The sequence below is a fragment of the Lactuca saligna genome, chromosome 2 (genome assembly GCF_052625555.1).
Source record: "Lactuca saligna cultivar CGN05327 chromosome 2, ASM5262555v1, whole genome shotgun sequence".
In the NCBI taxonomy this organism is placed as follows: domain Eukaryota; kingdom Viridiplantae; phylum Streptophyta; class Magnoliopsida; order Asterales; family Asteraceae; genus Lactuca; species Lactuca saligna.
Genome location: NC_136418.1, coordinates 181710447 through 181782535, shown reverse-complemented (window position 1 = coordinate 181782535; position 72089 = coordinate 181710447). Strand labels below are relative to the sequence as shown.

The 72089-nt window shown below is 34.7% G+C and overlaps 5 protein-coding genes and 1 pseudogene across 5 annotated transcripts; 2 read left to right on the top strand and 4 right to left on the bottom strand.

Annotated features, from left to right (window-relative positions):
* Nucleotides 1–757: 757 nt before the first annotated feature.
* On the bottom strand, nucleotides 758–4288 carry LOC145028420 (Protein kinase superfamily protein). The gene is made up of 11 exons (XM_078977105.1): nucleotides 4046–4288; nucleotides 3252–3381; nucleotides 2963–3105; nucleotides 2729–2842; nucleotides 2434–2622; nucleotides 2190–2345; nucleotides 1847–2112; nucleotides 1664–1761; nucleotides 1401–1579; nucleotides 1201–1317; nucleotides 758–1111 (listed from the first exon to the last, which is right to left on the bottom strand). The coding sequence occupies exons 1-11, from the start codon at nucleotides 4115–4117 to the stop codon at nucleotides 935–937; spliced, it is 1641 nt and encodes a 546-aa protein (XP_078833231.1). The 5' UTR covers nucleotides 4118–4288; the 3' UTR covers nucleotides 758–934.
* Nucleotides 4289–5012: 724 nt separating this feature from the next.
* On the bottom strand, nucleotides 5013–6953 carry LOC145028419 (uncharacterized). The gene is made up of 5 exons (XM_078977103.1): nucleotides 6839–6953; nucleotides 5794–5951; nucleotides 5645–5720; nucleotides 5384–5510; nucleotides 5013–5305 (listed from the first exon to the last, which is right to left on the bottom strand). The coding sequence occupies exons 2-5, from the start codon at nucleotides 5911–5913 to the stop codon at nucleotides 5119–5121; spliced, it is 510 nt and encodes a 169-aa protein (XP_078833229.1). The 5' UTR covers nucleotides 5914–5951; nucleotides 6839–6953; the 3' UTR covers nucleotides 5013–5118.
* A 2873-nt stretch (nucleotides 6954–9826) lies between these two features.
* Nucleotides 9827–10108, bottom strand: LOC145030466 (putative calcium-binding protein CML23). The gene has a single exon (XM_078978832.1). It carries the CDS (start codon nucleotides 10106–10108, stop codon nucleotides 9827–9829), a length of 282 nt encoding a protein of 93 aa, XP_078834958.1.
* Nucleotides 10109–25605: 15497 nt separating this feature from the next.
* Nucleotides 25606–32817, top strand: LOC145028418 (RING-finger, DEAD-like helicase, PHD and SNF2 domain-containing protein). The gene is made up of 16 exons (XM_078977102.1): nucleotides 25606–25836; nucleotides 26400–27276; nucleotides 27351–27619; nucleotides 27703–28186; nucleotides 28275–28737; nucleotides 28811–29209; nucleotides 29285–29734; nucleotides 29836–30002; nucleotides 30089–30305; nucleotides 30385–30585; nucleotides 30656–30772; nucleotides 30867–31281; nucleotides 31369–31562; nucleotides 31664–31815; nucleotides 31943–32213; nucleotides 32354–32817. Exons 2-16 carry the CDS (start codon nucleotides 26510–26512, stop codon nucleotides 32600–32602), a joined length of 4815 nt encoding a protein of 1604 aa, XP_078833228.1. The 5' UTR covers nucleotides 25606–25836; nucleotides 26400–26509; the 3' UTR covers nucleotides 32603–32817.
* A 14108-nt stretch (nucleotides 32818–46925) lies between these two features.
* Nucleotides 46926–49013, top strand: TFIIS (transcript elongation factor IIS). The gene is made up of 2 exons (XM_078977101.1): nucleotides 46926–47156; nucleotides 47897–49013. Exons 1-2 carry the CDS (start codon nucleotides 46989–46991, stop codon nucleotides 48806–48808), a joined length of 1080 nt encoding a protein of 359 aa, XP_078833227.1. The 5' UTR covers nucleotides 46926–46988; the 3' UTR covers nucleotides 48809–49013.
* Nucleotides 49014–50204: 1191 nt separating this feature from the next.
* Nucleotides 50205–52238, bottom strand: LOC145028414 (uncharacterized; annotated as a pseudogene).
* Nucleotides 52239–72089: the final 19851 nt, after the last annotated feature.

Below are 72089 nucleotides of genomic sequence, written 5' to 3'. Positions count from 1 at the left end.
GCAAAAAAAATATTTCATTGACTAAATGTGTAAATTCACCAAACTATGTTGTAGTATAGTTCCAAAAAAATACTTCATTGACTAAATGTGTAAACTCACTTCATTCTTTCAAATCAACTAAACATGACAACAAAATGTAATTATTCATTCCATGACCTTCATTCTATTACTTGTTCATTCCATTCTTTGGTGATTTCATTCCGTCATACCAAATAAACGATTAAGAACCTTAATCAAACCGGTACATAATGAACTTAAACCGGCTCAGTTTTCTAGTATATAATTTTCTATCTAGGGAGGCTTTTTATACACCTAAATGCAAATGAACATTGGAGAACTGTTGGTTTGCCTTTTTCACTTTTTGTATATACACCAATTTGTGTTTGTTAAATGAGAAAGAATTTGATTGCCTTTATGTTTGTTACATGGAACATAACTAGATTATATGGGTTACACAAACTTTCTAATGATATTTCGATGATGGGGAGCGCAATTACATCTCACCTTCTTCCACCTTTTTGGACATGACAAAAAAAATTTATAACTTTTGTACCCATTAACATCAATGACAATCTCAATCCAACGAACGCGAATCACGATACATGCTAAGTCATTTCCTGTCAACGTGACAAATGTGGCCTTAGGGTTTAAAGTCGGACAATGATGGTTTTAGGCTAGCCATGCAAAGAGTCCCTTGGTCTTTGTGCATGGGATCTTCGGTCACGAGCCAAAATGTATTGGGTATTTACTAAAAAAATCACAAGAATTTATAAGTTAATTCACAACTGAGGTTTGCTATATCAGTTTGGGATCTAGATTTACCCAAGGTAAGGTTACATTTATATTTTATTACTTAATGCTGCTCAATGTATATGTATGTATGTAATTGAGTACTATTGCTATATATACAAATATAGAAGGAACAAGTAAACATTTAGTAGATGTTGGGATTGGTTGTTCTTTGATTTGAGGCAATTGAGATTCTTTGATCCTGAAGCATGTTCATGTTGGGAGCTAGCAACCGAGTGTAGCGATCAAAATACAGAAGCTGTTTCATTAAAAGTGCAAACTCCCGAGGGAATCTCAACCCGTATGACTCACTAACCCGTACCTATATATATTCACAATTCACATCAATAACTAAATATATATGTATTATCTATATAACCCACAAACAAAAAGTTATTTATTTATGCTTACCACATCAAGAAACAGTGCATTCATCTGCCTCTCATCAACAACTAAATTGGCCGATATAGCAGTTGCATTTGTGTTTGTTCGGGTTGCTGTTGCAACTACAATTTCTGTATCCAAATCCTGAATTTAAAATAGTCGTCCCTTAATTTCATTTAATTGTCAAAAGCTAGTTTAATATGATTTAACTATGGTTAAAAACGTACCTGTATGGAAGAAAATATCTTCTCCAAATCTCTAGCAAATGCCCTAGAGTCCACATCCGTGTTTGTAGCACCCATTTCAATCAACGCAGATGCCATCGATTCATATTCTTCAGTTGCAATTGAACCCAAAAACACTTCCATCGCACCCCATGTTTTTGGTGATATTCGTCCCACGATTCCTGCAACCCACCCACCCGTAAATTTTGCCTATCATCAGTACATATATATGGGGGTAATTTGGTCTTTTAACAAAGAGTACCTACCAAAATCAAGAAACCCAATACGACCATCACGTAATAACCATAAGTTACCAGCATGAACATCTGCATGGAAACTTTCACATCCCAACAAACTACCAAACCTGCACAGAATTTATCATTGTAAAAAATACCATCATCTGCATTTTCAAAAGACATTAAAAGTAGGGCAACTGAACTCAGACAGACCATACGTTAAGGGCAGTTATAAGACTGGTTTCAGGACTTGAAACAAGAGAACTTATTGAGTCCAAATCAGTAAGTGGGACCCCATAAAGTCTCTCCATTGTTAGAACTCGTTTTGTACTGCATTCTGGATACACTCTAGGAGCTGTAGCCTGCCTGGTAAGCCCCATTGATTCTAGGTAGCTTCTGAAGGACTCTATATTTGCTGCCTCTTTCTTGAAGTCAACTTCTTCAAGCATCGATGCTCTTATGTCATTCACAATAGCAACCTACTTTACAAAATGCATACATTACAATAAATAAATAAATCCTATAAAATAATTTGTAGATTTTACAAATCATATACCAGTGATGCACGGCTGAAATCAGGATTCAAGAACTCTACAATGCGAGCAACAACATAAATGAAGTTGAGGTCTGCAACTAATACATCTTCAATTCCGGGTTTCAACACTTTTATTACTACATCTGCTTGTGACCCTTTAAGCCTTGCTGCATGTACCTAAAAGATTGTTCCTTTTTTTTCTTTTCAAAATGTAACATAAAGAATATTGCAGGTTTTATTTTCACAGAAAATGATATCATCAAACCTGTGCTATTGAGGCTGAGGCAAGTGGTGTGGGATCAATGTAGTCATAGATACTGTCTATAGGCCCTGCTAGTTCTTCACGTAGAATGCTCTTAATCTCTTCAAAAGGAACAACTGGAGCTCTATCAAAACAATACTGGAATTCTTGCACGTATTCTTCCGGAAACAATGTGGGAGCTGATGCTATGAACTACAAAGTACAAAAATATATACATGAGGATTCATTCACCAAAAAAGCTTATCAACAATGAGTCATCTGTCTTTATATACATGAGAATTAACAAAAACACACATACCTGACCTAATTTGATATAGGTAGCCCCTAAGCGTTCAAACAATTTGCGAAGGTAAAGAGGTGATAGCAATCCAAGTTGAAGTTGTGATGGTATTCCACTAGGTGAATTTCTTGACTGCAATTAAATCATTCCATCATGTCATTAGAGAACAGGGTTTACACTTTACAGATATAGAACAGTTATATTATATATGATTTACAGTGAAAATTACAAGTTGAAAAAAAGTGTATATACCTGTGATAATTCTGCTACCCACTCGCTGCCAACACCTATGACTGCTTGAATACCTTGGGCTAGTCTTACAGCTCCACGAGGACCTGTATTGATAGATGTCTGGACAATATCCTCCACAAGTTTTGGCAACTTCTCCATACTTTCTGAAAGGGGAAAAAGGTTAATTTTTTACTTTTACTTGCTGATTATTTCAGTATAGCATCATATAAAATGATGGAAGTTGCTAGCACTGATTAAGAAGCTAGAAGTGTATTTGTGTAAGATATATGAAGAACCAAAACTTAAGTACCTTGAAGTCGAGAAGTAAAAAGATCTTGTGTTCGTGCTGATTGTGAATCTGAATATCTTGCATAGAGTCTCAACCCATTAGATCGATACTCAAGCTTCTTTGAGCCAATCAGTATGCTTGTAACAGGTAACTGGGAGTGAAAGGCAAATATATTATTAATCTACAAACTAGAGAAGTGTTGCATGCATACACACACACACAATGTCATTTTATTCTTTCTCATAAGATCAACCTAAACATATTAATTTTCTTCTCAGTAGTAAATACCTATGACATAGTTAAAAGAAACAAATACATAACTTTGTGAACCACATCTTAACATCTTTAAAACTTGTTAGTCATATATCTTTGCTCACAAATGCATTTAAAAAGGCATAGGCTGTCACAAACAAAACCTGACAATTAAATCAGTACGATCCTATTGGTGAAAAGGGCATGTTTTACTCTCAGTTAAGCGAATAGTCTTTATTATGTTGAGAGTATGTATAGCTGAGCAATCAATTAGTAAGAGTGTGTAATATGATTGAGGGAAATTCAATCCGTCTAAAGATTGAAATTAGGAATTGAGCACAAATCGATGTGAAAAATCGTGCAAACAACTTCTAATGAAGTTATAAACTCAACCGAGGGAAAACTAGAGCTCAGTTACCCCAAATTGCGCACGTAATGCAATCGGTTTGAAAGTTAGTGGAAAGAAATTCTAATTAGAGTTAAGCTACCCCAAACTACACCATACAACTCAACTATTTAATCACACAGTTGCAAATATAATCAACTTATTATACGCTTAAAACCTGGGACTGGTGCGGGAAAAGAGGAACGGTACGGCCATGGAGAAAGCCTCTGAATACAGAAACAGACGCCATGGATTCTCTAGCCCTCGATTTGGTTCTCAATTTCCAGTAGCCGATTGTGTGAATTCCAATAGCCAATAACCTCTCCCTTGCAAAGTGATTGCTACGTCACCTCACCTTAATATGATCCATCGTCCATCCATGTCTCGAAATGGAAAATGGGGCAAATATTTTGGTAAGCAGCTTGCGAAAACCATTTGACCGCGTGGCATAATCCTACTGGCTTAGATGTAAAACTTGAAACTAACATTTTTTATTTCTCTAATAAACCGGTTCGAGTCCTAGCTACATAAATGGTTCAAATGTCTCTTATCCATTCATTTTTTAGCTAAATGGTTCAGATAATCAGATGTCTATGATCTAATCAGATATTTGAATTTGATTCAGATGCTCAAATTTGATGAATGTGTGTTTGGTAAGAACATAAATCAAACTTAACAACACGACATCGATCAAAGATGCTCGTGCAATTCCATGTTGCAAAATTCTGAACAATATGATATTATTTCCTTAACTGAAATGTAATATTTGATCATTCAAGATTAAACCAACTTTTACTTTTTGTAGCAACCCATAAACTGTTAACAATTTGTTAACAGAATCCAAATAGTAGGATTTTTTTTTTTTTTGTGCATATTCCAGGTATTGAAGTGACGACATGTAGATTTTTTAGGATGCTTGTCATCTTTTTTCTCAATTAAATTGAAATTAACCATAAAATTGAAAATGCTTCCACCTTTAATCTATTCCGTAAGTTGAACTATGCTTTAGATTATGCAAAATGTCGATTATAAATAGAAGAATTTGTAGTGTTAAAACTCTAAAAATGCTATGTTTGACTTTGGTGACCCTCCCATAACCTTGCACCATGCTGCAAAATGAAGAAAACAGCATGCAAAGAGAAGCGTTCCTCAAAATCATTCTATTTTGGTAGTTAAGAAAAGAGATCAAAACTGTAATAATCAATAAAGAAGAAAACAAGAATCATGATAGTAGCATAATAATTACACAGCTTAAAAATCTTCTATCTCAGAATCAGACTCTGTATCTGAGCGCAATTCTGCAGGTCTTCTGTTTGTGTTGGCTTCCAATGGTGGCATCCCATCATCTTCACTAGACTCCAACTCCTCATTTTCCTGTGTTCTTTTCTCAGACTTTCCATTAGAGGTGTCTACTATGGCTGTTTTAAATATATCTGGCCTGCAATAATAAAATGAAGAATTTTTATTGATAATTAATTCTCATCATAAGTCATAAGTTAATAATAAACAAACTAACCATTCTGGAGACTTTTGTAACACTCTAACTTGTTCATGAAAAAGGACTTGAAGAACAACACAAGCTACTTTTCTTCCAGACTCAACAGCCTCTTCTCTCCCACTATCATCAACCACCACAAAACTACCTGCAACATTTATTCATCACCAAATTGACCATTTCTATGGGGGGTAAATGCAAGAAATAGCACTATATTTTCACTGCTATAATTGGATAGATTTTTCAAAGTACAATGCTAAAGTTGGAAAGATGAAGTCACACCTCGTTTTATCCACATGCTTTTCTGAAATTTAGCTGGGAAAATCGCCAAAGCTTTGGCTCCTTTGGCATCAATTATCTGTGTACTTATAAATCAATCAGTCATGCATTTAATTTGACAAAGAACAAGTGATGAAGATGTGGTGAATAACCTCAATTAGATTGGAACCTCGAAGAGAAACAACTTGCATTATGCTTTGTCCTGGTTGAAGACTTAATGTCTCATCATTAACAGCCCTCTTCAGATTCTTCCTTCCACCTTTTGCAGCCATTTTTCACTTTAATCACACTTGCAGATGATTATGGAGCTCTGTGTGTAAAACCAACAAAATCAGCACATTAAATCGATTAAATGAACACATTACATTACATTACACCTACAATTACACAAATTAACAGATTAGATCTGTCCGATTAGATATATGTACACTTTAAAGATTCAAGGTTCAGCCAAAGCATATGAATAAGATACTAGTCCCATTTTTCACTTTCAAGTTTATATTTTTTTCAACATATTCAGTTTTCTTTGTATTGTATCTGTTAGTTATGTCAGATAAAATACAGCATCCATATCAAAGAGTTTGCTTCAAGATATTAGAGCAGATCACCAACATAAGCTTCATAGAAACGAGATTAAAATTTAAAGCCAATACAAACAAAATGGATGGGAACTCAAGCAACTTGAGTCTTAACTACCAGGTACCAACAAGCAAACAAGCAAAAGAGTGAAGGTGATAACTACAAAAAGGTTTAATTAAAAACATACAAGTTTAGACTTTAGGAGATGCAGGAGAATTGAAAGAAAGTGCACAGCGAGCTGGAAGAGGAAGCAGTTTGAGTCAAACGAATTCAGGCCACTTCAAAGACATGTTCTGATGTTCTTATCTATTGCATGTGTCGAGGGTCTCAGCCCTCACGTAAGTAATTAAGTACCACATCGAAACTTTGAGGTAAGGAAAGCAGGCAAATGAACTCAATCAGCAAAATATGATAACGATCAAACTATGCTGCAACTACACAACACCATGAGAAGCTACTAACTGATCCAATTTTGGGTTCCAAACTCAGTTGCCGAGATAAACAAAGGGAACATACGTTGCTGGATTTTGTACAGCAAGAACAGGGGAAATCCAACAAAAAATCGATTTCATAACAGCAAGAATCAAAAATAATGCATAGCAAGAAACAATTCCGTACCTTAATTTGGAATTTTGGTGACAAATTTGACCAACAAGCAGCAACAATAAACCGTGAATCGAGGTATGTAGTGAAAACGCAGTGCAACAAGAAATAGTCCTGCCGTTGTTGGTAGGGTTCGAAGATGGGTTGGGTTATTTCTCCGGGTTTCTTTTTCCTTTTTTATTTTTTTCTCGATGAGTCACGTTCTTTTCTTCTTTTCCTGTTTGGACGTTTTTACTTTTTAGGTTAATACAATTTCATATATTTGTTTTATTTTATTTTATTTTATTTTACTAACACTCGGTTCCCGAGTTCGATTTAAAGAGAGAAAAGAAAAGAAATTGGTGGAAGTGAAAGGAAAGTAAGAGAAATTGGTGTTCCCGAGTTTGATTAAAAGAGGGAAGTGGAAGAAAATGGAGGGATCACTTTCCCTTTTAACTTTCCTTCCGATTTGGAAGGATTTTGAGAGAAAGAACAAAATGTTTAACTTTTCTTCCATTTCTCTCCAACTCGGGAACATAAAAAGCAAATTTATTTTCCTTTTTCTTCTCTTCTTTTCTCTCCATACTTTCTTTTCTCTTCTCTTCTTTTCTTTGCTGCAACTAGGGAACAGGGTGTAAGTTATAGTTGTTGAAACCACAATTAAAAAAAAATTATACGAAAAACTCATAATTATCATTCAGTTATTTTTAATAAATTATTATTAATTAAGAAATTTATGTTTTTTTTATTTATGCAAAATTATAATCGTTGGTTCAAATAAATATATTAAACTATTTATTAATATACTTGAGACAATGTTTATTTATCTAAAATTATAATCGTTGATTCATTGTTGTTTAACAACGGTATAATCCAAGTTGTTTTCTAAATATATAAAAGGAAATAATTTTAATTAAAAAGAATAAAGAATATGTAAATTTAAACATAATTAACATTTATATTTAATGATTAATTTAAAAATACATAAATAATTAGTGGGAGAGGGAAATAATAACATTTCAATTTTAATTACGGTTCAATAAATATTTCACATATTAAATTTATGTTTCAAAATATTTTTTTAAGTTACGAAATTTCTTTCGAATTTGTTTGGAAAATATGAGCCGGTTGAAAGTATGTAAATATTTTTATAATCAATCATGTAAAAGATATACAAAAACTAAATGGTTTTTTTTTAAATCAGATTAAAATACTAAATTAAAATAAATTAATAATGTTAATTATTCAAATATATAATAATATAAACGGTAACTTACATTATTTGACTTCTGGTTTTAAGTAACTATTAAAAAATTTATAAGTGGAATCGTCTCTATACTTGTAAGTCCTTATACTTTTTATACTTTTTTATACGTCGAATAGTCTTTATATATATATATATATATATATATATATATATATATATATATATATATATATATATATATATATATATATATATATATATATATTTGAGATTTTGATCCCTAATCTTATAAAAGACTAATTTACCATTAAAAATTATTCATTTATCATTTTATAGATTTATCAAATATATCTATAAAAATAATAAACATTTAAAGTCTAAATATAATGATGATAAACTGATAATATATTGATAATACATGCGTAAACACGATAAAACCCAATATATAAGTAAATATATCATATATGTGTAAATATATCATATATTTATTGATTTATCAAATCCCCCTTCTTGGTATTGAGTATTGACAGAAAAATTTCGAAGCATCCTTCCATTTAGGCGGTGAAAACATGTCGTCGGTCTACTTTCCGGTAACAACGACCAACCTTCCTTCGTCTACATTTTTCATAGAAAGTTGCATCTACACCTTCCAATTAAATATCAAAAGCAGAGGTCTCCATCGATTACACATCAAGTACATTCAGTTAAGTCCCTTTTCCACAACATCTCCCTCGAGTACACATCAAATTTCAAACTTTATAGTGAAGAAATATGGGTTTCATCTTTGTCGATCACACGGTTTATAGATGATGCAATCGGCCATTCCATATATCGACTGAAGAAAGAGACGTAAAGCCAAAAATTAAAGGTGAGATTCAACTTAAAATTGGGTGTCTTCTTCCTGTTTGAACTTTATCTCAAGCATAGTAAGCTTGTTTTGTGACTTTTTTAGATGTGTTCAACCACTAATGCAATTATTACATATATAATCTTCAACATTAAAAAAATTATGATTTCAAGTTTGATCTAATTATGTCAAACTATCAGTAATGTAAAGTCAATACCGATATAAATCATCACAAATTTTACTGTTTTTATTTACATAATATGCCAACTTGTTATAATGTTAAAGTATCTATTATACACACAGACTCCAAATACAAGACTCTATTTTCTTATTAATTTGGAATTTTGAAGCGTTGTTATATTAAACAACGAAAGTAATAATGGAACTAAAATGACATTTGAGTTTAAAATCAATTAATCAAGTGAACATAAGGTTCTTCAAGAAACATACACCCATCCACATTATCCCACATAAAAGCCCTTAACTGAAAGTACCATTTTTAACAACCTATTTTAATTTTTGGGGGAAGTTGACGTAGTGAGAAGAACATAAGGGTAATTTTGTAAAATGGATATTAACTAAAGGATTTTGGGTGAAGATAAAATGAAAGGTCATTGATGAAGGAAAAGAATGTTAATTCTCTAAATTTGGTACAAACATCAACACATACTTAAACAGGTAATGTGGTAATTTCAGTTGAATGTGAAGTAGGATGCTATTTAAGCAACATACGTAGACAACCACAAGCACACACATGTGAGAGTTTTTTTAACAATCATGAAATAAAATATAATTTTTGATTAAGTGGTGGACCTTTCTTAAAGTTTAATTTCAAAAAAATGTCCATGGCCTTAAGAAGAGTTACAAACAATTGGCCTTAAGAACAGTTACAAACAAGAACTCCAACTTCATTGAGATCAAATCGATTAAGCATATGAACACAATCATCTACACTTCTCGACTTATCAAGTCAATTCAACATCAGGTTTAAGCTCTTGGGAGTAATGCAATCGGTTCCATCCATTTCATACATACTAAAGGTTGTCCTCAAGTCCTCAAGCTTCTCATCTTCAAACCCCAAATTTTCGTGGTTTCTATTTGGCAATTCGACAACAACTTCAACCTCTTCGAGTAAAATCTCTTCATCATATATCAATCTGACACATCGTTGTAGCTCTGATGGAGAGATCATACCGTTTCCATAAATATCAAAGTGATTGAATACACCTTTGTAATACCTTGAATTCGTCATGGTACTGAAGTTCTTGTGAGTGGTTTTATGATCTGTGTTGGATCGATTATGCAAATAAACAAGTAACTGATTTATTTTGAGGATTGATGTTATGGGGTGAATTTGGTATGAGTTGTATAAATACTGTAACATCCCAAAATTCAAGGCCAAAATTTTATTTTTAAATAAGTTATTATAAAATCATAAGTATAAAAGCATCCATAATAACATCTCATGTCAAAGCCCATGTATCAATAGACAAACATGTAATCATAAAAATAATATCAGAGTGTAATCTTAAAGATCTCATGTGCAGAAAACTTAGTGTGATGCGTTGTGATCGAGTCGATTCCTTTCCTTTAAAAACGAAGTATTTGAAACCAAAACTGAAAACCGTAAGCACAAAGATTAGTGAGTTCCCCCATCATACCATATACCACACAACATATATACTGTCGGGGGGGTGCCCAACCTACCCATGTCAAACATTTTTTGGGTGCTGACCTACCCTGTCAGGTGATTCTGGGGTGCCCGACCTACCCATGTCAAGCAATTCTGGGGTGGTGACCAACTTGTGTCAAGCCATTCTAGGGTGCCGACCTACCCTCTGGTTTATCTCAACCGGCTACGGGGACTATTTCACCCTTACTACTACCACATAATATCATAGCATAAGCATACTGTCAGGCATATATGGTGTGCCCGACCTACCATTTGGTCCTAATGACCGAACTTGGGGACTATTCCCCTCTTACTACCATTATCATATATAACATATCATAAATATATTGCTAGGCATACATGGGTTCTGACGACCCCTTCGGTGTCTTTCAACCGGTATCCGGGGACTATTTCACCCTTACTACTGCTAACATGTATCACAAAGCATCCTAGCACACAAACATAACAGATAATGGAAAACCAGATAATTATCACAAAGACAATCTTCTAACAAACAACTCCTACAAGTGGGTCGGCATTGTGGCCGTAGACCCATTTCTATTGGAAGGTAACTCACCTCACACTGTTGAAGTCCCGTAGATACAATCCCAGCTGTTGGATAACAAATTCTCGATCTGTCAATATCAAACATCACCAAAATTATAATTGGGTTCCAATACATCACCACAAGTCCATGTTTGGGGTAAAAGACTGCTCTACCCCAATCTTAGCTTGATCAAAGACCAAGGCCCAATCTAAAGGCCCAACAGTAAATTATGGGACAAAGCCCAACACATGGCCCAATTTTCCAAAGTGGGCCCAAACCTTTACATGGTCTCACTCTAAGGCCCAGCCATTTAGTCCAGTCCAAACATTTGGCATTCTAATGACCCAATATCATATAATCATTAAGGCCCAAACTATGACCCATCTATGGCCCAATTTGGAAAATTGGGCCCAAACCTTCATATGGGCCTTACCACAAAGCCTATTAATTATACTAGTCCATTTGTTTGATCTTGGATGACCTATTAATAACCCAACCATCAAGGCCCAATAGAAAGGCCTAACAATAAACCCAAGTGAAACTAGGGTTTCACATAAAATGACGATTAGGGTTAAGTGTTTCTCACTTAACCCATTAAGGAGTTAATCCATTAAGTCCATCACTCTTCTAAATAAATCATATGGTGTGATTGGGCTTAATACACAATTCCATTTCAATAGCCCAAATGTGGGTCCTGATAAGTCCAAGCCCATAAATCCAATGTTACGGTTTTCTAAACCCTAATTAGGGTTTTCAATCCCATCTTAGCCCAATAGGCCCAATAGCTAGGTCTTTTGATCAATTAGGGTTCATTAGGCCCATTAGTCACATGTTTGGGCTTTTAGGTTAATTAGGGCTTCATTGGGCCCATTAGGGTTTCATTGGGCCCACTAGGGTTTATTAGTCCCATTAGGGTTTTAGTCTGTTTGTCTAAACATCCCAACGAGTCACAATGCAAACAAGGCACACCGCTACCCGAAACGACGGCTGGTGGCGGTAGCCACCACTTCACGGTGGTGGTTAGGGTTTCTTTTTCATTATTCCACTTTCTAATACATTTTACAAAGCTTTAATCCCAAATAAGCACACACTAAAAAATAAACACCACACACAACTAAGCTAAACACACACATACATAACCACCTTGTAGTGGCCGGTGGTGGCGCGTGGCGGCAGCCACCACCTCATAGTGGTGGTGATGCCTTTTCCGAGAATTCCGACCAAACACACACACACACCTTCACATCTATTGCTCGGTAAGAGAAGCCAACCACCCATTTGATGGCGTTTGGCGGCAACAAATGGTGATTTTACGATGGCAGCCACCATCTCACGATGGTGACGGTAGTTTTTGTTGGTTCCCAGTCAAACAACAACGCCCTTGAACCCACGTAAGACACGAACTCGACTACCTCTCGGGTGACAAACGATGACCGGAGCAGTAACGCATTGCACAAGCGGCAGCGGCGGACCTGTGACAACGTATCAGAAGAATAACGGGGAAAGAAAGGGGGTCACAACTCTGATTGGTGAACGACAATAGCAACAACTCACATCCCCTAACTCCCCACGTCCCCGACAACCAAGAGGCAGTCTTTGTCGACAAAGGAAGGAATGCATCGGCGATGTTTCTGGTGGTTCTACGATGTTTTTTGACGAGGCAGCAAGCGGGCTGGGCTGTTGGACTCAGTGATGCCAAAAAGGGGTGGCTGAGGAGGGCTTCTTTGATGGTGGCGACTACCAAAAGTGAAGAAGGAGGTGGCGGCCGGTGGGAGACATAAGGGTGGAGGGATACGGATGCAAATGGTCAATTGGGGTTAGGTTTGTTCACTAAATACCCGACGACCTTAAGCATTTTACCATAATGTCACAATTAGCCCCTCCCTTCACATTTTCTTTCAAAGCCAGCCCATATTTTACCCTTTTAACCCCATTCATGTAAACCCCTTACAAATTAAGTCACATATTTTACTAGGTGCCCCCTCCCTCTACAATTATTTTCAAATGAGGTCCATAATTAACTCTTTAGCCCATGTCTTCTAAAATCTTTACAAAAAAAATCGAATTTATACTTTGACACCCGAATAATCCAACTTATGGCATATGGCTTCCTAAAACCAACACCTTGCTATATAATTATTAAATTCAGGGTTGCGATTCATTCATTAAATTCATTATTTATTTATTAAATAAATGGGGTGTTACAGATACCCATTATACATGTTGATGTCAGAGATTTTGAATGAATGTAAAAGTTGAATTTGATGCTTAAACGATACGGAATCGTTTTTTGGTAAAATTTCAACCGGTTTCTCCATGTATTTGATGTCTTGGGACGAAATCAATTTTAGGGTAAAATTTCAATCGGGTTCTCCATTGAATGACAATCAGATGAAGATATACCTCTTCCTCAAAGTCTGTTCAAGATCAAGTTCAACGAAACTGTTTCCATCGAAACTCAAATTTGATCATCACTATGATTTCGAAATCCTCTATTGATTATGTAACACCCGGTTCCTGGTACATATTTAAATTCAAGTGCTTTTCATGTTTTGCCCTGGGAATCGGCGAGTTGGAGGCCCAACTCGTCGAGTAGACTTGATTTTGGACACGAAGGTTTAGTGACCTACTCGACTGTGACATCCCCAAAATCACGTTTCTGCTACGGGTTCTTGCCATCTTGATCTATACACCGAATAAGGTGAATCTAGATCTTTACTTAGGATTGACGGTTAAATCATCCTTATCACTCCGAAACGTTTATATGCTAGTTCTAATATCGTAGTCGTACGTTTAGAATCCTAAACACATAAGGTTTCCAGATCCGGTCGGCAACAGACCATAGATCTGAACAACTAACAGCATATCAGGCACAAGTATTTAGCACATAAAAACATTTTAGGCACAATTCCTAAAATAATCTAGTGCTCACACCTCACAATCATCGCTTAGCATTCTAAGTTTAAGTCTAGAAATAAATCCATATTCCTAGTTCGCTTAAACTAATGCTCTGATACCAACTGTGACATCCCCAAAATCACGGCCAGAAAAGACCGATTTTGTTTATGCTTTATAAAAATCAGAGTACTTCATTTTATAAAAAGGTTGCGGAATTTGTTCCCAGAAAAACATGGTAAATACGTTATTAAAACATTTTCGAAGAAACGTATTTATTTCATTTTAAAACATTTGGGATGTCATCGTTAATACAGGAACATAAGCATAAACAGAACTTACAATTATTCACACTAGTGGTCTACATCTCTTTAAATCTCTCAGTGTAATGTCACTTCATATCAACACCTGTGATATAAATAAACTGAGTGGGTCAGGTTGGGAAACCTGGTGAGCACATAGGGATTTCAATCCCACAATGTTATACCATATATATAGTTTAAAATTCACAAAATATACAATTTCACCATACATATATATATATATATATAAACAACTCTTATCCCACCCCGTCGATCCTCGCAACGAGGCTATCCATACTCTCGGACCTAAGATTAGTCGTTTTACCTCCTCCATACTCTCGGATCAGAAATGAACGAATTTACCAAATCCATACTCTCGGACTAGGGACGAATGACTAATCCATACTCTCGGATTAAAGATGAATGATTATGCCTAATCCATACTCTCGGACTAGGGACAATAGCTAATCCATACTCTCGGATTAACGACGAATGATTATGCCTAATCCATATTCTCGGACTAGGGACAATGACTATGTCTAATCCATACTCCCGGATAAGTGACATATACTAACTTCTATTCTCTGAGTTTTACTCACTTGTACTCGTAAGAATATACTACCCAATATTCCTCATTTTTAATTTAGGTCTACTCTTTATCCTAAATTATCAAATATAATCAGGTATGTTCTTTAACACGAATTTCAAGCAACATCAATTAACTCGCACATAAACATATAATTAATACTTCAATCAATACTTGTATTAAAATCATGTTCATGAAAGGGACTATGCACTCACCTGAGAAGGTGGTGACTCGGTACTCGGACAGCGCTTCGTTTACTTTAAAATAATTTTCTTCGACGAAACCTAGTATTATCACCAATAGATTTTAGTCTATTATTCGCCGAGACTAATTAATAGTCTAGCTATTATTACTATTATATAAGCGTTAAAAAAATACTTACATAACCCATAATAATAGCCCAAGTATTTATTATATGTTCTTAATAACGTTAATATAATTAAATAAAAACTATATTAAAAATAGCATAGGCGTAGCTCACTTACAGCGGGTTTTATAGAAAACCAGGCTTTGCTTGGAGCAGCGTTTCCGAGCCGAAAATCTCTTCTTCTCGGAGCCGTCGAGCACTCCGGGGCTTCCGCCTCGTGCTAGGGAGGTTCCCTAGGCTTTTCGGGGGATTTCGGGGCTAGAGAGAGGTTCTAGAGAGAGAGTAAAGAGAAGAAAGAATGGGAAAGGTGTGAAGAAAATGAGGGTGGGAGAGGTGGTATTTATAGGGTGAAAATGGCTGAACTTGGTGCCACATGTCACCATCTAGTGGCAAGACTTGGGGAGAAAGCAATGGCCAAGATTGTGCCACATCACCCATTTTCGCACAACACACTTCCGACTTCTAAAATCCGTAACTTTCACATACGACCTCCGTTTTTGACGTTCTTTATATCCATGCGTAGGTAAAAATAATATCTACAACTTTCATTTTGACTCCATCGGCTAATTCTCGACCGATCTTAAATTTAACAGTACGAGGCGTTTAGACTGTTAAATGACCGCGAAGAATTCGTAACTCCTTCATACGGACTCCGTTTTCGTCTGTCTTTTTACCGTTGAGTTCCTATTAATGAGATCTTCAACTTTCATTTATTTCACGTAAGCCAAAAACCGCTCGAACTAAAATTCGAGTTTCAGGCTGTACACTGCTAGGCCGAATCTTAGAAAAATCATAACTTCCTCATACGAAGTCAGATTTGGGCGTTCTTTTTATCGACGCTCTTAGTTTAACATATTCTACGACTTTTGTTTAGATTACTAAGGATAAAAAGTCTTCTATCGTAAATTCACTATTTACGTCTTCTGGTGCCGTGTCGGTTTTGCCGTAAAACTTCGGCGGGCCATAACTTCTTCGTTATAACTCGGATTTTGGCGTTCTTTATATGTATGGAAACCTTGTGACATATTCTAAAACTTGGTTAAGACTATTCATTCTAAATAATCTTTTGTCGAAAAGTCATTTTTGACCCCTATTGCCTCTAAATTGACTAGCCCGGATCTGCGGGCGTTACAATTATCTCCCCCTTAGGATGATTACGTCCCAGAATCATCAACGAAACAAGGATTGTATAATGACTCCATACATCATCTCTTCATCCTAGGTAATAATTATAACTTCTTTATTCCTTCAAGTCTATCTCTTAGACTTATTGACTGTAAGCAGTACTTGATCGTGCACCTGATCTCTACCTCATATTAGACTCCAAATTATGACCTATCATCATGTGATGTACGTTTAGACTCAGGTCTCTTAAATTCTAAAACAGACTAAGCCTTCCTTCATGTTCTAATGTGATATAATCATACTTTAACATGTAGCATTTCTAGCTACCAACGAGCGCGATACTTCTATGGATCGCTTTGATTTTTAAGCGTTTGGTTTAAGTCAGACGCTATATCAAACTTGGTTCTCTGAACCACGTAACCTACTCATCGTAGTCGGACTCAAGGTGATATGACCACTAGGGTCGGGATAACAACAATCTTCTTAGTCATTACCGAAACAATGGTAACGGCATACTTGAATAAAACGAAATCAATTACTGGCTTCTTGGTAACCTTGTGACTTTCCCTGATCCAAGTGTGAGTCCTGTGCTTCCGGTAGTATAGGCCTCTACTACCATTCACACCTACTCATACTCGTCCCAAGTATTGTCCCGCAGTTTTTCCAAGTCACCATACAAGAAAACCATACAACAACTTAACACATCAGATAACAAAACAAAGGTTTTATATTATTTCTTGAAACTATTACATAGGTGTTCAAGTTCACCCTAGACTATGCCTCTAACGGGCTACATCGTGAGGTACTATCTACACGATTACTCCATAACTCGATCCTCGGATGTCAAGCCTTCACTCTTGAATCCTTGCATTGTCATCTGCTTCATCAAGGATCATTTGAAATGCTCTCGCCTTTGGCTTTGGTGGCACATTTGGCTTTGTAGCCCCTTCTCTCTTTGGGCAATCTTGTTTGAAGTGTCCTTCTTCTCCACACTTAAAGCAGACTTCTCTCTTGGTTGTGCATTCGCTGGCGTAATGACCAGTCTTCCCGCATTTAAAGCATGTCGTATATTTAGAGCATTTCCCGATGTGCTTCTTTCTACACTTGTCACACCATTGCGTTCCTTCTTCAAACTTCGAGAATTTTCTCTTCTCGCTGGACCTTGAAGATCCTTCAAACTTTCTCTTCTCGCCAACCTCCATCTTGCTGGAGGCTCTTCCCTTGATCATATCTTCGACAGACTTGGCAGCCCAGATAGCTGCCTCTAGAGTAGGTGCTTGACGCACTGGCACCGCGTACTGCCATGGAAGTCCTTTTGCGTACTTGTCGATTTTCGTCAGCTCATCCGGAACAAGACGCAAGGCGAACTCCATCTTTTCTGTGAAGTTGTTGGTGTATTCATCGATTGACATGCTTCCCTTCTTCAGGGTTAGAAATTGGTTCTCTAGCTCAAGCAGGTTTTGAGCTGAGCAGTACTTTCGTTTGAATTGCACCAGAAATTCTGCCCATGTCAGTTGCAGAGGCTCATTAGGGCTCAGAGTCTTCCCCAAGGTATTCCACCAACGTACAGCGCCTCCTCGAAACTGACGCACTGCAAATGTGGTCTGTAGCTTCCCTCTACAACCGCATGTCATGAAGGCTAACTCCATCTCCGAGATCCAATCCATGACCTCGATCGGATCCTCCTTTCCAGTGAAAGTCGATGGCTTGCAAGTCAGAAAATCCTTGTACTTGCATCCATTCCTCTCGACCTCGTCATCTTGGTTGTTTTGTCGAACTATTGGTGGGTTGACTTGACCAACAGTCCCACTGTAGTTTCCTTCCTCAGTCTACCCTTCGTTCAACTCGGGCTGTTCGATCTGAATAGTGGCTTCCTCACAATTTTGCTGGAGCAAACATCTAGTTTCCTCCATTTGATGATCCAACATCGCTTGGATCATCTCTTGCACTCCGGCCATTGTGACTGGCTCAGCGGCGGCTTCCATCACCGGTATTTGCTCAATCACCGGGGGTTCGTTTCTGTTCCCATTTGCATTCACGTTTCTGCTACGGGTTCTTGCCATCTTGATCTATACACCGAATAAGGTGAATCTAGATCTTTACTTAGGATTGACGGTTAAATCATCCTTATCACTCCGAAACGTTTATATGCTAGTTCTAATATCGTAGTCGTACGTTTAGAATCCTAAACACATAAGGTTTCCAGATCCGGTCGGCAACAGACCATAGATCTGAACAACTAACAGCATATCAGGCACAAGTATTTAGCACATAAAAACATTTTAGGCACAATTCCTAAAATAATCTAGTGCTCACACCTCACAATCATCGCTTAGCATTCTAAGTTTAAGTCTAGAAATAAATCCATATTCCTAGTTCGCTTAAACTAATGCTCTGATACCAACTGTGACATCCCCAAAATCACGGCCAGAAAAGACCGATTTTGTTTATGCTTTATAAAAATCAGAGTACTTCATTTTATAAAAAGGTTGCGGAATTTGTTCCCAGAAAAACATGGTAAATACGTTATTAAAACATTTTCGAAGAAACGTATTTATTTCATTTTAAAACATTTGGGATGTCATCGTTAATACAGGAACATAAGCATAAACAGAACTTACAATTATTCACACTAGTGGTCTACATCTCTTTAAATCTCTCAGTGTAATGTCACTTCATATCAACACCTGTGATATAAATAAACTGAGTGGGTCAGGTTGGGAAACCTGGTGAGCACATAGGGATTTCAATCCCACAATGTTATACCATATATATAGTTTAAAATTCACAAAATATACAATTTCACCATACATATATATATATATATATAAACAACTCTTATCCCACCCCGTCGATCCTCGCAACGAGGCTATCCATACTCTCGGACCTAAGATTAGTCGTTTTACCTCCTCCATACTCTCGGATCAGAAATGAACGAATTTACCAAATCCATACTCTCGGACTAGGGACGAATGACTAATCCATACTCTCGGATTAAAGATGAATGATTATGCCTAATCCATACTCTCGGACTAGGGACAATAGCTAATCCATACTCTCGGATTAACGACGAATGATTATGCCTAATCCATATTCTCGGACTAGGGACAATGACTATGTCTAATCCATACTCCCGGATAAGTGACATATACTAACTTCTATTCTCTGAGTTTTACTCACTTGTACTCGTAAGAATATACTACCCAATATTCCTCATTTTTAATTTAGGTCTACTCTTTATCCTAAATTATCAAATATAATCAGGTATGTTCTTTAACACGAATTTCAAGCAACATCAATTAACTCGCACATAAACATATAATTAATACTTCAATCAATACTTGTATTAAAATCATGTTCATGAAAGGGACTATGCACTCACCTGAGAAGGTGGTGACTCGGTACTCGGACAGCGCTTCGTTTACTTTAAAATAATTTTCTTCGACGAAACCTAGTATTATCACCAATAGATTTTAGTCTATTATTCGCCGAGACTAATTAATAGTCTAGCTATTATTACTATTATATAAGCGTTAAAAAAATACTTACATAACCCATAATAATAGCCCAAGTATTTATTATATGTTCTTAATAACGTTAATATAATTAAATAAAAACTATATTAAAAATAGCATAGGCGTAGCTCACTTACAGCGGGTTTTATAGAAAACCAGGCTTTGCTTGGAGCAGCGTTTCCGAGCCGAAAATCTCTTCTTCTCGGAGCCGTCGAGCACTCCGGGGCTTCCGCCTCGTGCTAGGGAGGTTCCCTAGGCTTTTCGGGGGATTTCGGGGCTAGAGAGAGGTTCTAGAGAGAGAGTAAAGAGAAGAAAGAATGGGAAAGGTGTGAAGAAAATGAGGGTGGGAGAGGTGGTATTTATAGGGTGAAAATGGCTGAACTTGGTGCCACATGTCACCATCTAGTGGCAAGACTTGGGGAGAAAGCAATGGCCAAGATTGTGCCACATCACCCATTTTCGCACAACACACTTCCGACTTCTAAAATCCGTAACTTTCACATACGACCTCCGTTTTTGACGTTCTTTATATCCACGCGTAGGTAAAAATAATATATACAACTTTCATTTTGACTCCATCGGCTAATTCTCGACCGATCTTAAATTTAACAGTACGAGGCGTTTAGACTGTTAAATGACCGCGAAGAATTCGTAACTCCTTCATACGGACTCCGTTTTCGTCTGTCTTTTTACCGTTGAGTTCCTATTAATGAGATCTTCAACTTTCATTTATTTCTCGTAAGCCAAAAACCGCTCGAACTAAAATTCGAGTTTCGGGCTGTACACTGCTAGGCCGAATCTTAGAAAAATCATAACTTCCTCATACGAAGTCAGATTTGGGCGTTCTTTTTATCGACGCTCTTAGTTTAACATATTCTACGACTTTTGTTTAGATTGCTAAGGATAAAAAGTCTTCTATCGTAAATTCACTATTTACGTCTTCTGGTGCCGTGCCGGTTTTGCCGTAAAACTTCGGCGGGCCATAACTTCTTCGTTATAACTCGGATTTCGGCGTTCTTTATATGTACGGAAACCTTGTGACATATTCTAAAACTTGGTTAAGACTATTCATTCTAAATAATCTTTTGTCGAAAAGTCATTTTTGACCCCTATTGCCTCTAAATTGACTAGCCCGGATCTGCGGGCGTTACATCGATGAGTCGGGGTACAGACTCGACGAGTAGGAGCTATCTGGATGAAACCCTGATGCTAGGGTTTGCATCCTATTTAAACATCTTATTCTGCCTCAACCCAGCCTTCATCGTCCCTCCCAACCCAGAGAAACCCTAAGCACCCTTTTGAGTGTTCTTGAGCTTGTTGGTGCCTTTTTGTGTGTATTTGAAGTTGGAGAAGAAGAAGAAAGCTTGGAAGTTCAAGTGGAAGCTAGAAGATCCAGAGGTTGTGACTCATTTCCAGCTTATTTGAGGTATAAAGCTGATACCTTGGCTATTCACTACTTAGATCTTGATTTGGGGCTATTTTCTACTTTTTCTAAGCTTTAATGGAGTTATGTTCGGATTTGTGTGTAGAAGTGGATTTGTGCTTCAGATCTGGAACCATTGAGGGTTCCCATGGCATAAAGGTGCCAACTTTATGGCCATGGGAGACCCATGCTTCATGTATACCTATTTTATGGCTTTTTGAGCCAACCCCCCCCCCCCCCAATACATGTACGGCAAGATTGGAACTTTACGTGTAAAAGGGACCCTAGGAGGCCAGATCTATGATTTGGGTGCATTAAGACCTGTTATAATCGAATGTATAGTTTTGGACAAGGAGGGACTCGACGAGTTGGGATGCATTTTCCCCCAAACGTCTTCTGGTAATGGTTTTTGGTTGAGTGGAAGGAACACTCAGCCTGCTAGGGGTTTGTTATAGAGCTGGAAATCATAGGACTCAGCGAGTGGGTAAATAGACTCAGCGAGTTCAAGGCAATGTCCCAACCACATGAAGACGGAGTCGACGAGTTCAAGGATGAACTCGGCGAGTCATATACTGAACATCTTCAAATGGATGAAGATGAACTCGACTAGTTCAAGGAATAACTCGGCGAGTCGGTTGAATATAGTCATATGTGTTGTTGAAGGCAAAATCGTCAAGCTCTTGCTAGACTCGACGAGTAAGGACGAGATTATGGAAGTAGGTGGACATGGGGACTCAGCGAGTTGGTGGACCAACTCGGCGATTCGAGTCAACCAGATGTTGACTTTGACTAGGGTTTGACATTGACTTCGACTTGGACTTGAGTTGACCCTTGTAAGGGTTACGAGTATGAATTGATAAGTTAGAAAAATTGTTGTGTAGGGATTGAGGATTCGAGGAGAGTTGGTTTTCATACCGAGATCAGTGCAGACACTACACAACTTTGAGGTGAGTTTTCTCCTAGTAGGAGTGGGTCTACGGCCACAATGTCGGACCACGAGTAAGAGTGTTAGATAGATGATTGTTATTGTGATAATTATCTAGTGTTGATATGAGATATGATTATTGTGCCTGTTATGATTATTGTGATTGATATGTTTACTGTGCTTGATATGTGTTAGCATTAGAGGGGTGAAATAGTCCCCGATTATCGGTTGAAAGATACCGAAGGGGAGGGTAGCTCCCAGTTACCGGTTGAAATATATCGATGGGGAGGTTAGTTCCCGATCACCGAAAGATACCGAGGAGGAGGCCAGCTCCTGGCTATACCCAATAGTTACCGGTTGAAAGATACCAAAGATTATGCATTATTTGGTATGGGTATGATGGGGGAACTCACTAAGCTTTGTGCTTACGGTTTTTAGTTTTAGTTTCGAGTACCTCTTCATCTAAGGGGAAGGAGTCAGCGGGGTAGCAGCGCATCACACATTCACACATGATATTCCACATTTGAGAAACTTGGGATTGTACTATGATATTATACTATTTACTAATATGGTTTTGAGACTTGTGATTTGTGACTTTATGTTTGAAAGGATTTCAATGATGTTTTCCGTTAACTATTTTTACAAATAATATACTTTAAAACAAAAAATTTTGGGTCTCGATTTTGGGATGTTACAGATTCACTAACGAAATCATAAAACTATTCATGTTCCAACAATATCGTCAACATCGAAAACAACTTCAAACCATATATACTAAAAAAACTCAAATCATATAAGAAACCCATTCAACAATCATATCCTAAACATCAACACCACAAAAGATTTTCAGATTAAACACTACATTCAAAGAATCATTATCAACACAAAGGTAGAACCGAAAATATAAAGAACATGATGATAAAGGATGAACCCTAAAATCCTCCATTAATGAATGTTTTTTTCTAAGAAAAATAAGGAAGGGAAGGCGAAAGGGAAGGGTTTTTAAGCTGTTGCAAAGGTGAAAGGACAAAAATGACAGTTACCGGTTGAAAAATACCAAAGATTATGCATTATTTGGTATGGGTATGATGGGGGAACTCACTAAGCTTTATGCTTACGGCTTTTAGTGTTGGTTTCAGGTACATCTTCATCTAAGGGGAAAGAGGCGGCAGTGTAGCAGTGCATCACACATTCACACATGATATTCTGCATTTGAGAAACCTGTGATTGCACTATGATATTATACTATTTACTAATATGGTTTTGAGATTTGTGATTTGTGACTTTATGTTTGAAAGGATTTTAATGCTTTTTTCCGTTAACTATTTTTACAAGTAATATACTTTAAAACAAAAAATTTGGGTCTCGATTTTGTGATGTTACAGACTCACTAACGAAATCATAAAACTATGCATGTTCCAACAATATCGTCAACATCGAAAACAACTTCAAACCATATATACTAAAAAACGCAAATCATCTAGAAACACAGTCAACAATCATATCCTAAACATCAACACCACAAAAGATTTTCAGATTAAACAGTACATTCAAAGAATCATTATCAACACAAGGGTAGAACCAAAAATATAAAGAACATGATGATAAAGGATGAACCCTAAAATCCTCCATTAATGAATGTTTTTTTCCAAGAAAAAGAAGGGAGGGGAAGGCGAAAGGGAAGGGTTTTAAAGCTGTTGCAAAGGTGAAAGGACAAAAATGCCCCCGATGTGGGGGTTGCTAATAACTAAACAAACGGAGAAGTTAATAGAGGGACTGGGCGGGTAACAATTTAAAGTTTCAGGGATGCTCTGAGTTAAAAAATGTTTCTAGGGACCAAGCGTGCAAGTAACCCATAACCAGAGGGACCATCCGTGTAATTTTCTCTATATACTATAGTAACATGTGAATTGTTTGTATGTGAGTGGATGTTTATATTAAAATAAAGTAAATTACATGAATTGTCCCTCGTATAGGTGTCAAAAAGCGCGTTCAGTCTCTGTTTTCAAAAATTAACTTAGACAGTCCCTTAAATCGTAAAAATGCTACACGCTTAGTCCCTAATAACGTAAAATGACTATATTGTCCTTTTCAAATTCCTTTTCAATTATTTTTAATGTTTTTGATTAATTTTAGTCTTTAAAAAATATTTTTATTTACGAAATGGCAGTGGCCCCCATCAGATACACCCTAACCCATTGTTATCTCCCTACTCCCCCCCCCCCCCACACACACACATACACATCTCTTTCGTCTGGCTCATCTTTTGACCACCATTGAACCCCTCACACACCTTTCCTCCCCAAAGATCCGACAACACCCAAAAAACTCATGAACCTGAAATTTGAATCAAACCTGAACCTCAAATTTAAATCAAATATATGCAAATCAAACCAAACTAAGTCCTAAATCTTCAAATCGTAACCCACTACCCGAGGAACCTGAAATTCGCCCTGAATCTTGCTGCAGTCGAAGAACCTAAAAATAAAACCATAATATTGTCCACAACCACCAGCTAAACCTGACTTTTGAGGCGGTTCTTGATGGTCGTCGGAGTATGATGACGAGGGTGAGATTATGGTCGTGTGATGGTCACCGGAGGTTGCTGACAAAGGATGTTAGAGATGCACAGAGTAAGAGAAGGTGACCGGTCCACCACCGATAGGTGGTCCATTGTTGTCGCCTCTCGTTTTTCTGGGAATAGGGCACCGAATCTACACTCATCCCCAAGCTTCTGCCTTATCGTTCAAATCTACACTCCAACAAGAGGCTAGATCATCTGACGGTACTGGTGATGGAGTGGTGACAAGTGGTGTTCAAAGGGGGTGGTTTTTGGCTGGTGTGTGCAGGAGGGTGGCAATGTGTAGGTAGAGAAGACGACGAAGGTGCGAAGACGATGATTTATAGGCGATACACATAATATACATTTTTCTGGTGAACCCAATATCTCCGACAACGACTGTGATCGGAGAAGATATGTTTTTCCGGTGACGGAATCTCTCATGTATGTCGGGGACGGTCCGAGTGAGAAAAAACATTGAAGGGACGGTCCGGATTAATTATTGAAAATAAAGACTAAGCATGCAATTTAACATTTGGACAATGGACGAATCGTGTAATTTACTCTATTAAAATACCATATGTTTAAAAAATGATTAGTTAAACAAGTAAGTTTTATATAACATTTTATATAGATAAGTATAAAATAGTTAAATTAATAAAAAAAGTTTAACAATTAAAAAGACAATTTAATTAGAGATCATCATTGTCAATATTAATAAAATAACGAGATCTATATTTACCATTGGAAATGAAATTTCCCCGTTTCTAAAAAAAAAAAAATCTATATAATGGTCTTTGATTTTGTTAAATTGAGACTAGATTGACCTTTCAAAAACATAGGATCCAACTGAATACATAATTTCCAAGAGAAAACGATCAGCACGTAATCGGGTAACCCGGTATCAGTTCTCAGGTCTCACCCGTCTTCGTTCGTAGTGGCTCTCCGTCGCGGTTGCACCGCCCACGTAAACCTATAGAATTGACGGAGCAAATTCTTCCATCTTATCAGAAGCGGCCTTTGAGAGCTTTATCGATTACTCAATTTTGTGCCAACTCTCCAGGTTAGGATACAAAACATATTCTACGTATCTTTTTTCTTTCTCACTAATTTGAATAGATGTTGACAAGTCATGTAGGACAGTAGTAGTTAAGCTGTTAGAAGTTGATCACGAAGTTGCTTGAACTTTCCGTGACAAGTTTATTCAAAATGCTACATGGATATTAAGTTCTATTTTACATTTGGATGTCAAACGTGTTAGTGTTCCACTTTAAAGTTCGTTAATTTGTATTACGGCGAAGCATACAAATTATATTGAATTTCATGGTTAGTACCAAATTTATTTAAGTTTTGCATTTGTATTGTAGTATAGTACCTTCTGTGAGTTTGACAAGAAAACTCAATGTAGCTTTTTCTTTTTGAACTGAACCATCATACGGGCTAGGTTGTAAAAAATTGAATATGAAGTTATTATGAGCTTCATAATGTAGTACAAAGCTTCACCTGCTGGCTTTAATTAAGTTGTTGTGAGTTTTATCTATTTCTTTTGTGATGAATGGGAACCTATTCAGAGTATTTGGATATCAAACTTGTTACTTACTTACGTTTGTAGTTTATTTAATTCAGATTCAAAGTTGGGAGATGAACCCTAGAGAAAGCTTCTACCTTTCTTCCATGAGAAATCTATAACTTGCTCCTCAATTAAATGCCACTTTGCAAGTAATGTATCTGGTGTGATGGGTAGAAGAAAGCAAACTCAACCTCGTAGGGCACGAGCCACTGTTGGCAACAATGGTGTTTCTAAAGAGGATTTTTGCAATCCAGACACATCCCAAGCTTTAAAAAACGAGCTTTCTAGTCACAACAATCCATTTTTTATCGAAGTTGATAGGGATAATTGGGTGTCAACAGAGCATTATGACATCTCAGAAGTGGTTCTGACAAATTTGAATGTAAGTGAAGAGTGTTATGATAGAAAATTCAAGGATCAAGATTTTATCAATGAAGAAAAGTATAACTTTAGGTTTCGGTTGAACGATGTAATAAAACCATTGCATATCCCTGTCTTATCTACTTCTGATATCTATCTGGAATTCATTGAGAAGCGAGTGGACATGGAAGCACATGTAATGGTAACTGGGAATTTTGATGGGCCTAGTGAAGGTGTTTCAGGGCTTGTTCACTTAGTTAGTATGAAGTTTTTGACTTTGAGGCCTACTACAGGGTTGACTTTTTCAGGGAATTTGTCATCGATTAGATTAAGAGTAGAGATACAAAAGTGTACATTCGAGGGTTCTGAGTCATTTTTTGGGACTACAAGGCAGATATGGAAGAAGAGTATGATGAATGTCATGGCTTGGCTACGCCCTGAAGTAACTACCTCAGAGGCTAGATATGGGTATAAGGTACCTGAAGACATGGAGATTGGCTTACAACTAAATGAAAATAGGAAAGGATCCAGGTTTGATGTATCTGGTTTTTATGAAGCAATAAAACCCTCAAAGTGAGTGTGCATAGTGTTGATACTGTAGATGATTTTGGTTTATAATTTTATTTATTTTAATAATAAAATTGCAGGGATAACCCGATGCTAATGGATGACATGCCTGACTTGCTCCCTGAGCTTAGACCATATCAAAGGCGTGCAGCTTTCTGGATGGTTGAACGAGAGAAAGGAACTTTCAGACATCTGAGAGAAAGTCAACAAAGTCAATCTGTTTCACCCCTATGTGTCCCTGTGGATTTAGTTGATTCCTGCTTTAAAATATATTACAATTCATTTAACGGAAGTGTTTCAATGAATCTTGAGAACTGTTCATCTTATGTTGTTGGTGGTATTCTTGCAGGTTAGTCTTTCTAATCTTTCATATATATATTTTTTTGTTGTTGATGTTTTTACTGATATGTTTCTATGACAACACAACAACAGATGAAATGGGTCTAGGAAAAACCATTGAGCTGCTTGCTTGTATATTTGCACATAGAAAATCGGACATAGATGCTGATGATATAAGAAACAAGACAATACAAGTTGCTGGAGAACAGAAATCTAACATCAAAAGAATGAAGAAAGAACGTGTTGAATGTGTCTGTGGGGCTGTAAGTGAAAGCTCAAAGTATAAAGGTTTATGGGTACAATGTGATGTCTGTGATGCTTGGCAACATGCAGATTGTGTAGGCTATCAATATAAAGAAACAAATTCAGAACCAATAAAAGATTCAGAAAGTCTGAATGGTGATTCAAGAAAACGCAAAAGTTATAAAGGCTCCAAAGTCGTTATCTGTGATGGGGCCCACATTTGTCCATTTTGCTTAGAACTGAGTCAAGCAACCGGTTCCCCTGTTCCTACTGGTGCAACACTTGTAGTATGTCCAGCACCAATATTGCCACAGTGGCATGCTGAAATAACTCGGTAACCTACAACTACTATTACTATTTATTGATCATTAAGCTTTATTGTATATATGCGTGCTAAATGGTTTGTTTATTTCTTTTTGCAGTCATACAAGTCCAGGTTCACTAAAAGTTGTTGTGTATGAAGGAGTAAAACCAAGTTCACTTTATAATAATACCACATCTGCTACGAAAATTGATGAACTGATTAGTGCTGACATTGTGTTAACAACATATGATGTGCTGAAGCAAGACTTATCTCATGATTCTGAAAGGAATATAGGGGATAGGCGACTTTTGAGATACCAGAAGAAGTACCCTGTGATTCCAACTTTTCTGACTCGAATATTCTGGTGGAGGATTTGTTTGGATGAGGCTCAAATGGTGGAGAGTAATGCTGCTGCTGCAACAGAAATGGCAATGCGCTTACCTTGTATGCATCGTTGGTGTGTTACAGGAACTCCTATACAAAGAAAGCTGGATGACTTATTTGGGCTCTTAAGGTTTCTTAAAGCAACTCCTTATGATGTTTTCAAGTGGTGGGTTGATGTTATTAGGAATCCTTATGAGGTAATAACTAACTTAACAGTTATTTACCTAATATGTGGGATTTGCAATCATGTTCTTGTTTTTACATTCACAGATGGGAGATGCAGGGGCTGTAGAATATACTCACAATCTCTTTAAACAAATAATGTGGAGATCCTCAAAATCACATGTTGCTGAAGAGTTGCACCTTCCTCCACAAGAAGAATGTCTCACTTGGCTATCCCTCACACCAATTGAAGAACACTTTTATCAGAGGCAACATGACACCTGTCTCACATATGCTAGGGAAGTCATCCAAAGTTTCAAAAGCAGTATTCCTGAAGAAGAAGCTTCAGGAAATGATTCATCGGATTCTTTCCTTACACATGTGGAGGCTGCAAAACTTTTGAACTCCCTCTTGAAGCTAAGGCAAGCATGTTGTCATCCTCAAGTGGGAAGTTCAGGCGTACGTTCACTGCAGCAGTCTCCCATGACAATGGAGGAGATACTAATGGTTGGTTTTTCTTTTTATAATTCTTTTTATTATCATTGTGTTATTTATCTTCTAATCAGCTTTACATTCCCCTAGGTTCTTGTAGGTAAGACTAAAGTAGAAGGGGAGGAAGCCCTGAGGAAGTTGGTTGTTGCATTGAATGGACTTGCAGGGATAGCTATTATTAAACAAGATTTTCCTCAAGCTATATCATTGTATAAAGAAGCACTTGAATTAGCAGAAGAGCATTCAGAAGATTTCAGAGTTGACCCTCTGTTGAACATTCACATACATTATAATCTTGCTGAGATACTCCCTTTGACCACCAACTCTTTACAAAAGTTTCATTCAGGTAAACAGAATCCTGAAAGTTGTGAAGGTAACATGTGCAAGACATGTGATGAGGATAGACCATTTTCTCTATCCAGTTGTACCAGTTACCAATCTTTACAGATCACATGCAACAATTTAAAGCAAAAGTTTTTGTCTGTTTTCAATTCAAGATTGTCCTTGGCTCAGCTGGAATTCAGGAAATCATATGACCTGGTAATTTCTCCAACCTTACTTTTTATTAAAAAAAAGGTTCATTTAGAATTTCTGAATCGTTTGTAAATCTGCCATGTGTTTCTTCTTAAACCTTTTTCAAGGTTAGTAATGGACTTAAAGATAGAAGACACCAGCATACTGCTTGGTGGGCTGAAGCCCTGCAATATATCGAGCAAAATAAAGATTCTTCAACTGATTTCATCAGAAAGATAGGAGATGCTGTCTCCGAGACTCTTAACACTTCTAGAACATCGAGACTTGCAGCCCGGTTTGTAATCGTTTATGTTCATTATTCGTGTGTTTAATATAATTGATACTTTGTAACAAACCTTAATATTTTATTTTATAATTCAGGTTTCAGAGCATAACTGCTCTCAAGTATCATATCCAGAGTGGTCTGGAAAAATTGGAAGATTCTAGAAGGACTTTGCTGGATAGACTATTGGAAGTTGACCAGAGCATGGAGAATCCAAGTATAGAGGATGTAGAACGTGTGAGATATTGTCCAAAATGCCAGGTCAATGGAGAGGGGCTCATTTGTGTACACTGTGAACTAGACGAGTTATTTCAGGTTTTTAATCTTATTTTCAAAGTTGTACATTTTGTTGATTGAAGCAGAAGGCAACTTGATCTCTTTTTGCTTATTGCAGGCATATGAGGCGAGGCTGTTTCGATTTAACAAAGGACATGGTGGAGGGGTGATTTCATCTGCTGACGAGGCGGTTGATTTAAGGAAAAAAGTGTCTGCTTTGAATCGGTTCTATTGGACTTTGTCACAGCCTGACAAAGCTCCACCACCATCAAGTAATGAAGATGAAGGGAAGAAAAGAGATGTTGGGGAGAAAGTTATGGTGAGCATACATATATCTACATGCATGCACATCATCAATCATATTACGTATTATTTTTTCATATCAACAGGTTTCTAAATCTCCTTCAGAGCTTGAAGTTGTTCTTGGGGTTATAAAGAGCTATTCGAAGGCTCAATTAGGCAAAGAAGCCATGTCAGCAGCCAGGAAGCATCTATCTCTTCTTGAGGTAATGGATAAGGGATTCCATTTTGTTACTTTATAACAAAAGGCTGGCTACCTTTACCTAACATTTTAGTCCTTTTTTGTATTACTATTTTAAGGGAATGCGTAAGGAGTATGGTCATGCAAGATCCTTGGCACTTGCTCAAGCTCAAGTGCTTAATGCTCATGATGAGATATCAATGGCAACCTCACGATTACGCCTTAGAGAAAATGAGGATGATAAATCCATTGATGCTTTAAGTCTGGAAGAGCTAGAAACAGCAAACGTTGAAAATTCAAGTGAAAAGTTTGTTGCTTTATCCTCGTTATTGCGTGTGAAAGGGCAACTTCGGTATTTGAAGGGTTTGGTACAGTCTAAACAAACTGTTGATGATCCATCTCATGAAGTTATGATGAATTCTAATACTAATTCGGTTAAAGAGGGATCAGGCGATGACATGTGTCCTGTTTGTCAAGATAAGATCACCACTCAGAAGATGGTTTTTCAGTGTGGGCATCTTACATGTTGTAAATGTAAGCATAGTGTTTAATTTGTTGATTGGTTCTGTTTGAAGGGTGTTGTACATTAAAGTAATATGTTGTTAAATCATAAATGTGCAGGTTTTATTGGAATGAGCGAGAGGGGGATGAGTCAGGCTGATAAGAAATGGATGATGTGTCCAACATGTAGACAACCCACAGAATATGGGAATGTTGCTTTTGTTGATGATGAGCAAAAACCACCTGATGTTTCTGTAACTGCTTTTAAAACCTCAGATGCTTCTGTGACTGTCAACGGTTCATATAGCACCAAGGTATATAGTAGTATGTTATACATTTTATTTAATGCTTTTAGGTTACTATGCTATTTAGAAAGCCTGTAATATAGTACAACTGTTAATGATTTTTTTTGTAGATTTTAGCAGTGACAAGGAGAATACTGTGTATCGGTTCCACGAATCCAACAGACAAAATTCTTGTTTTCTCAAGTTGGAATGATGTTCTTGATGTGCTGGAACATGCTTTTACAGCAAATGATATTAGTTTTATCAGAATGAAAGGAGGGAGGTACGATTACTTTATACACAGAACAACCTGTTGTCTGTTTTGTCCTGTCATGTACAGTGTAACTGAACACCATACTTGTGACTGCTGAAATTGTTGCTGATTTTATCTGCGGGAAATGGCTTTTCAGGAAATCACAAGTTGCTATCAGTGAATTTAAAGGAGAGAAAGTTGATGTGAAAGATGGTGTGAATAAGAAAATGAAAATGAAGCTGAGAGAAAGAAATTCCATTCAGGTAATGCTGCTATTGATTCAGCATGGGGCGAATGGGCTTAATCTTTTGGAAGCACAACATGTTATTCTTGTAGAGCCGCTACTGAACCCCGCAGCAGAAGCACAAGCCATCAGCAGGGTGCACCGCATCGGCCAGACCAAAAAGACACTCGTTCATCGTTTCATAGTATGCGCGCCTTTTAACCAAAAATATTAACTTGTTTATCTGTTCCCATTGACATCAGTCTCAGTCCAATGCAGTACGATCTGTTCTGTTCTGTCAATGTCTTGAGTCTTCTTGATTAATAAATTGATATTGTATGGCAGGTGAAGGACACAGTGGAAGAAAGCTTATATAAACTGAATAAAAGCAGAGATGGTGGTTCGTTTATAAGCGGAAACAAAAGGAACCAAGATCAGCCTGTTTTCACACTCAAAGATGTTGAGTCTCTTTTCAAAGTTTCTCCATCAACAATCCCACAACACAACACGGATTCAGATTTAATGCATTTGCCGCCAGGTGTTGCTGCTGGTATAGCCGCCCAGAGGAGGCTCATGGACCAAACAAGGTCATGAATCGGGGCAGGGCCCATCATAGGCGGGACTATACTCTTTAGTTATCTCAGTAAATATAACTTGTTAGCTTAGGTAGTTACAGCCTCTTACTATTGTTTAAAATGAACCCTCTACACTCCTTCCTACTTCCTAGTCAGTTCCAGTGTAGTTTCATTTTTTTCAGAACTTTTAGCTAAGTTATTTACGAGTAAATTATAGTTTTGGTCCCTGACTAACATCTTTTGCCCACAATATTGATTTCTTGCAACCTTGGTTATGGTTGCAATTTTAACCCACTTCTATTCTGTTGAGAAATTGATGGCAACTGCAATCTTTAAAATTATCAACAATGACAATATTAATGTCCAAATCTGTTTGTCTTACAACGTCCTTTTAGATTAGCTTGAAGCTAGTTTTTAGGGTCATAACCCCCTTCCGATAGATAAGAGAGATAACTTTATGGATGACCATGAATGCATAAATTAAAATTTTAAATAGGGAATATTTCATATATATCCTTCCAAACTATAAAAATTACTTCAATATCCTTATAAACTTTGATATTACGTGGATATCCCTCTAAAACTATAAAAAATACATCAATATCTAAAATCAATTTTTAATTAGAAATATATCAATTTTTATAATTTTTTTTATCTAATATGCAAAATTATATATTAGTTTACCAATTTACCCTTTCCTAAATAAATCTTAAATTAAATCAGCCTTTATTCATTAATTCACAAACTAAATCACATAACAGATTACACATTCCTATCTGTTAATTTGATTAAAGCCCCTATAATATTGGACATATATTTGAACTTTCAAGGTTCACTGTGCTGAGTGTGAATGTAGTCCAAGTGAGCCTCTGGAATGCTTGGATGAATATAATAAAGGGATAATGACTTGAAAGGGTAACGAACTTTCGACTTTTGTCACATTTAGTCACTAAACTTTTTTTCGTTATCTATTTGCCATTGAACTATTGAAACTGTTCACATTTTACCCTTATGACCGACTGTTGCCGGTCATAAGGGTAAAATGTGAACAATTTCAATAGTTCAATGGCAAATAGAGAACGAAAACAAGTTTAGTGACTAAATATGAACAAAATCGAAAGTTCGTTTCCCTCTAAAAAGTTCAATGACTAAATGTGAACAAACCTTCTCTTGTATTATGTTTTAACAAGTTATTTATTTTTGTTAAATTGTAGCAACATTTGTTGATGAAGAAATCTATGAAAAAAAAAAAAAACCCTGAAAATATATTTAAAAAAAAAACACAAAAAACCAAAACCGAAATAAAAAACCAATGGTTTGACATTTTCCAAAATAAAAAATCAAAATCTCCAATCTGATTTTGGTTTTACAAAAAAATGAACCATTCTCACTGATGTGAATTATAACTATTGGTTTGGCATGCGAAATTTGTGACATCCCATGAATATGTAGTTACAACATCGTCAGAACTCGTAATTCATAGTAAGGAGTTAGAGTATCATCACATGAATACGTAGTTACAACATCGTCTGAACTCGTAATTCATCACCTACAGGTTATGGGCTTGCTGGTGTTTCCACTGGGTTGTCTAGAATAGTCCGTGGTCGCCATCTATACTCTGGTAGATGACTACATCGCCACATTGCTGGTTACGGTTATGGTATCTCTTTTCATCCTACATCACATATTCATCATCATCTATTTACCTAATTATCACCACCTTTCCATCATTACCTATCTCTCATCATTTTATTTCATTACACACCAACTATTTCATCTACCCATGTTTCATCCGCAACATATTTGTAGATATAAAATAAATATACCGTTTAAATCTTTTAAAACATGTATAAAATCGTTCATCCAGCATAGACAACAAGTATTCAAATAATATGCACACATAGTACGTAATTTATATAAAATACTTCATATCTATGTGTAAGATGAAAGTAACTATATATATACCATAAATGCTTCCTAACTTTGAACCCCAAGGTTTACTCTACTAAAGCTTCATATTCTCGGCTCTCTGAACGTAGAAGGGTCCAGATCTATCACACCAAAAAGCTCAAGATAGCTCTTCCTCTCACTCTACACACTCAAGCTCGCTAGGGTTCGCACTTATGGGAAAGGTAGTCGCAATTGAAGGCCATAAGTGCCTTTAAATATAGCTCGAGCCCAAAGATTTAGGGTTTCTGCCAACAGTGCGGACTCGTCGAGTCGCCTCACCGACTCATTGAGTCCATTCATTAATCTGAATCACCAGTCGCGACCTTACTCGACGAGTTGAGGCGTCAACTCGTCGAGTCTCTCTTCTTAACTCAAAAGAAAAATACTTAAATGATGATACATGGAAATCCGGATGTTACATTTTGTATTTTTATTTCATAGATTTCTTCATCAACAAATGTTGCTACAATTAAACAAAAATAAATAATTTTGCTAAAACATAATACAATAGGAAGTTTGTTCACATTTAGTTATTGAACTTTTTAGAGGGAAACGAACTTTCGATTTTGTTCACATTTAGTCACTAAACTTTTTTTCATTATCTATTTGCCACTAAACTATTGAAACTGTTCACATTTTACCCTCATTTGTTATAGGGATAATGACTTGAAAGGGTAACGAACTTTCGATTTTTGTCACATTTAGTCACTAAACTTTTTTTCGTTATCTATTTGTCATTGAACTATTGAAACTGTTCACATTTTACCCTTATGACCGGCTGTTAGCCGGTCATAAGGGTAAAATGTGAACAGTTTCAATAGTTCAATGACAAATAGATAACGAAAAAAAGTTTAGTGATTAAATGTGACAAAAATCGAAAGTTCGTTACCCTTTCAAGTCATTATCCCTATAACAAATGAAGGTGACAAAGTGAAAGAAACAAAAGAAAATGAAACGTATAAAAATTACATTTGCAATTTACTCTTAACGGTAACGGATTTAACAAGAGGAGGAAAATGAAACGTTCTGTTTACCCTCTTTAACCCTCTACCAGCCGGACCACGTTAGTCTTTAGCCTTTACCCTGTTGTTCGCTGCTCCGGTAATTACTTCTGTTTCTGCTACTCGTTCCGGCAGGTGGCTTCTCTGTCTCATACAATATAAACGCACATACACATTGACTGCACCTTTTTTTTTATCGACCATTTGAAACACACACTCAAGAATGTATATCTCTATGTTCAAAATCGAGAACCATTAACATTGATAATGGATTGTAAAACCTAATTAGTATAATCAGCTTTTGGTACAGGTTGTTGATCGATGTTCTTGCGCACCAATCATACATTTCTAACTGTGTGTGAGAGAACCGAGGAAATCGATTACCCATTTGTGTATAATTCGTGGGGTTTTAACTTTTTATCCCAGCTCAGACACACACTGTTGCCGACTGAAACGGCTTAATCTGCGACACCGGCTGACCATGGCTGATCCTCTCCCCGGAATAAAAGCTGCTAAGACTGCCGCAGGGCAAACGCCTCACGAAGCAAGCAAACAGCAAATCGTTGCCAGATCCGAAGACCTAAAGGCAGAAACGTTAGAAAGAGATTCGAGAATCGTACGTTATCTGAAACATCTCCCCGAATTCGGCTATTGGCCTAACAAGAATATTGATCCAAAATTTGTCGAGATTGACGTTGAATACTTTCGCGCTGCAATGGCTAACGTTTTAACGAGAGTCTTATTTGATCAGTTCAGGCATCGTTCCGCTGTTCGCCCATCTAAGATAAACAACGAGCTTACACACATCGTTCCTATTGTTGTCGATATGTGCATGTCTGCGCTTTATAAAAAGCTACGCTCCGTCAACCGAAGTTGTGGTAAATACGCATGCCGATATTCTTCATCTCCGTCATACTCAAAGGAAATCGAGCTGCCATTGCCGTTTGCTTTGGCAATTCAGCAATTTGGTCACTTCGAGACCCACTCCCTGCAGAGGAACTACTTGATGGTACCAACTTACCCGGAGAATATTAACAATGAAGGCGGCGCCAAGGCGGCCCTTCCGGCCGACTACCAGTCATACATCCCAACTCTCAAGCGACTTGGAATCGAGATGAAATGTGTTGACAGTAAAGTTAAATCTGGGTCTCCATGGTGGACCTTCAAAGTCTTGAATCTGGAAAAAACAACAGATCTGGTTTGCACGCTTCCGAGGTCTCATTATTCAGATCTGGATGCAATGCTGCGGTCTGTGTTCTGCTTTGCTGACCCTGCATCCGGCGAGTGCAAGGATATTATCAAGCTGCCTGCGGATACAGGTGATTATGGCACTCTGATGCACTGCATGAAACCGGGTTTCAACGTTCGTTCTTTTTTCGTACTAATGCATGGCCCACAAGAGTAAGTTAAAGCTTTGGAACATGTTTTACTTCTTTTGAACAACTAATTTGCTAACTATCTATCATTTAGAGCAACATACTTAAATTTTTGTTAACAATCTACTTGCATTTTGCTATCAAGATGGGCAACTAATTACTTTACTTGCTGCATATTTATATTATCAGTGGAAGTGTTATTATTACGGATAAAGAAATGTAAGCCCATGTCTACTGCTTCTTGTTTGGTGATGCTCAATTTCATATTCAAGTCCCTAGATTTAGGGCTATTTTACACCCTTCCATGTTGAAGTATCGAGCGGATTTCATAATTACTTAATAGTCATCAAAACTCAAGTTCAAGTTCTCTCATTCAAGTTTTATGTGGTATTCAAGTTCAAAGTTACTTGCCTCTTTTGAACTTGGTGATGTCATTGCTGCTATTTACTTATCTGCTTATCTGTTTCACCACTATCATTGGTGTGTAGTTTGATGTTCTATTAGGGGATAATGATAAAAATGGGTAACAAACTATCTAAAAGATATTTTAAAAATATCATTGAACTGAATAAATGATGTTAGAAGGTAACCGGAGAGCATGTCTTCCTCTCCTAATCCCTCCTAACCCCTCCTTAAAAAATCTCAATAACAGAGTGTAAGGGATAATAACTTGAAAAGGTAACAAATTTTCAACATTTAGTCATTGAAATGTTTTTCATGCTTGATTTACCTATGAATTATTTGAAATTGCTAATATTTTTCCCTTTAAATCACCTACTGCCGGTCATAAGGGTAAAATTTTAAAATGTGAACAATTTCAAATAATTCATAGGTAAACAAGTAAATCAGTGACTGAATGTGAACAAAGTTGAAAGTTCGTTACCAAATATCTTATGCCCACGCTTATTTTAAACAATTTTAATCATGTTTTGTTAAGTGGGTGTTATATTTTTACTAGATATAATTTATTTATCATAAGTTTAAACATCACAATAATCATTTTGATCGAGACACCTTATATGTATTATCATGTTAAGTATTCGACAAAATTGCAAAAATGGTCATTGTGTTTGTCAAAATTATATGGTTTTGGTCCAAAAAGATTTGGTGGTGCACCAGTGGTCCAAATTTGAATACAACGTGTGTTTTTTTGTCTTATCAGTTTGAAAAGTCTATTATATCATTTATATTTGTTTTTTTATATATGTATTTACATTAATATTATTTGTTAATTAAAAATAGAATAAGCACCCCTCCTCTCTCTAGGTTTGTCCAAAAAACACAAACACTCAAATACAGAACTTCAATAGTTGAAGGTAAAAGCAACCACCACCATCCGCCACTATCACACCGACGGCCACCACCGTCTGCCACCACTACCTTCTACCAATTCCGTCTTCATCTCTCTCTCTCTCTCTCTCTCTCTCTCTCTCTCTCTCTCATAAGAACACCTAAATGCCACCCTCTCAAGAACACTCACCATACGTCACCATCACCGTTCACCACCAACATCCTCCTGCCACCATCGTTGTTCGCCACCACCATCTGTCTGTCACCATCATCGTTCTCCACCACCCTCTTTAACGTATACACACTCTCTCTTTATCTCACAACCTGCCACCATCTCCATTCGCCACCTCCATCTCCCCCACCCTCACCTCTCTTTCCTTAATCTATGACCCTTCACCATCGATGCCTCTCCCTTCTAAAACTCTTCGGAAAATCAACCCATCTTCTCACCATCTAAGAAGACCTGAAATGCGGTAAAATCATCGAATTCAAAGAAGACGACTTCGATTAGAACGATTTATCACCTCTCTCATCTTCCTCGGGTACGAATATGCAAATTGACAGGTTTAAAGAATAGATCGGGTATGTGGGTCGCTACCAGAGAAGATGAAGGGACGACGGGACGATGGTAGGTGGATCGCATTGCTGGAGTGTGCATTTGGTTGCAAACCACCGTCACTAGAGTTTGCTAAGTTTGCTAGGGATGGATGGTGTTGCACAAGAAATGACGACAATGGTGACATACGAACATCAGTAGAAAAGAGAGATATGGGAGACCGGTGTTGGAGAGAGAGAGAGAGAGAGAGAGAGAGAGAGAGAGAGAGAGAGGTGGGGTGTGGTGTGGTAATTTCTTTTTCTTTTTATTTGAAGTAAAATAGTAAGAAATTAAATAAAATTAATTGTTTAAGGGCATATTGGTCATTTTAGGGTGGGTATGGACCAAGACTATAAAAAAAAATGCCAACTATAAGGACCAAAACCACACAAGGTATTCAAAATTGGACCATTGATGCACCACAAAAACTTTTTAGACCAAAGCCACATAATTTTGACAAGCATAGGAACCATTTTCAAACCTTTTGTATTGTAGGTGAAGGACACAGTGGAAGAAAGCTTATATAAACTGAATAAAAGTAGAGATGGTGGTGTTGGAAATTGTTATAACCAAAAAACATAAACGCGGAAGCTTTAGATATTTAATCTCGAATCTGGTTAAAAGAAAACTTGAACAAAATGAAGGATTCATACATGATTTCATTATGATCTTCGGATCTAAAGAACTGGATTATGTTTTCCAATTGATCTCAAGATCACCTTTAAGACCCCTTAGTAACGCCTCACAAACTTCTTTGTGTAATTTCATGTATTATGATTTGCTCCGCATCATATGTATTTATAGATAGAGATAAACCCTAATATGAGAGATCAAATGGATCTTGATGATCTTGAGTCAAACCGGGAACTCAACCCACATGGTAAGTAAATATTTTATAAATCGGTCCATCAACAATTTATATTCTTACCATAATAACTGGATTTAATGATAACATATGATGTGGTCCCATAATTATCTAACAATTTTCCACTGACCATGAATATATAAATGTATGTATAACTGTATAAGCGCTTTAATGAATGTTATCATAACATTGGTACCCTTAAACAATCTCGTCCACGAATCATAATAGTAGAGGATCAAAACGGTATTTGTTACAATTTACGTAACTAAACCTTTCAATGGTCACATATACATATATAGCTAACGACATAGATTAAACATGATATGTGGTTTTAAAATCTAAATAGATTTCCAACGAGTTTCTCGTTAGATTGAAGTGAGATCAAACTTCAAATAAGCGCAACTAATAATGGAGTTAACTGGATTCTTAATTCTCTACAGAAAAACATAATTATTCTTAAACAAAACATACAACACTATAAAACTCCTACTAAAACCAAATATCACACCAACGTGTGTGATATGCTCATGAAAGACCTAGGGAGGTATTCCCTTTGTGAGCGGATCCGCTTTCATGGAGTTTGTTCATATGTGTTGTATATTTCCATTTTGCACTTTTGTGTTAACAGAAGGAAACTTGATGTCAATATGTTTTGACGTAATAAATCTTCTGTTGTTGGAATATAACACTGCTGACTTATTATCACAACTTTAGTGGTCTTTCAATACTAATAATGTGTAGTCTCGTGACAAATTTCCGCAACCATATTCCATGCTAGAAATTATGATGTCATTATGGAAGAAACTATTGAAGTCTATTCCATGAAATGGCTCATCATGCTAAAATGTAAAAGTATCATGATATGGATCGGTAACGATTTTGGCATCTAGTAAAATCATATTTGTAACATTTTGTTTATCTAATAAATAAATAGATAAAAATTGATTAACGAATAGTCACACTAAATCTATATTAGTTGGTGGATTATTGGTTTCGGGGAGCCAAATGATATATTTTAGACTTTAGAGGGTTAAAGTGTAATTTCAGGATTCATGTTGTGAAGGATTTTAAAGACATGGGTTGCTTGGTAATTATTAGGACTTAAATTGAAAGGATTTGAAGGCTTAAAGGGACTGACTGGTAATTTCGGGACTTGATTGTAAGGATTTTCAGAAGAAGGGGTTTAAATGGTAAATTAAGGATTTATTTTGAAAGAAATAGGGGAAGGAGGGACTATTTATGTTATTATGGGATTATGTTTAAGAACCGGGTATATAACCCGTGCTATCCTCGTCACCTTGCAACCCTAACCCTAAATCTGATGCAGCCGCCACCCCTAACCTTCGGCCGTCACCACCCTTTCACTCATGTTTTCCCGATCAGCAAGGCCACTAGCGACATTTTTTATGACTGGAGACATCGAGGGCTGCCGGGAACGTAACCATCATCCGGGAGATCCACCGAAGGCTGGAGGCGGAATGAGAGTGAAGGTGGGTCGTGGACCACCGGGTTGCTGCTGTCGTATGCTGAAGTCGTAGAAGACCGTCGTTGTGACCCATCGTCGAAGTCATCCAGCCGCTGCCTCCTTGGCCGTTGAAACCGGAGAACCACCGTTAGGGCGTCGTCAGTTCGGGACGTTGTCATTCATGCCGTCGCTGCTGTTGCTCACGATTCGTTGTACGCCGAAGACCATGAGAAGAGTGTTGAGCCGGTGTTGTGGTCGTGGGAGGGGCCGATCGGACCTGCTACTTTTGGGTTTCGTTGTGGTCGTCCACCACCTCCGTTAGTCGTTAGCTGTCGTCGTTAGTCATGGTTGTGGCCACTAAGGTTGCTGCTGCCATCATCATGCGCCACCACTCTCTACCACCGTTTTCCACCACAAGATGGTTATGGGTGTAATTATTGGAAGTTTATTTTGGGCCATTGTGTGTATTATTGTAATTTGTAACCAAAATAATAATTATAATAAGCTTATAACCACCATCGTGAGGTGGTGGTTGCCGCCTCCTGCTGCCACCAACCGTTGTGTTGGGTGGCGGTGTGCTTCGTTTGCATTTTGACTCGTTTGGGGATGTTTGGACAAAATGAGCCAAATGAAACCCTAGTGGGCCCAAAGAAACCCTAAATGGTCCAATGAAGCCCTAATTGACCTAAAAGCCCAACCATTTGATTAATGGGCCAGTATTTGGGTTAGAAACCCTAATTAGGGTTTGGAAAACCCTAATGCCATGAAACCCTAATTTTGGGATTTATCGGGACCACACGAGAATTATTTATTAAACTTAAAATAATAATTAATAATCATGTGCAAGTTAACTTAAAACAATATTGGACTTAATGGATTAAGTCCTTAATGGGTTAAAGTAGGAACACTTAACCCTAATTGTGATTTTATGAGAAAACCCTAATTTCACTTGGGACTTCCTCTTGGGCTTTGGTGATTGGACTATTGATGGGCTTTAGGGTGAGGCCCATGTGAGAGACATGGGCCCAATTTGGAAAATTGGGCCATAGATGGGCCATAATTGGGCCTTATGATTATGTGATATTGGGCCATGGGAATACCAAGAGTTTGGATTAGAATAATTTGGATGGGCCTTAAAATAAGTCCACATAGAGATTTGGGCCCAATTTGGAAAATTAGACCATATGTTGGGCTTTGGTCCATGGTTTGACTTGTGGGCCTTTGGATTGGGCCTTGGACTGAATAAAGCTAAGTTAGGGTAAAGTTGTCTCTTACCCCAAGTATGGAGTTGTGGTTATGCATTGGAACCCGATTATTAATTGGGTGTCGTTTTGATGATTGACAGTTCGAGAACCTGTCAACCAGAGCTAGAGTTTATCCGTGGGACTTCAGTAGTGCGAGGTGAGTCTTCTCACCATACCAATGGGTCTAAGGCACCAAGGTCGGCTCATTTTATGATAGTTGGTATACTTGTTGGGTAGAGGTGTGTAGTATATTTATGTCGTGATATGTGGTAGAGATAGCCTCTATGGCTAATGGTAGAGATAACCTTTATGGCTAATGGTAGAGATAGCCTTTATGGCTAATGGTTGAGATAGCTTTTATAGGTAATGTTATTTGGTAGAGATATCTTTTACAACTAATGTGATATGTGATATGTGGTAAAGATAGTTTCAATAGCTAATATTATGTGGCATAGATAGTTTCTATAGCTAACAGGATATGTGGTATGTGGTAGAGATAGCTTGTATAGCTAATATGATATGTGGATTATGTGTGGGGTATGCTCTGGGGAACTCACTAAGCTTCGTGCTTACATGTTTGTTTATGGTTTCAGGTATCATTGGGAAGGGCTCAGCTTGATTGCAGTGCACACACCCGTGTTTTCGCAATATATGGTTTTAGGATGAACTCTGATGAATGTTTTAATTAATCATATTTTTGGAATGTTTGGATTTAAAGTCATATACGTTTTGATTGCATTGAAAAATAAAATTTTTACCCTTGATTTTTGGGTTGTTGCAATATTCTTAATAAAAAATGATCTCCAAAACATCTGATTTCCTATAGTTGAACATATAGCCTTTTGTTATGTATAGATATCTCAAAGTCCATTTGGTTGCTTTCTTATGATCCAAACTTGGGTTGCATAGATATCTGCCCAAAACCAGAAACATAAATTTTCTCCCACTTAATATGTGATACACAAAATCATTAACTGTATTTACCTTAAAACCAAAAGACATAATAAATTGAGGATGTTGAGTTTGTGTATTCAGAATAGGATATTGAATAACATTGTCGATCACTAATTTATAATCTGTATACTATCGAAAGCAATAATAGGAATCAAGATTGATTCCTCCTTAAGAACAATGTTTTAACCTTGTTTCTCCTCAAAACTCAACATCCTCAAAGAATGTTGCTCTATCCAAAATGCAATGTCACTATCCATGCAACTGAGAACTAACATAATGCCCTCATTCCATTCCTTAAAGTTAATCTCATTAAGTAAATGAATTATAAATGTGATCAATGTTAGCAATTATAATACCATAATTCAAATTTGTTGTTTTGAGAACATAAGCAAATCTATTTTTTCATGCTCACTAATCCACAATAAATTCAAGAAGAAGACTATCGGGAGTTGGAACATGATGAACTATCACCAGTCAAGACGAGGAAGATTACGAGGACGATGGGAACCATGGTATTATTCTTTATGACATCTTTACTAGGTATCAACACAACATTAATATCAAGTCTTTGGACAGTAATAGTAACTTGCAAGAGATATCATTGTTTTAGAGATAAACGTTGACAATAAACCATGTCAAGTAACAAGCCCCTCTTTGGATTGATTAATTAATCACATGGAACCAAAAAATCACCACATGTTTATCACCACATATATGTTTATTCAGCCAAATATCAGCCTACCTTTGGGTTGGCTAATACCCGCATTAATAAACACATAAACTATAAAATTTGATAATAAGAATGCAACGACCCAAAAATCAAAGGTAAAAATTTCATTTTTAATATAGCTAAAACATTGATACCATTTATTCTAAACAATTCAAATCATCATTAAGTAAAACATATATCAGAGTTCATCCCAAAATCATTCATTGCGGAAATCATAGGTGTATGCACTGTGATCAATTCGAGCCCTTCCTTTCCAAAACGATGATACCTGAAACCATAAACAAAACCTGTAAGCACAAAGCTTATTGAGTTTCCGAGAGCATACTATACACACAAATCACATATCACATATCCTGTTGCTATAAAAGCTACCTATATCACATTTCCGGCTAGCTATAAAAGCTACATATAACACATAAGCCATGCATACAAAAACTTGTAAGGATGCCATGCACTACCCCACATGGTATTTACGTAGGACTGCCATGGGTTATCCCATATGGTCTTACATCCAATGCCATGAGCTACCCTACATGGTCTTTACCTAGGACTGCTATAGGCTACCCCACATGGTCTTACATCCAATGTCATGGGCTACCCCACATGGTCTTTACCTAGGACTACCATGGGCTACCCCACATGGTCTTACATCCAATACCACGGGTTTCCCCTGGGGTCTTCCATGTAAGTATCACAAAGACAACTAGCATACCAAACATCATATAATTACTAGCATATCACCTAGCATAAATCTAACTATCATACCACATAACATAAAATGGGTCAGCCTTGGTGCCTTAGACCCATTGGTATGGTGAGAAGACTCACCTCGAATGCAAAAGCTTCCTGAAGAAATCCTTAGCTGCTGCACCGCCAGCTTCCCGAGTTGCCACTACCAATCAATATACCTAAATTAGCAATTGGGCCCCATACCATAATCCTTAATCCACACATAGGGTAAAATAACCATTTTACCCCTAGCCCAATATGATCCATAACTAAGGCCCAAACCCAAAACATAAGCCCAACATTATAATGTCTATTAAACCATTAATGGCCCAATTTTTTCAAATTGGGCCTAAACCTTTCTAATGGACCTTATACTAAATCCCAATATTCTCCTTAGTCAATAATCCTGACCCAATTGGTCCACAAAGGCCCACAACAACCTATTCCAAGAATTGGCCGAAACCGAGGCCCATAAATGTGAAGTCTATTTCTATATTGGGCCATAAGGCCCAATAGGCCCAACTATTCCAATATTGGCCCAAGATACATTCAGATCCAACAAATCGCAAGTCCAAGCTCAAAACCATTAGGGCCTAAAGGTCTAAAGTTCACTAAGGCCCAAGTCCTCCTGAGAGCGTACGCCCAACGTACCTTCTTCTGTATGCTTAGTGTACTGAGCAAATGGATTATACGTGCAGCGTACTACATAATACGCCCAACGTACAAACAGCTCATGCACAACATCCATTAAGTGCTTAATATTTGATCCAACAAGTCCAAATCATAGATCTGAGCTATACTTAACTTCTAAACTCATACACTGACTTGGTGACTTTGCATGCCCCAAACAAACCCAAACTCCGAAAATGGCATTCTACTTCCATAAAAGTGACCCTAACTCAAGCATGAACCCATTAAGACCATCAAGATGACAACTTTCTGTCTTAGGGACTCAAATAGCATTAAGGGTGGCAACCCCAAGCCTAAAAACGGATTTGGAACCATAAAGCTCCATTCTTGGGACCAAAAAGATCCAAAAACTCAAAATATTAGATCTAATCATTCAATGGTCAAGTTCAGAGCTTTATACCTTCATCAAGCTAAAAATGAGTCACAAAAGCCAAATCCATAAGCTTCTTCTTAATCTCCATCTGTGCATCTAACTCCACCTTCTTAAAAATGAGCCAAACACTCCAAAAATGGACTCCATAAACTCAAAATGCCACCATGAATATATTAGGGTTAGGGTTAGGGTATAATACGATTTCTAGGGTTTAGAGGGGCGGAGGCTGAAGATATTAGGGTTAGGTTAAGAGATAAGGAGTTTATGAAAAAAAAGTATTATTTTCATAAAAAAAGTATTATTTTTTTGGCAAAAAAAAGCCAAAAAAAAAGTATTATTTTCATAAAAATATGAAAAGCGGATAATAATTTCACAAGTTATTTTTTTTTTCAAAAATATTTTAGACATTTTTACCGGTCAAACATGCGAATTCATTGGTTATACATGCCAATTTACAGGTTCAATCCTATTCCAAAACGTCTCGTTTTGGATTTCTTTATATGTCCAACAGCTGTTTCTTAGGTCGGATTAGGGATGAGCGTGAGACGAAACCGGTACCGATCCGTACCGTTCTCGATTTCCCAAAAACCGAATTTTATCAAAAGTAAATCTCGAGTACCGAACCAAATTAACCTTACCGGTATCGGTATCGGGAATGGTACCGGTTTTCGGTACTAGTACCGGTACCGGTGGTACCGAATCCTGAATTTCATGAATTTGAAGTATCGAGTATCGTCCCATATTTTCAAATTCGGTACGATTTGGTACCAGATTCGATATGGTACCGGTATGGAATCGGGATTTGGGACAAACTGGTTTGACATGTAATTTATTAGTTTTGAAGGAAAAAACTTAACTTTTTGTTTAAATTTTGGAAATTGATTAATATTATTATTATTTTTTCTCTAAAAAAATAATTACTCTAAAATCTAATTACTGTTAAGCCGTCAAAACCCGGACAAAATCTTCAACGCTTACTCACGTACCGCACGATTAAATTTTCCCAGGAGCGGAAGAACGGTCAAGATTTCCTCCGTATCCATTTCCGCTTCATCAAAACTCTTAACCGGACGGTTCTGTTGCTCTCTTTTTCTCTTCTGTTGTTTTGATTTTGAAGCGATCTCTTTCTCTTTGAGGTAGACGATGGAGGCGGAGCTGAAAGAGCTATTCGAGGCGGCCAAGAAAGCGGCAGACGCTGCGGCTGTTGACGGCGCCGGTGCAGATTCTTCTCCGGAGGAAGATCGTTGTATAGACGCCTTGAAAGCCCTTAAAAAATTCCCTGTTAACTATCAAGTTCTCGTTTCCACGCAGGTAAATTATGTTTTGTCATCAAGTACAGTAAATTTGTTTTCGTTTTGTACTGTTAATCGAGATTGTATATCACGGATGTGAATATGTGCTGTTGTTTTCTAATTTTTGGGGCGAATTATGATTTCGCTTCTGAAAACCTAGGTTTTTGACATTTCGAATCCTTTTCCTTACTTCCGACCATTGGCATTCTTAAAATTGTTGACACTTTCAAAAAATAAAACACTTGAGAAGCTATTGGATTTCTAATTCATCGAAAAGATAAGACAGATACTCAACTGCAACAAAGAGAACAATTTTCGTTACACGGAGTAAAAAAAATCAAGTCAGGAGTAAGTATATGGCGTGTTAATTAGGTTTCACTTTGAAGGCGAGCGTCTTTCCTAAAATCTAGAAGCTTAAGCACCGTAAGAAAACTGGTTTTGGAGGTTTTTAGGTTTTTAATTTATCTTTTATGGAAGAAGATAGAAGACTTTGTTATTGTTAATTCTTGTAACCTAATTTGAAAATTAGCTACCTTCCTCTGCTTATGTTGATTAGGGAAGCACACTGTTGTGAATTCTGAGTTCTTGCTAGTATACAGCTTTTTCTGTATTCTTAAATTGCTATGCTGATATGTGAAGTTCACATTCAAAGTCTCAAGCTTTCAACATATGCAGTAGTAATGAAACAAATTGCATTTAAACAAATTCAATTTACAAAATCTGAAGACTTTCTTTTTGTAAATTATTTGTTTGTTTCAGGTGGGGAAGCGGCTTCGCCAACTAACAAAACACCCCAGAAAGAAGATTCAGTCATTAGCTGCTGAAATGGTTGAGATATGGAAAAACATAATCGTTGAAGAAACATTAAAGAACAAGAAGAACGGAAGTTCAGACATCATAAAATCTGAAAATGGAGCAGAGGCTTCCAACAAGAAAATCCAGAAATCAAACTCCATCAAGATCGAGAACGTCTCAAAGACTGAAAGTATCAAGATTGAGAAACACGTTCATAGCAGCACACAAGACAAAAAAGTCAACATTCTCAAGGTTGAAAAGCAAGAACACACTGTCAGTGTCACCAAAGAAGAAAATAAACGACCAAAACCAAATAATGTCATGGCCCCACCAAAACTAACTTCCCTTGTTTACTGCAAGGATCCTGTAAGGGACAAAATCCGTGAGCTTCTTTCAGAGGCATTATGCAAAGTTTCTGGTGAAGTTGAAGATGAATTGAGAGATGAAGTGGAAGCTTCAGATCCTTACAGAGTCGCTGTGTCAGTGGAGTCTGCAATGTTTGAAAAATGGGGGAGATCAAATGGGGCACAAAAGTTCAAATACAGATCGATCATGTTCAATATTAAAGATCCTAAAAACCCTGATTTCAGAAGGAAAGTGTTGCTTGGGCATGTGAAACCAGAAAGGGTTCTTGAATTGACACCTGAAGAGATGGCGAGCACTGAAAGACAAATGGAGAATGTGAAAATAAAAGAGAAAGCTTTAATGGAGTGTGAACGTGGGGCCCCACCAAAAGCCACCACGGATCAGTTCAGATGTGGGAGATGTGGGAAACGGAAGTGCACTTATTACCAGTTGCAGACTCGGAGTGCTGATGAACCCATGACCACTTTTGTCACCTGTGTAAACTGCGATAATCACTGGAAGTTCTGTTAATGGAATCAGCCATTTGTCAGGTACGATTTAATGTTTCAGTTTTTCTATTTTTTAGATTTTTTTTCTTCCGATTATTGTAAGATGTAGGTGTTCGACCGTGCCTTTATGTTATCTGAGGCCGTTGTGTTAGGTTTTACCATACAGACATTTAGTTTGTACTTTGTATCCTTGTACCTCCCTCCATAAACGAACTTTATTTTCTTTATTGCTTTCCCTTGCTGTTTTCTGCTCTTGTAATATGCTGTTTTAAGTCGAATTCTTCTTCAGTTTGTTGTGTTTATACATGTTTTTTTTTTTACTGTTTCATATGTGTAAGTTCTTTTTGACTTACAAAGAAGTGTAGGGCCTTAAGTGGACTTGTCAATTACGCACGGAAGGTGCTCGATAAAAGTCCTTGAGCTTCGATAGAGACCATGGGGTTAATAATGATGCTGTGTACGTGTGTGTATAGATAATAGATGAAGTTACTCGGTGGAAGGGTTGCATGACTTGCATCCATCTAAAAAAACATTACTAAATAAAAAATTCAATACTATTTCTTTATTAAGTAATCGGAGCCATGGTATGCACTAGATTTTATTGCAAGTTTTAAAACACTGTTTCCGGATAGGAATTGAAATACAAATACAATTATGTAATGATATATGTAAAAGTTTGGTTACATTTTTAGGCACAATGATGTTGATGTTGTTTATCCCTGATTGCCTGAAACATTTGTGAACTCTTGTGGAAAATTCCTGCTCTTCTTTTATAATCCATTGGTTCTTTTCCATCATCTTCCCCCATGATCGCTTCCATCTCCATTAACTCCACTTCTTCATTTACATCATCATCTTCTTTGCTTTCCTCCACAGCCCTATCCCATTTGTCTTCACTCATCTCCTCCTTTCGTTTGCTCGCTGGCCTCATCTTCCAATCTCCTCCACCACTCTCCACACGCCCCTTCTGCCCCCGGAAACCTTGCCGGAGGCTCAACCTCCGGTGGTGTTTTCCTGGTTGGGAAACGAAGTTTGAGATTTGTAGCTGTGGGGGTTGGGGTGCATGCAGGCTGGAGATACAAACACAAGCCTCCATCTGAGTAGTTAATTAATGCTTGAAGCTATTGAAGGGAGGGTTTATATAATAGGACAGTAAGGCTTTCGGTTCAAGTGCCACGTGGATTGTATGGAGACGTGGCATTGTGGGATTTTAGACACGTTTTTGAGGAGGAGTTTGGTGGTTAGGTGATGGATAAAGCCAGGTACAGATAGATAAATTACAAGGAGGAAACGGGGAAGTAAATTCCATGTAAACTTCCATAACGAAGAATACGTTTTATGCGACGAATATAAACTCCGTCGATAATTACAAAAACCGTTCTCTCGTTTTGTCAACGTCCTACACAATGACCGTTTTCGTTTCCTCATCCTTTACCAAAATTTTCCATTGTCACAAATTCAAAGCAAGATCTTAAATTTAATTTCTTAAACGATAATTGAAATTTTGAATAATATATAATCGATATTATATATCATCTCTCCTTTTAATGCCTTTGAGCTTCAGAATAGCAAGCATAGGAGAATCTTGGCCCACCTTCGGGATTAAGCTTAGTAACATGGAAAAAGTAGTAGCATCAGGGGAGAAACCTTTGTTAACCATTTCCTCCAAAAGAACCTCAGTTTCTCTACATTCATTTTGCTTCAAAAACTCTTGAATTATAACATTATACGTCACACTATTTGGCAAACAACCATTCTCTTCCATTTTCATAAGCATTTCTTTCGCTTCAACAAATAAACCTTTTTGGCAATGTACACGTATCATGATCGTATAACTCCAAACATTTAGCTTCAATCCTTTCAAAGAAATTTCATCAAACAAATCCATTGCCAAATCCAATTTCCCACATTTACTACAACCATCAATCAAAATATTATACAAAGCAACATCTTTCATCAATTCACACCTTGATCTTCCCATAGAATGAAAAAGATCCAACGCATCAGAACACTCAAAGTTCTTGCACATTCCATGGAACAAGATTCTATAAGTGCATATATCAGGAGTCTTGCCCTTCATTTGCATCTCATTAAAGAATTCCCTACCCATTTTACAATTACCCGTATGAAACAAACCTTGTAGAATACTATTGTAAGTAACAACATTAGGAATCAAACCCTTGTTTTGGATTTCTTGAAAAAGTTTCATGGCCTCATTGATTTGTTTCTTTTTGCAATACCCATTTATCAAGCTTCCATAAGTGACAATATTAGGTACAAGATCTCTTTCCACCATTCGATCAAGAACTTTATGAGCTTCCTCTACTTCACCACGTAAACAATATCCATCAATTAGTGCACTATAAGTGACTACATTCGGATCCACACCTCTTTGAACCATGGATTGCACGACATTTTCAGCATCTTTTACAGATCCTTTCTTGCAAAAGGTATTTACCAAGATTGTAAATATATGCACCCCAGGAAAGATTCCTTGTTCCTCCATATCTCTCAACATTCTTGCAGCCTCGTTCTCACGTCCAAAGTTGCATAGACTATGAATCAAGGAGGTGTAGGTGTAAATATTTGGAAGGATGCCTTTTTCAGTCATTTTGGCAAGCAGTTGGAGTGCATCAAATCATGTTGTCTTTGCAGAGGCTATCGATGATTGTGTTGTATTGTGCTACATAGGGTTTACATGAGCTTGCTTCCATGAACCTGAGCAAGTCAAGAGCCCTGCTACAGTGGCCTACTTTACAAAGCCCGTTGATAACAGTTCCATACATAACTTGATTAGGTTCACAAAGCTTCTCTCTGAGCAGTTTCTTGAATAATTCAACAGCTTCAAAAACATGATCCGTTAGAACTAGCCCGTTTATGAGAGTGCTGTAGGTGGTCACATTGGGTGGATGCCCTTGCTTTACGATGATGGCTAATAAAGCAAAACCATACTTCACTTGGTTAAGGTGGCAATGGCAGTTGATAGAGATGTTGATTGCAAATAAATCACTCGGAATACCCATTAAATTTATTTGCTTAAAAAGAGAAACCGCGGTTGAGTAATGCTCCATCTTGGCAATAACAGTGATCAGCTTGGTAAATTCGAAGATTGATGGTCGAGGTTGCCTGTGAAGCATTTGATCAAACAGATGGAGGGCGTCGTTGAGCTTAGTGATTTGGGCAACTGTGGAATTATTTCTTAGAAACAAAATCTTTTGATGCGAAAGGTATCTTGATCCAGTATCGCCATCATGCGGAAAACGATGAGGAAGTATCGAGAGGTATGAGGAAGAAGAGGATAGAAAAAAGCCGTCACCTTTAGTAAGATAATGAAGAACCCTTTTGTTTGTGTAGATCATTTTGACATCACCGAGTCCTTACGGTTTCTACACTCAGAATTCAGAAGAATGTCGAAAGGATTCAACTAAATTATTTAGGAAACAAATACAAATAAATTGTTCAGAAGCAAATTGTGTATCAAACTTCTTTAAATAAATTTTAAAATGCTTTAACTAGTTTACTACATGTGTTTTTATCGGAAAATGATAAGAAAGAGTTCGATACTCTTTGTGAAAAGAAATAATTGCATTAAAATAAATCCAAAATTTTATTCCATTTACGTAAGACTACACGAAGTGGGTGCGCCAAACTCTTAACATGAGTTGAACATCGTCCCGTAGTGGGTGGTAAGGGTGTGTACCCAAGATGGGTCACCGAAAGCTTAGCAAGATAAGAGAAGAGAAAGAGTGTGTAGGTTGTTAGAGATTGACTATTTTATTTTTATTTTTTATTTTTTTTTCAAAAGAATCCTAACACACTACCGCTCACCAGTGACGAGTCTAAAACACAAAATCATATGCTTCATTACTTAAAAATTGTCGTTTGTCGGAGGAGGCTGGAGTTGCCATTGGCGGTGGTGGAGGGGAGAATGTCTGTAGCGTCCCAAAAATCATAAGGTAAAAATTTCATTTTTAATTCAACCCATAAACACCATTTATTCTTATCAACCATTCAAAAGTATATCAAAGTGAAAATAGTTATCAGAGTACAATGCAAAAATCATGAAGTACAGAAACATAGGTGGATGCGTTGCGATCAAGCTAGGTCATTCACTTTCGAACTAGAAGTACTTGAAACCATAACCATAAAACCGTAAGCACATAACTTAGTGAGTTCCTAAAATAACACATACCATATATATATATATATATATATATATATATATATATATATATATATATATATATATATATATATATATATATATATATATATATATATATATATAAAATAGAGAGAGAGAGAGAGAGAGAGAGAGGTTCAATTATTTAAAGTAATTATTATGTTATTGTATGCATAAATGTAGACCAATCAAAATTTAAAATAAAAACAAATAATTAAATAAATAAATAAGGGTAAATATGTAATTTGATAATTAGTTTCCACAAATAATATCCTATAATTATGGTAACCATCGACTTCGGCTACCTAGGTTTTCTCCATCCATCGTCAGCTTTTTAAAACCACTGAAAGTGAACAAGATCGAATACACGACCCACTATCGTTTTCTGGTGGGATTATGATAATCAGGCTCTCGATGATCATTCGTTGACGTTTTCCTTCTGGGCTCGATGAGTGATCACCTTTGTCCATTGTTATGATCATATGTAGCCCACCTCTATTACCTGCTGCGATGCTATTGTTGCTATCAGTGCCTTCTTCGTCTGAACCAGATAAGACATTGAATCCATCATGTCAACACACGATGATGATCTCGATCTTCTTCTTTCCCTTCAAGATAGGGTGCTAGAAACCCCTCCTTCTTCTCCTTCGCCCCATTCACCTGGTAATATCTGTATATTTTGTTTTTGAACTCCAGCTTTAATTCGTAAAATTTGTGTGGGTTTCGTCTCATTTCATTCGGAGCAAAAGCACACCGCATACTGCTATCATTTACAGATTCCGTTATTGATTGTTCGAATTTACAAAAACAAATTACTCTAGCTAGTTAATAAATTTGATCAAATTCGGATGAGGAGACCTATTTGGTAAACCCTAATCTGCGTGACTGGTTGTTTGGTTGTTTGATTGTTCGATTTAGGTCGGTGAACTTTTAACTGCACATAATCTATTGTTTCACCATCCTCATATTCAACTAGGGCAATGCAATTACTTTAACTTTTATCGGAATTGGAGTTTTATGTGAGAAGTGGGAAATAAGGACTAGTTCTACAGGGTTCCTGTAATTATTTATAGGTCGGAATTAGTCATTTGCCTCACATTAGTTATGGTGTGAACTGATAGTTCCCTTATAAGTGAAATGTTGAGGGTTACATAAAATTTCCCACCATAGTTTTAGTTGATTTGAAGGTTTTGGGGCCATATCCACCCTCCCTTTTACACCATTCCTAAGGGATTTGGGGTTTCGTTGTTTTTGTTGTGGTATTCTCTGTAATGCAATAGTAGCTTTATTTCTGTGTTCTTACTTTTAAATTGGATTTTACTTCTACAGGTGATTGAGAGCCGATATCAACTAATTTCTGAACTTGGAGAGTTAGATATTGATGATGAAAATGAACGAGTTTCTATCTTGGAATGTCTAACCATATCATTCTCATTAAATTGTTTTTTTACTTTGGATATTTTTCCAGCAAAATGCATACCGTAACTGAATCTTGAATTCTAATTCTATCAGAATGGAATCACGAATTCTAATTCTGTTGGAATGGAATATGAATATTTTCTCACTGATTTATGCATTGAATTTGTTTCCACAGAAGCAACTGATGCTTGAAGAATGGACCATGAAATTGAAAGTGATTCTTAGCAACATTATTCTTTTAGAATGTATTAGCGTCTTTGTTAGATTTTGATGTTTTTCTTCCCGATTTAAAAGTTTTTTTAGTTATATTCTTTAACAATAAATGTAATTCTTAGCAATTGTTACCCGTATTCTATAAGAATTAATGTAATTTTTGTTTTTATTCTTCAATTGATGGTTTAAGAATTTGTTATTTTGCAAAAAGTTTTTAAAGTTATGATCAATAAATAGGTTCAAAAATATTTTTATTATTTTATGGTTCAAGAATATTTTTATTTTTGATAAATATATTCTGTCAGAATATCCGAGAATTATTATCACTACAATCATATTTTTAAAATTAATAAAATCAATTATCCCTTAAAATATGCAATTTTTCTTTTTTAAATTTATGTTAATTGATTAAAATACCCTTAAAATGAAATTAGATGATATTTTCTAATTATCTTTAATTTAATAATATGAATTATTCAGTTTCTTAAAATAAGTAAAATTGATTGACCCATATTTATGCATACAATAACACAATAATTACTTTGAATAGAATAACCTATATATATATATATATATATATATATATATATATATATATATATATATATAGGTAGAGGTTCATTTGAGACCACCTATATTTTGTGAGACATGGGGACCAAATCTTGACCTTTGATCAAAACTGATCTTGTGGCTCATGAAAAAACGTGATTAACCCTAATTAATCTAATTGATTAGTTAATAAGGGGTAGATTAGTCCCTAGGTAAAATTTAATATGATCAGATCTGATATAATGTTAGTGTTATCTTCACGTCATCAAGAAATCATCTGCTTTGATTCTTCTACCAAGATATTCGTTGGATCAACATTCCTTGTTCTTCAATTCAATCTGATCGATCTTCTATCTCCTTAAATAATCTATTCTTTCAACCGATAATTAGTTTGAGTTGGACATTGATCGAACAATGCTAAATAATACTTTTAAAGTCACGATTTCATTGTTTCACGAGTTCATGTTCTTCATTCTTCTGCATCTACAATTGATAATTTGAGTGATTAAGGTTTATGTTTATCTATCGACACCAACAATTAATTACAAGATTGTTACTGATTTTAGCTAAGTGATGACCGATTTCATCTAAGGTAGAGGTTCAAGTGTTCAGTTGATTTATGCTTATCTTCATCTTCAACAATTGCTAACGATCTTTCAAACTGTGATTTGTATTCTACATCACGATTTCATCAATTGATCAAGGTTTGAGTTTTCTTCCTTGAGTTTTCATCGCTTTTATTGTTACTTGCATGTAACAAGTTCAATTGTTAACCTTGTAACATGAACTGGTTGAATCATCAAGCTACTAGTGATTTCTCCATTTCATATATGTATGATTTGTGATTTCAACAATCAAACATCATTTTGATTGATTGAAATCAATTATTGTTCTTGAGAAAATTTTCTTAAACTATACATGCATTCTACCTGTTCGATGAAAGTCCTGGATGAATAAAGATTCTGATGTATCACCCCCTCCTTCCCATAAATAAACTCCTCTTTAAGGATGATTATACTTCCAAAATATGAGTTAGAATTGCAGTAAAATAATTCAATATTGACTAATCTTATTAAATTTACCTTAGTTTTGTTAAAATATGTAATTTTCTTTAAACACAAATTGTTAGAGATGCATTTTACCACACTTTTGTTTAAATATGCTCTTTTTAACATGTAAGAAACAGGTTGTATTAAAAAATATTAGATATTATTAAATAAAGTATGGTTCTTATAAAGATAGTATATGTTAATAATGAGTTATTTTATAGCTAATTTCATAAGAATGTATATTGTTCTGATTATATCTATTGGATACATACCATTAGTGATATGTTATTACATGATATGATTCTCTAATATTGTATATTATTCTGATTAGACTACCTTAATTCTAACATTGAAATGTTATGAATATAGTTTTGTAAATCTTCATCCATGTGACGTTTGAATCACTTGTTAAAACATAGTGTTTATTTTAATCCATATCGATTCTAAAAATTCGTTCATTTTTGTTGCAGAGAAATTTAGTTAATGAAGCCCAACTCGAAAGGAACTTGAATTTTTCAAATTGAAAGTTCTTACGACATATGTTGAGATTAAAGAACATGTAATATCTTAGTGAAAGATTTAGGTTAGTCATAGCCCTCCGTGTCAGTTGCATGTTAAGTAAAAGATGCATTGACTACTTTTGTATGAAGCAGAACAGGTTCAGGTTAAAAATAATAATTGACATGATATTGTGTTTGATGTTATACATTTGTCTTTTATCTAAGTTTCTATAGAAACCAACTCTTTAATACAATAACATGGTTTTGTTTAAAAAAAAATTCAAACACAAAAGTTGGAGATGTTTTTTTAGCATAAACTTGTGTAAATCTAGATAACACTACATATTTTTATAATTACATCAATAGTATGTTTACTGTTTTATGTTAAGCGTTGGTGATTCAAATACTCTCTATAATGAGGAAAATCAGTCACAAACCCAAGTATTTTTGTTACTGATATCAATTATTATTATAGAATATTGATCATAAATTTATTAATATCAATTATTAACATCAAGTTGTTGATAAGTTCATGTTAGTGCATATTGTTCTTGTAGAATATTGAACATACATTTATGATTGAAGTCATATGAATACACGTTATTCTGATTATATGTTAATGTAGTGGTATATTTTTTTGTAGTTCAAAGTGGCAATGTTGCAGCACAATATAGCTCTTGCAAATAATTCATTAGACCTGATGGCTATTTCTTTTGGATTCCAGAGGTTGAAAGGAACTTGATATTTCAAACTAGAAATTTTCAACTATAAATGTCAAGAAATGAATATGTAATAGATTTTATTTTTCACAAACATGTAACCAATATTTAGGGTTTTTGGTGCATTATTATTTGTTTATAACTTTGTAAGAGCCTTTTGAGATTTATATTCATCTCTTTATCTAACAAGGTAATCCTATGACCGAATTTTATGATACTAACTTGAAATATTATTTTCAAATTATCAATGCTTTTCTAATAACAGGGATTCGTTGTTTTAGTTTCCAACTTTTGGCTTTTGATTTTCCATTTTATTCAATTCATGTGCATAAATAAAATTAATGTAGATAATCAAAACACAACAATATTATGAATAATATACCTACATAAAAAACACATTAATCATTAAACTAACCAAAATCTTGTAACATTAATTTATAATTCTAGAATATTACATACTCTAAAATTAGAATATGACACATAATCTTAGAATATGATATATAATTTTAGAATATGACATATAATTTTAGAATATTTCTCATTACTTCATTGTTAATCAAGTAGCATCACAATACTTCACAAAGAGGTTCAAAACAGGTTGTCTAAAAAAAGCAAAATGTCTAAAATCATATATTACATGTTATTTAACAAAAATATTCGAAGCAAGTTGTTTCGAACAAAATCAAAATGTCTAAAATGATAATATGACACATAATTTCAGAATATTTCATGTTACTTCATGGTATGTCAAATAACATATAAAATAACAAAAAGCAACATATGTATAATATCAAAATATGTATAATATCAAGTTATAAAATACAAATTTATAATATTAGAATCTTACAAAATATAATTTCATTTTACACATTACAAAATATTAGAATATTAGACTTTAATATTAGAATATTACACACAACTTCAGAATATTAAATCTTAACAACACAATATTTAATATTTAATATTTAGAATAACTAAAATGATAACATATCAATAAGTTTTAAACAAGCCTAAATTTAATTAGGTATTATTCTATTAGAATATTCCACATGTAACTTAGATAATCCAACAACATTATTCTATTAGAATATTATGAATATTACTTTTGTAAAGAGATAACATATAACATTTTTCTAGTAGAATATTCTATATACATATTATTTTCAAGTATTCTATTAACTTATTCAATTGAAAGCCTAGAACATTATTCTGTTAGAATATTCTAATTATACACTTATGAAAACATACAACATATAATATTATTCTATTGGAATATTATACATCTACTTAATATAAGATAAAATATATAATATTACTCTAAAAGAATATTATACACACAAAATTTAATTTTAAACTCATATGATATTACTAACATTACATTACATAAACTATAACATTACATGTATCATTCTTTAAAATACATAACACAAATTGAATATCAACATTATACATCTTATTTTCTAAAATTACAACTATATTGTCATATATACTTGTTTTATATTCTGTTGCTGCGTCTTTGATCAGTTGATGAGTTATCTAACAAGGTACCACAAACTATATCTTTTTTTGCCTTTATCTATTTTTGATGATAGACCTTGTTGTGCATGCTTTCCTTTAGGATCAAAAACTCATTTTTCCCTTTATTTGATAATTCCTCATTTCACCTACATCAAAAAAATAAACCATACTTTTGTTAAAACAATAAAACTAGAATATAAACAAGAAATAAAAAAATGTTCAAAACGTGTTGTTTCCAACAAAATCAAAATGTCTAAAATCATATATTAAACATTACTTAAGAAAGTGTACAAAACATGTTTTTTCGAACAAAATCAGAATGTCTAAAACGTACAGTATATTATGTATTACTTAACAAAAAGGTTGAAAGCAAGTTGTTTCGAACAAAATTTAGAATATGACACATAATTTTACAATATTTCACACAACTTCATAGTATATCAAATACTCTTAGAATATTACACATTACTTCACTGAAAGGTTCAAATGAAGTAGTTTAGACAAAATAAGAATTTAGATAGCAAAACCTAAAACACTCTATTTGTATTGTATCGTCTAATTAAGTAATGCAATAACATTTGAATTTAGATTATACTAATAAGAATACATAGAATATCGAAATTGAAAAAACTTTTTACTAAATTTATGCCAGAAGATAATCAATCCACATAATTTCACATAACTTCATAGTATATCAAATACTCTTAGAATATTACACATTACTTCACTGAAAGGTTCAAATGAAGTAGTTTAGACAAAATAAGAATTTAGATAGCAAAACCTAAAACACTCTATTTGTATTGTATCGTCTAATTAAGTAATGCAATAACATTTGAATTTAGATTATACTAATAAGAATACATAGAATATCGAAATTGAAAAAACTTTTTACTAAATTTATGCCAGAAGATAATCAATCCACATAATACCTCAAATAACTCATATATTGTCTTCATTGGAATCACAATGTTACTTTGTTTGAGAACTTTTTTTGAATCATTTATCCTTGACTCGGTTACTTCTTCAAATCATAGTAGATAAGGCTGACTATTGTTGTTTTGAATCAAAATCATAATTAAAATTGCTAGATGAAATCATAATAATTAGAATCAAAATTAAGGATAATTCAAGAGCATGTAGAACAAAACTTCTTGAATTGTTGTTGATTTATAAATCAGAATAACTATATCATAAACCCTAGTTACGTAAATCATAAAATTTTTATTACCAAGTTATAATTTAAATATAGACAAAATCAATACCTTTTTGTGAAGTGGGGAATGATCAGGTGTATAATTCGAATATGAATCTATATAATGAGGCATTTCTGTGATTTGTTTGATTTTTTGTCGTGTTGAAATCTGAAAAAAAAATATAATCACGAAAAACGTGTTGATTCAGAAATAGTTGAAAACCGAGCTTGATGATTATGTATTCTAGGGTTTTGAGTTTTTACAATATCACATAATAGCAAACTTAATATATAGAATTTTATATTAAAACACACATTTCAACTCATAGAATAACAAGAATATCATGTAATAACATTTCATAATATGTAGAATATTCTACAAGAACATACATTATAATAATTAGAGTAATTAAAATATAACATAATAACAATCAAGAATATATATATATATATATATATATATATATATATATATATGTATATATATATGTATATAAAATAAATATGAATACAAAATATACAAAGTGTTCAAATAAATCATACATTACAATTTAGAACATATCTAAAATTATACTAAAACATACATTATACTTCATAGAAGAATTGGAATATCACATAAAACATTCCAAAACATGTAGACTTTACTGGAATTATCAAGTTCATGATGGGGATCAAAGTTGTTATAATAAAGCATCACCAAAAAATTTGTAGAATGCTATATTTTGGAATTATCAAGCAACATAATATTCTAAAAGTATCAAGTTTATGATGATGATGATGATCAAGGTTTGTATTATTAAGCAACACATGTTATCTATAATTATCAAGAAACATTAATTTGTTGGAATTATAAAATCCATACAAAATTATCAAGAAAAAAAATTAGGTTTGAAAAGAAATTAGGATTTAGGAGATATTACAAGATAACAAATTAAAGGAGAAGAAAGAACCTGGCAATTTCTTTTACACAGTGAAAATAGATCAAAATTAGAATTAGAACACGAATTCGAAAGAGATGTATTTGAAAATTGATTGAATCGATGAAGTCTCGATGCAATCATAATTTTTTCTTGATGAAATCTGAAAATATATGAATCATAATTAGCAAGATGAAATTAGGTTTGAAAAGAAATTAGGATTTAGGAGATATTACACGATAACAAATTAAAGGAGAAGAAAGAACCTGTCAATTTCTTTTACACGGTGAAAATAGATCAAAATTAGAATTAGAACACGAATTCGAACGAGATGTACTTGAAAATTGATTGAATCGATGAAGTCCCGATGCAATCACAATTTTATCTTGATGAAATCTAAAAATATATGAATCATAATCAGCAAGATGAAATTCGAAAAAGATGAAATTAGAATCAGTTTTCTATGAAGTTAAATGCATGATAAAAGTATGACATTCCTGATTATTCAAAGCATAAATATATTTAACCATGACTATTATTCTATGAAACATTCACCAGACATTCAAAAAAACCATACCAACTGTTCAAAATTAAAAAGATAACCAACATTCAAACAAACAAAACACTACCATATCATACATACTCAAAGATTTCTAGATCTTCCAGAAATTTTATTCACATCATTCTAATGTGTTCCTTGCATCGATCAATTCCCTCACCATTTTTAATGAGCCTCCTTATCAACCTTTCCTTATTCCTTTGATTTGTTATTTTTTTTGTTCTTGTGCTTGTTTATTGTATGTATATAATACTTTGCAGCATACATGCAACATAAAATATGTAAGCTTCTTATTCTATAGAAAACCTTATTTACCTAAGTCAAAATTCCACATTTCCACTTACCTACATGTTACCAAAATACTTTTAGATCTGTCACATTAACAATACACCATAATTGGTTATAAGTTCCTTGTATTACTAAAGCAAGTTCATCCTACTTACTGAAAGTAACTTTGCTGTAATGTATTTTAATAAAATTACATTATTTCTTATTTTCTAAGAAAAGTCATACACTAATCAGTTATAGTTACATACATATTAACCAGAAGACTAACAAAATATATGTTCTTAAAAAATTTCTTAAATTAACAACAAACATTAATCATTGTAACATTCTACTAATATTTACAAGCATAAAACCCAGAATAAATATCTAGTAAGATATAATGTTGTTAAGTCAATCGAATTTGAAACAAGTTAACTCAGACTAATTGCAAACATAAAAAGTCAATAACATTCTAAAGCTTTACAACAAACAGGAGATTCCATTAGTTACCAAATCATGAAAAATAAATCAATAATCCATGGATTCATAGAATTTGAAATCATATAGAAAGAAAAATCATCTAAACATGGAATTCATAGAAATCAAACTCATAAAAAAATAAACTAAAGGATATATTAGTTTTATCTTACCCGATTGTTGAAATATTCATTCTTGATGATTATAATCAGAATAAAGAGATCCAAAATCAGAGGTATTCAAGATTTGATTTGTGGTAGAATGAAATCATGGTTTTCAGAAGAAGAACCAGAATCAGTTTCTTAGGGTTTTATCGAGGGGTTTTGGAGAAACGTATCATAATTAAAATCGCAATCGATTTAATGATGACAGGAAGATCAATGTGAAGCAAAATCAAAATCAAGAATAAGAGAAAGTTGAAAGGTATTCAGTTCTTCCATCGAGATTGCATATCACGAAGAAATATGATTTTTAGGGTTCGGTGGTAGGTGAGGGTTTTTCTGGAGCGTGAAGAATGAATAAAACTGTTTGAATCACAATTGCAAATCAATTAAAAGTAAATTTACGTTACCACCCCTCCGTGTTTTTCACTAATCCTAAAGTTTGAAAAAATTACATAAATGCCACCGCCTCTTTATGTTTTATTTTGATTTAATCTGAGCCATAGATCATGGTGGTTGAATGGTTTAGATTTTGTCCCCATGTCTCACAAAATATCATTGTCTCAATTGAACTCAACCCATATATATATATATATATATATATATATATATATATATATATATATATATATATATATATATATATAGAGAGAGAGAGAGAGAGAGAGAGAGAGAAAAAATCGGCCTTGACGACCGATTAATTAGTGATTAGTTGATTGGCGGCCTTGAATCGATTACGATTAGGGTGCTTGGCAGTAATTGGTCAAAATCGGTCAAAGTCGGGCTTGGCGGCCCTTAGCGGTCCTCTGCGGACATTGCGGGATTTTTTTTAAAAATCCAAAAAATTTAATTTTCAATTATTACACCAAAATTTTATATTTTGTATATTTTTTAGCATTCAACTTTTTAAAATATTATAATAATATTTTCAAATTTATAAAATTTTAAATTTTCAAATACTTAGTTTTTTTAGGGAATATTAATTTTTTGAATAATTTTATTAATAATCAAGGGTCCCCGATTAATCTCCGAAAAATCCCCGCCTAGTCCGATTAATCACTTATCGCCAGTTGACCACCGAGTTACCGTCGAGCGATTTTTACAATATATATATATATATATATATATATATATATATATATATATATATATATATATATATATATATATATATATATATATATATATATATATATATATATATATATATGGGTAATATTTGTATCGTGATTGTAATCACTTTTCAAAATTCGTGATTTTGCCCCTAGCTTGTGTATCATGAAATCAGATTTGATATAATCCAAGATTGACAATTTAGAAGTAATGTCACTTCTAAATCTGAAACACAAAAAGAACCTTGTTATTTTGTGTTCTTAAGATATAGAGAGAATTTGATGATCAAATTCGTATATTTGAAACTCCAAACCCTTTCTGGAACATTTTCTCCGTTCTTATACAGGAAGGAAAAGAGGTTAAATGGTGGTTACATCCATTTTTGGCACGAAAATTGTTCGTTAGATGGGTGGTTATAAGACATAATAAAAGCGAAACCACCGCCAGTGGCTCTACCCATTGGATTCTGCAAGGGACGTTGCCTCCAGTACCCAAGGCGTTTATCACTCCGAGTGTGGATCTTGTCCTTCCAGTCTCGGTGAGTAAATAGAATCCAGTCTATTTTAATATTAATAATAATAACATCAAAATATATTGATAACATTAAAATGATCAACAAAATATATTTATTTATTAAACATGGAACAAATACATTACAAAAAGCTCAAATAAATGTAAAAAAACTATTTAATTAAGTTTGAAAAAATTAATTGCACCCAAGGAACAAAATATGATACACTTTAAAAAAATTATACACTTAATTTATATATATATATATATATATATATATATATATATATATATATATATATATATATATATATATATATATATATATATATATATATATATATATATATATATATATATATATATATATATATATATATATATATATATAGAAACGAGGTTACCAAACTTAAAGATGGATAGATGTTGATTGAAAGATATATTGTTTAGTATATCAGCAAACAAAAAGATAATAATAATAATAATAATAATAATAATAATAATAATAATAATAATAATAATAATATATCATTTATAGAACTTGAAATTTTGATAATGCGATGTTAAGATAATTTGATATTTTTACAACTTTATAACTATCGCACAATCAATTTATTAAGTGAAGATATCACTTAAATATAACGATATAATCAAAATTTTATTCGTTCTAGAAATTTTGTAAGTTAAGGATTGTGAATTTGTGATGGTGATTAAATCATCAACTAGTCCAAGTCCAAATTCCAGTAACGGAAAAACCATCCAGTCAAAGATAAGTTTGTTTGGAGGACCAATTAATACCCAATGGCCATTTTTAATGAAAAAAGAAAGCGACATTTGTTTTGACTTGGACGTGGTTTTAGGTTGTTCATATAATTAAATTATACGGTTTTTTTTGTATGGAATAAATTAATAGTTTGGATAAATGTCAATAGACCAATAGGAACATCCAGAGGGTAGAACGCTATCTGACCAAGTATCCATGTTTGTCTAGTATTTCTTTAATAGAAAAGGGACTGTAGCACATTAACATTAAAGGTATGATAATTGTTCAATTTGGTCATTATTTTTTTTTTAGCACATTAGACCATTAAAATCATATTTTACCTGTCAATTTAACCATTTTCCCCAATTTTAAATGGTTTTCCAAGTTGCAATGCCTATGTGGATGGTTGATGTGTTGATTATGCTTACGTGTAAGATGTATGTGGAGTGTAGGGAAAACTGACCATGTAAGACATATGTATCCCCACCTAGGGATGTCAACGGGACCAAACGGGAGCGGGAATAGCTGCCCCCGCTCCCGCCCCCGAAATCAATTGTTGCCCTCGCTCCCGGTCCCGCCCCCGGCTCCCCCGTTTACATAGCTCCCGGTCCCGCTCCCGATTACCTCTATCACCCCTGGTCCCGCCCCCGTTCCCCCGGTTCCCCCGCTTAAAATTCGTTTTTTTTTTTGCTAAACGACTACTTTGTGTTAGGCTAAAAAGCTTGTTTTTAATAACTTTAAAAGTTTAAAACATAATCTTTTAGAAACTAAACAATTAAAAATTCAACATTACGAATTCAATATTACAAAACGACAATTCCATCAATTTTAAAAATATAAAATATGACAAATCCAATATTACAAATATAAAATACTTACATATCCAAAAATATATGATCAATTCACTACCTCTTCAATATCTATTAATTGAAAACGGGAAAGTGAAACCTAACCTACATTTAAATTAGAAAATCTATTTTGTATATGTATTTTATATTAAATATATATTTTTTACATAAATGTACAACCGGGGCCCCGCGGGAGTACGGGACGGGAATACCAACTCCCAGTCCCGGTCCCGAAAATAAGCGGGGTTTAATTTTGCCCCCGCTCCCGCTCCCGGTTTTTTTAAAAATTTAGTCCAATACGGGATCGGGGTCCCACGGGAGCGGGGTTCCACGGGGGTTTTTGACATCCCACCTAATAAATGATAAGACCCACCTTAACATCTTTTTCCCCTTTATCTTCTCTACAACTTATTCCATTTTACGATCATCTTCAAATTCTATTATATATCCTTAATTCCAATTTACGATCATCTTCAAATCTGCACTTTTTCCGACGAAGATAATCGGTAAATTATTAAGAACACGAGACTTCGTGTGCTCACAAACTCCAAAAATAAAAAAGAGAACAGGAAATAAGGAAAACAGGGGAAGTTATTCAATTTCTCAATAGTCAATACATCACTAGGATATGTTGTTTAAATAAAATAGAAAATACCAAAATTAAAGCAAACAATCATAGCTGATTTCAAGGCTTGATATCTTGGCTGTCAATTTAGTAAAGACAATTAGCCCTAATATCTTTTTTCACCTTGACGTATGCTAACCATAAACAAATGAATCTTGTTGTGTTGACTTGTGCTCTCGTTGGAATTTATTTGTCGGCCTATCGATCTCAAACTCTCCGGCGAAGTTGAAGCCGATGATGTAACGAATGCCAGAATTAAATCTCAACGGAAGTTTCTGAACTTATCAGATTGGCAAAGAAGACGTTTTTGAACTTATCAGCATTTAAACTCTGCAATGTTGAAACAAATTCAATACATTTTACCTCCATATTACTAAGCACGAGTCACAAATAACCGCTCCCTCATTTTGAGCCCTTAGATCTCTTCAACTTTTGATCTCAGCCGCATAAAATCACTATTTACAGTTTTTTTTTTTTTTTTTTAACAGTTTCTTTGCTTCCTCCGCTTCTTCTTCCCCACGTTGGGCTAACCCCCTTATTCTTCAACTGCTCATCTTCCGTTTTATTAGTGATCCATGGCAGTTCGTCGTCACCCGACGATCTCAACCATCGTCGGTTGTCTCCTTCAACAAACATTCAATCGGTTAATCAGTTACCTTTAAAGAGTGATTTGGTTAGGGATGGCAACGAGATGGGTTTGGGACGGGCTTTGGTAATCCCATCCCCATCCCCGAATATGAAAGTCGATCCCATCACCGACTCGATTCCCAACGGGTACCCGTTTACCAAACAATATCGGGTCTGCGGGTATCCCAACAGGGATGCCCGTTTAACATTCAAATTAAGAATAATTTTGATGCAATGAAAATGCAAAACCATTAGACTTAGTGATGCAAGCATAAATTCATATCAAAAATAATTTTGATAATTTACAAAATCATTAAGAGCAGACGTATTCGTTTTGATACATAAGTGGTTACTAGTGGCAAAAAACAATAAAGACACTAACATTCATAAATCATAATATCACCATTACTCTAAGTACTATGAATAAAAAAATGTCAAAACACTAGTATTACAAATATAAATAAACAGGAAGTTATTTCAAAAAATTATCTTTAAATCTTCTACAACAAAGAAGATAGCTCAAGGAAAATAATATATATATATATATATATATATATATATATATATATATATATATATATATATATATATATATATAGAGAGAGAGAGAGAGAGAGAGAGATATGTTCAAATATTTTTGACAATTATTGCATGCCTGTATGCACCAATGAGAATTCAGGAAATAATAAATTATTAAATAAATCATTTAAGAGTATTATAGTAATCTTGGAATATTTAAATATGATAGATAATTAATATATTTGTCATCCCTTTATATATGGGATATCAAAGTCAAATCCAAAAAACCCTATGCTTGAAAATTACAATTGCCGTCAATCCATTCACTTATTTTCTATTCTCTCCGGCTTTCACCCAATATCGATTGACTCCGCCACCACCGTCGAACGCTGCCACCGATCAAGAATATAGGCATGCTTTATTTCTCTACAGTTCATAGCACATGGAATTTGACTCTAGTTTTTCTCTCTTCCAGTTATTTCTGTTGATTGTGATGATATAGCGATGAATCCATTTCATGTCGTGTGGATGAATCTGACCCTTTTTATGAACGATTGAATGAGTTCGAATTTGACAAGTGATTTCAATTTTATTTATTTGAAACTGCAGTTGGGAATGCGGCTGTACAAAGGAGAAGACAACATGTTGTTTCAGTAACGAAAGAAAGAACATAAGCGAGGTTCAGAACCAAGCGATAATGTACGGAAGGAGTTATCAACTCCATGGATGTTTCCATCAATGGCAACATGATGATTGGTAAGCCTCTAACTATTTTTTTTTTGAAGAAACTGAAGAAGCACACCACGTGTTCGATAAAATGCATAGTTGAAATCATATTCTGTATATCTATGTAGTCTGCCAGAATGTATTATATGTATTATATCATATTCTATATATTCTGTCAGAATATATAAAATCATAGAAATTGCAAGTAACATGAAAGGATAAAAGGTTAGACATCTGTTATTCATTTGATTGTTAATAAATTGTGAGGATAAAAATTTGTTAACTTTTTTTATTCATGTCGTCCGATTATGAGTTTGGTTAATTATTTATATGTTGATAATAAATCCTGCTAGAATTTTACTGTTTTATTTTGATAAAATTTTAATATTGATATGTTGATAATGTATTCTAACATAATTTTACTGTTGCATTTTAACAAAATTTGTGATAGAAATGGCTTGAAGAACTGATGGGAAGTGCTTGAAGAATGAATTAAAGAATGACCACACTCAATGTTTAAGAATGTTGCTAATTTTTAAGAATTACACTTGTTATTCTTTCAGAATGTTGTTATTATTCAAAGAATCACAATTAATTATTTGATATATTATTAGTTCAAGAATATATTTTGTGTAATCTTTCAGAATGTATTTAGTAGTTTATGATTGACATTATGTTATTCTGACAGAATAAAATCGAAAATATATTTACAAGTTCATGGTTGGCATCTGTCATTCTGATAGAATAAAATCGGATTTTTAAATTTGAATTAATTAAAATTATTCAGATTTTTAAAAATAAAGAAATTAATTATCCTTAAAAATCCGAAAATTTCCTTTTTTAATATAGGTTAATTGACTAAAATGCCCTTATGCTGAAATTTGTGTGATTATATGGTACATGTTATCTTATTATAGTATCATAGACCCTCAGATCATAACATTTGATTCTATTTCATCCGGTGGTCCAGATCTGTGCATTCTGACACACAATAGTTAGTAAAAACAAAATAACCTAACCCTATATATATATATATATATATATATATATATATATATATATATATATATGAACAGTTTCAGGTAATGGGTTTCGGTTTCAGGTACTCGGGACGGGTATTTTGTTTACTATCCCCGTAACCAAACCCACGAAAATTTTCTAAAAGCATACCAAACCCGATCCCAACCCCGATTAACCGACCCCAAACCCAACCCTAATATGTTGGTTTTCGGTTTTCACCATCGGGTTTGGTTTCTTCTGCCATCCCTAGATTCGATTATGGCTTCAACCACTTCTCCATAATCCCTAAACATCATGTAGTTGTGGTAACTGATCTGCCTATATAAGAGGTCACTACTTTGTATTCGCTATTCCATGGTAATTTTGTTAATCGGTTCATTAATTTTTTCTATTGCTTCATTTTTCACAACAACCTCTTCACCATCCATTTGAAATCGAGTCAAGATTCATAAAAGGAAATCATCGACTTTTTTTTTTTTTTTTCTTTCAGATTAGGGCATGGGTCTTTTAGACCGAATTCAGATCAAAGCTTGAGAGGGTTTCCAAGCAGAATTGTGGCTATGGTTGATCAACGGTAATTTTCCTCTGTAATTTGCCTATGTTTATAAATGTTTCGAATGATGATCCAAGTATTTTCTTTGGTTTCAATTTTGTTATAATGTATTATATTGCCAAAGGAAACACACTTTCTTCTTTAGTTTCTTTGAATAACCCTCTATACGCTCCAAAATATGTACTTTTTTTCCTGATATAATAATTATAGTTGAGAGATGAAGCTCATTGTTCGTCAAAATCAAGTAAGAAAGAGGCTAAAAAACAAGCACATATTTCCCACCGTCTTATTCATTCATTGATGATGATTATTCTTATTTGAATCTTAAACTTTCTATTCTGATGTTTTTAATTTTTTTAAAAATTTTACATCATCACGATAACATTACATAAATGGTCCATGTGCAGGAAATACATTACAAAATTGGTCCTTGTGCATAAAAAGATTACATATTTTGTCTAGTGGTAGAAAAAGATTACATAATTGGTCTATGTGGCAGAAAAATAATTACATAATTGGTCCCTATGGCAGAAAAAGATTATGACATTGTACCCTATGGCAGAAAAACAAAAACAACAGTAGGATTTACTTATTATTGAATTTTTTTTGTAAAAGATAGCAAGTACCTTGCTATTATTGCCAAAGTAATGTAAGTATATTACTATTATGGTTAAAATTTTATAGCATATAACATATGCTGATTAGATTCGAAAGGTGTTATTTTTTTATTTTAGTTCCATGTGGAAAACTTTGAGGATGTTTATTTTTTTGACTAAATGACCTTACTATACTTAATCTGGTTTGCACTATATAGCTGATTATTTTTCCCTTAATGTGGACATTTGCCGTAATAATAGTGTACATATATTTATTTAGTTGTAACAGCAACATACTTAGAAATTTGTAATATGTAGTAACAAGTTACTTTTTTTTTTTTTTTTTTTTTTTACTTATAATAGCATTATATTTACTATTTACCGAATTCGCTTCTATGCAGAAAAATCTTACATAATTGGTTCATTTTTAGAAAAAGGGTTACAAAATTGGTCCCTATATAGGAAAAGATTACTTATATTTTTAACAATAATGGCATCGTACTTTTTTCTTAAAACTAATAATAGCATCATACTTATGTTTTTAAACATAAAATAGCAATATACATTTTTTTAATCAAATAATTTTGCTGATTACTGTCAAATATATACACTGAATTATGTTAAAAAAGAAATTGTTTTTAGCAATGTACTTTCATTTGATTGATTGAACTATAAAGTATGGATTTTTGCAATGTACCTTTTTTTTCTTTTATCTACATGCAAATAGGCGTTTTAACCATAATGGTAATTATTGTCACCATTATGTTCAATTTTGTATAATTTATATTTTATGTTTCTTAAATTTGGTAAATATATTTTGCAAATGTTATACTACAATTAAAAAACTTTATAAAATATAGTAATGTGCTTGAAAATAGGTCATTATAATAAACACATCACCAAATGTACATTGCTCTCAATGCATTCTCTCCAAAAATAAATAAACAACCTTATATGAATGATAAAACTATAATTGGGTAGATTTGCCATAATAGAATGCTATAATGGGATCGTTTTGAGACTGATTTTATAAAGGTCTATATTACCATGTCTTAAAAAAATATTTTAGAATTATTTATGTTTGTATTGTAGGTTATTTTACTTTTTAATATTAAGCTAATATTTTTTTAGATTTTAGCTAAAGTCTATCATGTTTCAAGTGTATTTGACCTATATAAGTTGTATCTTTTTAGAGTTTGAGACACTTGTCCTTTGGAAGGGGTATTCAGTTGGGAGAAGTTTAAAAAACCTAGAGCTTATAGTCTGTATAAAAGATATTTAATTTTCATCAACATATTTTTTTCTTCTCTTACACGTTCATGTTCATCAATTGATATGTTCTTTACTGTTTTCAGTAACTTCCACTTCATTTATAATGTTGTAACAATATTGATGATGGACATTGTTATTTTGCTATCTAGGGTGTCTAGAGGGTGGGTAGTTTGGTCTTCTTTTTGAAAAGTTTGTAACAAATTTTAGTCATATTTACTGATATTAATAACATTTTATCAAAAATTTTTTGAGTAACCATAGAAATCAGGTGATATATTGGGTTTAAATATGTATGAATACATATGCATATTTGTTTTCCTTCTTGATCAGGTTTGCACATCCCTCCCGCATGTCAAAGTTTTACCTGAATCATAATAAGAAAAGCAAATTCATAATGAAATTTACATA

Coding starts and splice junctions, on each gene's coding strand:
- LOC145028420 (XM_078977105.1), bottom strand. CDS start 4,117: ATGGCGTCTGTTTCTGTATTCAGAGGCTTTCTCCATGGCCGTACCGTT. Junction 2,346..2,433: donor CCTCAGCCTCAATAGCACAG/GTTTGATGATAT, acceptor ACAATCTTTTAG/GTACATGCAGCAAGGCTTAA. Junction 1,318..1,400: donor AGATATTTTCTTCCATACAG/GTACGTTTTTAA, acceptor TTTTAAATTCAG/GATTTGGATACAGAAATTGT.
- LOC145028419 (XM_078977103.1), bottom strand. CDS start 5,913: ATGGCTGCAAAAGGTGGAAGGAAGAATCTGAAGAGGGCTGTTAATGAT. Junction 5,721..5,793: donor GAGGTTCCAATCTAATTGAG/GTTATTCACCAC, acceptor ATAAGTACACAG/ATAATTGATGCCAAAGGAGC. Junction 5,306..5,383: donor TTACAAAAGTCTCCAGAATG/GTTAGTTTGTTT, acceptor TTATTATTGCAG/GCCAGATATATTTAAAACAG.
- LOC145030466 (XM_078978832.1), bottom strand. CDS start 10,108: ATGACGAATTCAAGGTATTACAAAGGTGTATTCAATCACTTTGATATT.
- LOC145028418 (XM_078977102.1), top strand. CDS start 26,510: ATGGGTAGAAGAAAGCAAACTCAACCTCGTAGGGCACGAGCCACTGTT. Junction 27,277..27,350: donor GAAGCAATAAAACCCTCAAA/GTGAGTGTGCAT, acceptor ATAAAATTGCAG/GGATAACCCGATGCTAATGG. Junction 32,214..32,353: donor CACTCGTTCATCGTTTCATA/GTATGCGCGCCT, acceptor ATTGTATGGCAG/GTGAAGGACACAGTGGAAGA.
- TFIIS (XM_078977101.1), top strand. CDS start 46,989: ATGGAGGCGGAGCTGAAAGAGCTATTCGAGGCGGCCAAGAAAGCGGCA. Junction 47,157..47,896: donor AAGTTCTCGTTTCCACGCAG/GTAAATTATGTT, acceptor TGTTTGTTTCAG/GTGGGGAAGCGGCTTCGCCA.